Genomic DNA, 72,089 nt, shown 5'->3' with positions numbered 1-72,089 from the left:
CGGCACATCAAAAGAAGTTCAAAGCGATAAGATATTGGAGTTTGAAATCGGTGATAGTTGTCGGCAATGCAGTGCCAGCAGGTGATTTTAGCAGTTTTTGGAATTGACGGTTGGAAGTCTTAGAAAAACCAAAATATGGAAAGATTTGCATGATTCAAAGTTGGTGAATTGAAGTTTCGATTGGTCTTGATCACCGAGTCAATAGGTAATAAACTGCAAGAGCTCATTTACACATTTTTTTGCAATGCATACACTTGACCTTATCACTTTCACCAACGACTGCATGGCATGACAACTGGGAGACTTGCCATCTCCATCTTATTGCATTGCGTGAACTGCCTCTTGGACTGTGTGTGTGTGCCTTTGAACAATGTGGAACAACCCCCAAGAACTAGCAATATCTCTAGTGGGGGATCCCCCTTTTACGTCAAAAGTTTGGCCCATGTGGGCGCAAGACAGAGCCCTATGGGCTGCCACGTCCGCATCAAAACAGCACCGCCGGACGGCACCACCAACAAATGGCACCAATTGGCCACCAACAACAACCACCTTCACCAACAAACAGCGCCGTGTGCTGCGAGGCACATCGTCCATGGAAGAAGTGCCATAGCTGTGTGAGGGGAAGTTGCCCATCACTCTCCTTGTGACCATATGGGGCCTTATGGCTCAATATATTAAGCACACCTCCCCATCTTCTACATCGCATGTGGGTTCTCTATCCTTGCCATGTGGCGCGCTGAGGTATGCCCACCCTCCAAGAGCCCTCAAAAGCACCTCCAAGTTTATAAAAAAACTTCAAATAAAACCTTATTTTTTCCCAACTTGATTGCATTGCAATTTGGTGCCAAAAGGTCCAATGATCAAGGCGCTAGAACCAACTAAAGTTCACATTTTTTACTTCAATTTCACCCGCTTACTCCACATTTCAACATCAATATGTCTTTGAATGACGCACATAAAAACTACCAAAAATTGTTAGATCCCCTACGGTCCTAACCAACTGCCCACTTCGACTGGCCATAACTTTGCACTCCGGGTTCCAATTGACATGCAACCTTCTCCCGTTAGCTCTATATGCTGCATAGCACATTTCAAAAGCTGATCAAGCTTCAAAAACTTCCAGATGGCACATCGATCAAGGTGACCAATGTGGCACGGAATTGGCCCCCGATGAAACTTTTATTGTCAATATCTTGGCATCCCGAAAACCAAATGACGATCTAAAAAGACCAACATGCTCCAAATAATGAGCACTTCAGGCCCATGCATTCACATCAGGGTTGATCAAGTGTCTCCATCTGCCCTATCTGTCTTAGACTTGCAATGCACTCCAAATTTGAAATGCCATATCTTTCACTCCATTTCTCCGTTTTATGAGTTGTATGGACCTGTCCACTCAGCACTTCAAGCTCTACAATCTCAAGCAAAAAAGCTACACCTCATCATCTTTTCTTTCCATCCAAATTGGCCCTTTAGAAGACCTTTCTAGCGTATAAAACCACATGAGTCATACACATCCGCTGCTTCCTGCCTTCCCAGGATCTTTGTATCTGCTCCAGCCCTTTGCCATGCACCTGCTAGCATATACATCACTGCTTGTGTGCCATCTTCTATGGTAGACCAACTTTGGCTGCAAATGATGGCTTACTATAATCAGAACAACCATGTATAAATCTCTGCTCTGTCAGCACAGCTTTGACAAGCTCTAGCACATGATGTTGGAATTAGGGTTGCAGAGAAACACACACAGCTTGGAGAAGACGAAGGAAGCTCAAGGCACATAATAGAGAGTGTGTTACTTAGTGTGCAATGGAAAGATAGATAGCCCTAGAGTGATGGGCATATATACAATGCTCGGGGGAAAAAACCTCCTAAAGAGGCAAAAAATGCCATGGCGGTCCTAGTGCGTTCACACACATCACCACATGTATATGGTAACAAATCCCCCTTGGAGTGATGCGGTGAACGAGAGCTGGCACATGAGTAAAGGGAAGTGACATGCCCTGAGGACATGATCAGTCCACAAAGGGCAGTAAGCCCAAAGCTTTGCAGAAAGCTTCAAGCTTCTCATGAGACCATGCCTTTGTGAAAAGATCTACAAGGTTGTCCTGTGTTGGCACATAAGCCAAGCTGATCTCTCTTGTTGAGAGCCTCTCCCTGACATAGTGGTAATACACCTCAATGTGCTTTGTGCAAGCAGGATAAACTGGGTTCCTCGCAACTGCCAATGCGCTCTGACTGTCAGCGTAGATAGTGTTGGCAGTGTCCTATCCAACACCCAAATCAGCCATAAGGCGTCTGAGTCATACACACTCAACCGTAGCTGTGAAGACTGCCCTGTACTCAGCCTCACTACTCGAAGTGGCCACAATAGGTTTCTTCTTGCTCAACCATGATATACATGAACTGCCAAGCATGAAACAAAAACCACTTGTGGACACTCGCGTGTCAAAACAACCAGCCCAATCTGAGTCCAAAAAAGCATGTAAGTCTGGTGGCAATTATCCCCCCTTGGGATAAAACAAGCCAAGATGTAAAGTGCCACTAAGGTAGCGTAAAATCCTCTTGACAGCCTGCCAATGCTTAGACCCTAGGCTATGCATAAATCTGCTGACCTGTGAGACTGCAAACTGAATATCTGGCCTCGTGTTGCATATATAAATGAGGGATCAAACAACAGTTTGGTAAAGAGTGACATCAGCAGGATCGCCAGCATCATGTAGACTCAACTTCAAACCTGTTTCCATGGGAATGGCAATAGGTTTTCAATCCTCAAGTCCAAACTTACATAGCAATGTCTCTATGTAACTTTTATGACACAAGGCAACAACACCATCACACTGCTTAAACGGTATGCCCAAATAATGATGCAACAACCCCAAATCTTTCATCTTGAAATTAGCATTCAAATCAGCCTTAAATTCAGCAATATGTCTCTCATTTGGTCCAGTGATCAGCAAATCATTGACACAAAGAACCACAATGAGAAGTACATCACCCTCACGCTTTACATACAATGTGCTTTCTGTTGGACTGTTACGAAAGCCTCATTTAACCAAATGAGTGTCAGATTTCTCATACCAAGCATGAGGAGATTGCTTCAACCCATACAAAGCCTTCTTACATTTGCACACTTTGTCCTCTTGTCCTTTAATGACAAAACCGCGAGGCTGCGTTATATAAACTTCCTCAAATATGTCACCATTCAAGAAAGCAGTAACAATGTCTGATTGATGTACATCCCAACCAAAATGAGCTACCAATGCACATAGAAAACGCACAGTAGTCATACGACAAGTGGGAGAAAAAGTCCTTCATAATCTATGCCTTTTTGCTGTGCATAACCCTTTGCAACAAGTCGAGCCTTATGGCGACCGATCTCACCATCCTTGCGTTTCAACTTGTAAACCCACTTCGTACTTTATGTGATTTTCCAGGAGGCAAATCACATAAAGTCCATGTGTCATTTTCTATAAGTGCATCATATTCTGATTGCATGGCAGCCATCCAATTTTTTGAATTCTATGCTTCATCAAAAGACAGAGGCCCCTCAACATCATGTAAGCTAGAAATAGCCAAATCATAACAATCTGATGCATAAGATGCATGGCGAGAGCCTGAATGAGTACGACTAGACAAAGGTGCATCCAATTTACTGTCACGCAAAGTGTGCACCAGCCATTTTTGGCATACCTCTAGCCTGCTCATTTTCAGCCCTTTCCTCATCAAGTACATCATGTACATCTGCATCAGTAATAGGCTGATCTGTAACATTTTTAGAAACCCCCATAGGTTGTACATTTGCCTCATTGGAACTTACATTCGTATTTCTACCACTGAAAAGGGGCAACAAAGTGTCATAAATGTCCTGTGAGCTTACATTATTGTCTCTAGTACATGACAGCAAGGACTGAACAGAATCTTCCACAAACACTACATCTCGTGAAACTAGACGACGCTTTGTTTGTGGATGATATAACCTATAACCTTTGCTTTCAGCACTATAACCAACAAAAATACATTTGACAGCCTTATGATCCAATTTTCTGCGCTGTGTTTGTGGCACCAAAGCATATGCCAAACAATCAAAAACACGCATGTGCTCAATAGAAGGCTTTCTATCATGCCACGCTTCATATGGAGTAATAGACTGCAAAGCTTTCGTAGGATACTTGTTAAGTACATAAGTGGCACACATGATGGCCTCAAGCCAAAAAGAATGCGGCAAAGCTTGACTTTTGACCATATATCATGCCATTTCCGTCAGTGACCTGTTTTTTCTCTCAGCAACACCATTTTGTTGAGGTGTATAAGGCACTGTACATTGGTGTTTTATCCCACGACTAGCCAGAAATGCATTGAATTCATGAGACATATACTTCCCCCCTTGATCGGAACGGAGGGTGCCCATAGTACATTTTGAAACATTTTCAGGCATAGCTAGAAATTGTTTGAATCACATAAAAACTTCGGACTTCGCTTTAAGCGGAAATACCCATGCATGCCTGGAGTAATCATCAATGAAAGTCACGATGGAAAGATAGATAGCCCTAGAGTGATGGGCGTATATACAATGCTCGGGGGAAAAAACCTCCTAAAAAATGCCCCGGCGGTCCTAGTGTGTTCACACACATCACTACCACATGTTATGGTAACACATGAATCGGCTCCCACACATCCGCGGAGAAAAAAATCCAAAGGCTATCCAAAGACCCCAAAAATGGGCCAAAAAGGTTGTTTTATAGAACCTCGTTGGCTATTTTTAGTAAGTACTTGAGCACCAAACAAGTGTCCACTTAGCTCAAAGATATTGCATGCAATTCGTGAAATTGCCTCTTAACAGGCCCCTCTAGTCTTCCTCTCTCTCTCTCTCTCTCCTGCATGTGAAGCCACCCATAGGCCAGGTCTTGTTGACTTTTCTCTTTCTCTCTAACTTTGAGCACCGCGGGAAGGACCCCCTCTATTCTTCCTCTCTCTCTCTCCTACATGTGAAGCCAACCATAGGCCGGGTCTTGTTGAATTTCCTCTTTCTCTCTGCCTTCAAACACCGCGAGAAGGACCCCCTACACTAGAGCTAGCACTAGTGGGGTTCACACCTATTTATCCTCAAGAAACTCGAGGTGCTATTAGGCACGAGCACAACCACTTGCCACATCAGCAGCTGAGAGTGTCGCTAGCACTAATCAAACCTACCACCACCGTTGTTGTCGCGACGTCAAAACACCGGCCAAGGTCTGCCAGTGCCACCGCCATAAGCTCATGCCATATCTTCGCAAGAGAGGAGCTCCTACTCCCTTTCTCTCCTTGTGTGACCATGGGAGGGCAACACCCTAGGCTACATAGAGTGCTCTTCCATGCTAACACTTTGCATGTGGGGCTATTTCTAGCAACATGGCAAGCCCAAAGATTTAAGAGACTCACCCCCCTTAAAGCTTCAAACCCTCATCAAAAACTCCCAAAAAAACTATTTTCTTCACCCCACTTTGATACCTTGTAATTTTTTTCTCATCAATCCGATTGCCATCCCGTCAAAACCCATTGAAATTTTCCAACCTGGGCTCCATCTTCATACATGGTTCTTGCAGTTTGACCCCAGCACGGCCTCAAACTGAGAGCTTGAAAAGGAGAAAAAAACATTACCGAGCGGAGCCCAACTTTGATCCACTCTATCTTGCTGCTTGGGAATCTGATTGACGTGTTGTCTCTTCTTGCTAGCCCATATGCTACATAGCATAGTCTACAACCTAATCCAACTTCAAAAACTTTCGTATGGCATGCTTCCCAAAGCAGTCAATCCGGCTCAAAACCAGTTACCCCTGACAAAACTTAATAACTTGACACCCAGGACTTTGATTGTCAATTTGAAAAGACTGACATACTCCATATTACAAGCTCTACCCACCCATATGTTGAAAATTGCTTTGATTCCTTGTTAGCATCTGTCCTATCCGTCTAGAATATGCAACCTCCTCCATCTTCAAAATTCAATAACTTGCACTCTACAGGTCCATTTGATGAACCGACTAGACCAAATCCCTCAACACTTCAAGCTCTATAGTCTCCAGGAAAAAAATTGCACCTCAAATAATCTTTGCCTGCCATCCCCCTTGGACCACTTTGAAGCCCTTTTAGCCTATAAAACCACACTAGTCATACACATCTGTTGTTGCCTGGCTGCCCTTCATCTCCTTGCCATGCACCTTCTAGCATACATTTCTCCTCTTGTGCCATCTTCTATGGTCAACCAACTTTGGCTGCACCAACGCTCCAAAATTGAGTGGAATGGTAATCATTCAGCCCCACATTGATCACCATGCGCTTTTGGTGGGGTCTTAAATACATTCAACCCTATGCACATCCTATTAGAGGATCTTCCTAGACCCCTCTTGTTGGGGGAAAACAGGGGGTGCTCAACTAACTGGCCAAACAACTTGATATTATCCCAGAGCCAATTAGGAAATCCTACCAATTTAACCCAGACTCGATGGATCCCCTGGAGGGATTTAGCCGAACCAAAAACTAGTTCCCAAGAATATGACATAGATATTTGTCTTGCTAAACAGGAGGGGACCTTTCTCCAGAATCTTTGAAACATCGCCGTCCTCCTTGAACCTAGTTGAGCAGAAGCCCTTAACAAGGTAGGAAGTATTTTCTACTGCTCCTCCATGCCCAAGGATTTGTGGACCATGAATCCATTGAATTATCTTGTATCTATTTGGAACTCTCCCAATGAAGCCAAACACAAGCTTGAGCTTAGCTTGCATGGCTAACTGTTTTTTAATTAGTGCATGCAAAATTGCCAGAGACACCGGCTCTGCCATCTCCACCTGCTCTACGGAACAGACTTCTTTAGAGCACTATAGGATTGATCCGCAAGCCCATTTTTTAGAAGCTCACTACTATTTGCATGTGAGCTGGTTCTTTTGTTTTTGTTGAGGTCGGCCTCTATCTACCTTTTCACTTCTTTAAGTTCTCGTTTGAGCCAAGCCTTAATACTTTCAGCTTGTCCTGGTCTTCATCACTTATTGCCTCAGCTATTTTAATAGAGCCGTTGTCTAAAGGGATAGGACCCTTCAACATGCTAGCAAAAGAGATGTCTTGTGTGAGGGATGTCGTATCGGCACCCACCTTGTTACTAATCATGCAGATGAAGCCCTGAGGCTCCCCTACCTTGAGTGTCTTCACCTCAAATTTGATGCCTTTTGTTGATTGATCTATTAATTTTTCCTTTCCTTTACCCAAGGGGGACTTCTCCAATGATCATGCTTTATCATCCCTTGGTTATTTGAGACTTCTCCTGTATTTAAGTCCATGAATGCTAAGCGCGGCTCCAACCCTTCCCCTTCTTCCATCGACACAACCCCATCACAAAGCAGCAATTTCCTAGCCGCAAGCATATGCTAAAATTTTATGATGTCCTCCTCCATGGGTGAAGCATTAGACTCCATGGAAGGCACCACAAAATAGCGCTATAAGGCTAAGTAGAGGAGAGGGCAAGCAACACTAAGGGACCATCTCCTAGTAGTGGAGTGACCGCAAGCAAAAGGGGGTGAGAGCACTTCGAAGGTTCCCCAAAGACGCTGATGACACAACAAAAGTGCGTTGAAGATAAAAATAAGGCAAGACCAACTGTGAAGGTAACAAAACACAACAACGCTAATTATAGGATAATTTGCGATGGGCCGAACACTGCCTAAAGGCAAGTGCAAAAGATAGGTTACAACACAAAAATGATTATCATATAATCATTGCACCGAACAAAGCCCTGAGGTAGGCGTAGCAGGCACACTAAAGACGATAGGGGAGGAGGTTAGATGAGGCCAGTAGAGGCGAGACACAAAGCCACCCCAGGTTGCTCACGAGGGGTAGCTGCAAGCCAGGGAGGAGATCCTCAAGGCACAAGGCTACAAAAACCCTAGTAGCAGCATTAGCAGGAGTAGGTGTTTGATGGCCATGAAGCCCAACCCTTGGCATCAATTTGCAGATCTTCAACGAAGCTTACCCTTCACCTTGTTATCTTGTCCAAAAACACAACATTACTTGGCCTTGATTTTCAAGGACAAACTAATTAGACAACTAGGATTTACGAAAAAAGCTAATCAATCTTTTGGAATCCATATCTTCAGTGCCCAAATTTTGACCTTGAAAGTTAAGATCCAATGAAATTTTTGCGAAGATTTTTCATTTTCGACCATGAAAGTTTGTTCTACACACCCCAATATGTAAGCCCTGATCATTTTTACCAAGGGGTATAATTAGTGTCTAGCCATAACATAATGAGTTAGGAGAATTTTAGTTACAATACCTCTAGTTACAAAAGCATGTTCTACAGGGAAAAAACACCATTTATAAATGTCCCCATCAATTATTTATAAGCAAAACAATCACAAGATTTCTCCAAAGCCCACTATGTGCATTTTCCATCTAGAATTGGAGGCATTACTTACTATAACTATGAGTAAGTTACCAAAAGAGAGATCTAGGGCTCATAAGAAGTTTGCAAAAGGTTCATGTGTGTGTAAGCAATAAACATTAAAAGACTACACTAATTAAGTCTGTGTACATGTGTACAGTATGATAGGAAAAAGGTGATGCTTTTAATAAGAAGGCCTTTTAGTACAACAAAATAAGAATGAGAAAGGAAGTGTTTGCCCTTGTGGTTGATCCAAAAACATCCTACTATGGAAGCTTTAATCATGTTACCTGCATCCATCATAAGCCAAGAGCACTAGGATTAGTTTCTAGTTATGGATTGCATGTGTCAAAAGATCAAAGCACGTGTTATATATGTCTTATATATGTCCACATAGAGAGAGGTTTGAGGATATTGAGGACCTGATTGGCCATGGTTGAAGAGGGTATGGATTTGTAGGGAGTCGAGACCAAGGAGAATGTCCTCTATCCTTAGGCTCAGAGAATTCCACACTGTTGCTCTTAAATAGCATAGGGTTGGTAGGTCCATGGTTGAGGGGCATGCAATTTTTGCTTTTTTTGTGGGTAAGTGGGGTGATGGAGCTAAAAGAAGTGGGTGATGGCCGACATGCAAGGTAGTGGCGTGGTCCACACATGCGGCATTGCCATATGGTACCTTTGGCTTCAAAACCATATACACCCATGATGTAGTGCCCTTATTGTGTTTAAACCAAGATTTGTAGGAGTTTACTTATAAGCACCTAAGTGAGCGGTCCCACCTAGTAGATCCCCTTATGCTATTGTGAAAAAATTGGCCCTCCTTCCTTCTTGCACTGAAGTATTGTAGGAGGTCCCAGAGGGGGCACTAGTGCCCACCTTTGAGCATATGTATGATTTTTGAGGTATTGTGGATCTCTGATTGATAGTTGAGTTGGTATCCTTTTACTAGCCTCCAAAGTATGATTCTTTCAAAACAACTGGCACAAAAATCTTGTACTAGCCTTTTAATGTCTTGGGCTATTTTTTGCTATGAAGAACTGAAGAAGAGGATGGGTTTGATTTGGGATAGTATTACTTTGTGGGCACATCATGATGGTCTATTACTGCCTCTGTGGATGTACTTGAAAATTTGTATAGGAGAAGTGATGTCTCTGTCCACTTTTCTTCTTTCTATTCTGCCATTTATAATCTCAAGTTGCATGCTCAATAATTTGGTTTTATTTCCTATACCATCTTTGAAAGACGTTGCACTTTGGTCTATTGCTAGACAAGGGGGGTAAATTGGATCTTCTTGGAGAAAAAAGGAATAGTCATGGTTGTTGACCCATAATATATCATCAAAGTACCTGAAGGCTATTTGAAGTAGTGTGATCTTGTCTCTAGCCGTGGGGTTTTGTAGTCTCGTTGAGATGTATTCATATTTTGGAGAATGTAAGTAGAGATTGCACCATACTAGTGAGCAAGCTATCCCCATAGGAATGCCATTGATTTGTCTATAGGTTTTGCCATTACATTGGACAATCATATTGTAAGTAAGCCAGAAGTTGATAAAGATGTCTTGCTGTTTAGCAATGGAGATTCCTTTCTTATACTCCATGTCAGACCAACTTCCAAGGACATAATCAGCTGGGAATTTCTTGAATGATAAGTACTTGTTGTGTGATTCGTCATAGGCATATGAAATGAGTTGGGCTATTCTAGTTTTAAGTCTAATGACACCTTCATGTGGGATATTCTCATAGCATTTTTAAATGTCACCTGAGAAAATGGTATTAGCTATTGTGGGTAGGTTTATGGTTACAAATAATGAGTCTACAATCCACCAAGATTGGATCTTTATATTATGGCATAGGAGAGCTTTTTGGTTTAAATAGAAGGCTCTCTTCTTGAGAAAAGGGATACATGTTTTTAGGATGCAAGCTAGTAGTAAGGATAACTCAGAGAAGCAAAAATTTGCTCCACTAGTTATCCATCTAAAGGACTTGTTGTGAGCTTTATATGTTGCCATTAGGTAGGGGAACGGATGTGTGTTCATAATGTGAAATGGTTCACATGTAAGGTATATTCTTTTGAGGGCTTTTACTTGGGTTTCATTATGTAAGATAAATTATATCCCTGCTAGCCTGAGCTTAGCTTGCTCTAGCATATATGCTTGCATACTAGCACCGGGTTATTGGGTGCTTTGTCTAAGAATGTAACAAAAAAGTTTCTTTTGATCTCACTTATCTCCTTATCTAGACTTAGTGTCTGCTTGGTAGATTTTTTCCTTGATAGGTTAATATGGAAAAAGTCCCAAAAGAATTTTTTGACAGTATCCATTGGGTGTTCTATGACAATCACTCTTTTTGTTATTAAAGTGAAGAGTCCATAGTTCTTCACTTGCCTTGTCAATACATAAAGGTTGGGTAGGAATATGATTTTAATCCTTTATGTAAAACTTTGTGAGTACAAGGATTAACATGAGGGAGATAATAAGTAAGTACATGTTGTACTTCTTTGGAGAAACCCTTGTGTCCTGTTTTACACATGCATATGTGTTGTTCTTCAAAACAAAAGACTGATTTTGCATTACAAACTTTACCTTTGATAGATTGCATAAAATACCATTTAAAATAGATTTGGTATAGCTTGAATATATTCGTATTACTCAAGCCATATACAAAAATATTAAGGAAGCTTCTTACTGAGTTAATATCCAAATAGGCATTCAAGTATTTTGAGGTGGTATGATAGAGGGGTGGTTGTAGGGTGGTGTTGGGTTAACCTCCTTCTCCCAACTTCATTCTTGATAATTATTTCCCACAATTAGAAATATAAGAGTCCCTTAGCCAATTGAGCACATTTTGGGGTATATGCAAATCCACTACAGGCACTAGGTAGATTTGATGGAGTTGTATTCATGGTAGAGGTTGAGGGGGAGTACAAATAGGGGTCAATGAGTTGCAGTTGTCTGTGGAGTAGGTTCACGATGACTCAGAGGGGGAGGCAATGGGGGTCCATGCAAGGGTAGGTGGTTGAGTTAAATATCAGGGATTTTGATTTGTTTTAGCACTTCTCCCTTGAGTGTGTGAATCCACCATAGCCCTTTTCCTTCTCTATTTTCCTGTCCTAAAGGGAATACTTCCTTTGATAAGAATAATTCCAATTCTTGTTCAAGTGAGTTTGGAAATGACTGTTAAAAGAGGGCAATAGTTTTGATGTAGGCATGGATCCTTTCTTTGTACATCACATGTACAGATAAAGAGGCTATCAAGGACCTCCTAATACATTACATGTATTAGGAGGGCCTTGATATCCTCTTAGGCCTCTGTAGCAACCCACTTAAGATATTTTGGTGTTGACCTTTAAGAGAGTTGGTAGGACAAAAAACATGTACTTTATGTATCATGAGCCATAGGGCGTGTTAAAACCATAGGACATTCCATCTTTGCAAAACTCACCCATGAAATCACAACCACATTTGATGAAAGCTCTGTGTATGTTCCATAGTTGATTAGTGAAGTACTGATCTCGGCTAGTAAGTGAGATCACTCCTTTGACCCCTAGTATGCAGCCTAGATCATGTGAGCACCTTTGAGTCTCAAAGATGGACATGGTGAAGGGGCATCCCATCAAGAAGGGTTCTATGAAATTAGAAGAGTTAGTCATTAGGAGCTGATTCAACCCAAGATTGGTGGTTGCTTTATCCTTGTCATTGAGCATAGTAAGCAAAAAACCTTCATTTTTTGGTGCTAGTAAGGAGAAATTACCAAATGCCCATACCTTTTGGTTCATGTCCTGAAGCATGATTTCAAGTAGCAGATCAAGTATGAAATGTATCCTTGGGGGGAGGAACCTTTTCCATGTAGGCTCCGTTGACAAAGAGCTCCTGCTTAATTACTTTGACTTCATCAGCCTCAAGTTCTTTAGGGATGGGGTTGCTTGTTGGGTTCATAGTGGGTGTCAAGGGGAAATTTGGGGCACCTTGTAGCATAATTTTCCTTCTTTTCCTCATTAGGGGTTATTCCTAAATTTTATCCCATAAAGTTCCATGAACAGACTGGGAGTGTTCCCTCCACTCCTTTTGTTATTTTGTGTCTTCATAAAAAATGGTATTGATATTAGCAATCAAACCTTGCAATCTAGTAATAACAATAGTGGGGTTTTCTTTAGCCATAGCATACAGCCTGAGCCATGCATGTATGTCTAGTACTGTTAGTAGCATGAGCTCACAGTGCTCTTCATTATCCAAGTTTTTTATATCATGTTGGATAATAGTATTGTGAAAGGTTGGATCCTTAATGAATAAAATTAGCCCTTGCATAAGGCTAGGGACCGCAGACAACCTATCTCCATAACCCAAGGGTTGTAGTGTTGCATTCCATGTCTACACAATTTCCTACATACCATAGTAACTTTTCAGTGTAGTGTGATCAAAGGGTAATTGATGGTGTTAGCACCACAATAACCATTAGTGTGTAAGAGATAAACATTAAAAGACTGCACCAATTAAGTATGTGTATATTATGATAGGAAAAAGGTGATTCTTTTAATAAGAAGGCCTTTTAGTACAACAACATAAGCATGAAAAAGTAAGTGTTTTCCATTGTGGTTGACCCAAAAACATCCTACTATGAAAGCTTTAATCATGTTAGTTGCATCCATCATAAACCAAGAGCGGTAGGATTAGTTTCTAGTTTATGGATTGTTAGGTCCAAAGATCAAAGCACATGTTATAGATGTCCACATAGAGAGAGGTTTGAGGATATTGTGGACTTGATTGGCCATGGTTGAAGAGCGTATGGATGTGTAGGGACCAAGGAGAATGTCCTTTATCATTAGGCTCAGGGGATCCCACATTGTTGCTCTTAAATAGCATAGGGTTGGTAGGTCCATGGTTGAGAGGCAGGCGGGTTCTGCTTGTGTTGTGGGTAAGTGTTGACTGATGGAACACTAAGAAGAATCACCCTATCACCCATTTTTTTGTAATGTCTCATTTTTATATATTGGAGAGATTATTTTTGATGAAAATGTGCCTCTCAAGAGAAATGTATATAAGCCAAAAATTTGTAATCCTAAGGATACTTTTGAATTAACCAAGCTACTGTGTTTACTATGTTGTGTCTATGACTATGTGTGTGTGTGTGTGCGCGTACACGCACGAGAGAGAGAGAGAGAGAGAGAGAGAGAGAGAGAGAGAGAGAGAGAGAGAGAGAGAGAGGTCTTATCTCTTTTCTACACGTGCTACAAAGAAGCCATTGCAAAGATGACACCACCAATGAGTTAGCAATGGCAAGAGCTACATACCAACGCCAAGCTTGCAAAGTTTTGGTTCCATTGCGAGGCGAGATCCCATGAGATTTTGAGTGACTTCTATGTGTTCTAGTGCAAACCATGACTACATCTCAAAGTCCTAGCACTACAATTGACTCTCTTAGCATTTTTAATAGTTATACTACAGATGATCAGTCATGGATACAATCTAGAATAACTATTGAGAGTTGGGTACTATCGCAAACTAGGAGGAGGAAGAGGAGGCAACATAATGATTTTGTGGAGGCTTTCAGGAACAAGTTGAAGAGTTTAAAGTGTGTGCACAAAGCAAGTGAGTGAAAGAGGTCCTCATATAACATGATTTTTAACATGCAAACTTAAGGTTGCAAATATCTCCTCCTAGTTTTCCATGACATCGACCCAACTGTAGGGTATTTTGAGCATATATGTCATTTAGTGCATAATTATTTTTGAATTCTTATGGTTGATATCATGTTTGATATGGTGCATATATTTATCCATGGAACGGGATGGACTGTCAACCAGTTGAGAGCATTGTTGGGATTTTTGATGCTTTCCATGAATTTATTGGTGAGCATATGTAACGAGGAAGACCGCACAAGGAGCTTGCAAATAATGGAATATTCTTTTATGATATTTCATATTTGGAACCCCAAATATCGTTTGGATGGGGTTGTGTAACTCCTTTTCCACTTCCATCCTTTGACAACTGTTGGGGTATAAAGCCCAATGTGGTCGCCCAGGTAAGTGGGCGGGCCGCCAGGTATGTACACATGTTCTTTTGGAAAAACCTAATAAGAACTCACTATGCTCTACACATTACAGTAGAGCGAGTTCACCATATCGTCGTGCTCTTCTTCTCGCACTCTCTCTTGCGTCGCACTTCCGCTCGTACTCCTTCAACTGGTATCAGAGCTCAGATCGAGGCTCGGGGCAGCACTGCAGGAGGCTAGAGTCACCAACTCACATTGGAGTGAAATTCGACAGGCGAAGACACGGCCCCAAATCTCGTGGGTAAGCGCGAAGGGCTCGGTGTTGTCAGAATTTCATTCTGAGGTCATCTCGGCCACCGTTCGGCTTCGACAAAGGTCTGCGCAGGCCATTTTCGACTACGTGGTCTCGATAGGTGCAGATCCGACTCTGCAAATTTGGGGTTTTCGGCCTACGACTGTAGGTGCTGAGGATATCGACACTCCAAGAGTGTTGATTTGCGGCTGTCTACACATCGAAGGACGGCTCACAGTTCTTGGAGGCGTGTCACATACGACACGGGCGCATCTACACACAGATTGTAGGCGACATCCACTAGTTCATCAGGTAGCTTGTGTTTGCTGCTTGATATTCCAGATTTCATCTTGACATTGCAGGTACTTCCACATGGGATGTATTGTCAGAGATGATGTATGTTTGTTGAGGGTTTGCTGGCTGTGAGTCACGCAGCAAACAACCGCCGCAGCGGTTACAGCATACAGTGGGAAATTTGTGGATGTATGACTTTGTGGGAAGTCTATGTACTGTCAGATTTACTGCAGCCTTTGTTGAGGGTCGAGTGAGGTTTTATTGAGCTGGGGGATTCTCGAATGTTGAGATCCTTTCGGTGATACAGGTCTTGGAGCGATCCCTCGAGCACCCTTAGATAGGCAGCTAGGATGTATTGACTGTGAGTTAGACAGCTGGGATTGCATCTTTGCTTTATTGTCGTTGAGGCATTGTCGCAGTCTATGCTTATAGGACAGTGACAGGACAGTGAGAGATAGTACAGGTGCAGGACAGGTTTACCCGCAGCTTACAGTGTCAGAGAGACAGTGTTTTTTGAGCTTTTTTTTTGTCTGTTTTTAGTACACCAGAGCCATTTTACAAAGGAGACTCTGCCAAAATTTATGTAGAATCTGAAGCTTTCTTGGTTCATTTGACAGGTTGATATTGGTTCAGAGGTCAGTTTACATGGGAAACTCTGCCGAATTTTTCCCAGGAAAGTAAACCACTGTGAAGCGTAGCTATGGCTGGATCACAGGACACTGCTCTTTACAATATCAAGAAGCTGGATGGAACCAATTTCCCATTGTGGAAGAAGCAGATTTGGCACGTGTTGGTACAAAAGAAGCAGATAAAACCTATAAAGCTCATGGGGATAAAACCAGAAGATATGGACGAAGATGAATGGAACGAAATGGATGAATTGGCACTTTCTACCATTATGCTGACTTTGGCAGAAAGCGTTTACTTCAATGTAGCAGACGAGATGTCGGCTTATCAAGCATGGTTAAAGCTAAGTGATCTTTATGAGAAGCAGAGTGCAGCTTCACAGGTATACTGGCTTGAAAAGCTTGTTGACTTGAAGATGAAAGAAGGGACACCTATGTCCAATCATCTGAATGAATTCAACACAATCTATAGTCAGTTGTCAGCTCAAGGTGTCAAGTTTGATGAACCCGTTAGAGCTATATTCCTGTTGATCACATTGCCGGAAAGTTGGGACACTTTTCGCACAGCTTTGAGTAATTCTGCACCTCCAGATGGTTTGAACATAGCAGGTGTAGAAGGAAGTCTACTTACTGACGAAACCAATAGAAAGACAATGGACAAAGGCAAAGGAGCAACCTTAGTTGTCAGGGGAAGGACCAAAGAAAAGTACAAAGGTGGAAAGAGGAATCGGTCTCGTAGCAAGTCCCGCGGTGCTAAAAGCAAGAGTGACATAGAATGCTACCATTGTGGCAAGAAGGGTCACATGAAAAGAGACTGCAGAGAATGGAAAGCAGAAAAAGGCAAAGAGAAAGCTGAAGACCATGGTGAGAAGAACAAGTCCTCATTGAAGATTCAAGAAATAAATGTGACAAACACTGTTGCAGAGGATGACAGTCTAGTGTCAGGAGACATCTACTTCTTGAAGAATACAATGGACTCAACTCTTCTTACAGCATCTGATGGAAATGCACTGAGTGACTGGATTATAGACTCACGGGCATCACTTCATGTGTCTCCAAACAAGGAGTGGTTTACTTCTTATGTGACCATTAAAGATCATGTTCGGCTAGGCAATGGGCAGACATGTGAGATCTTAGGTGTTGGAGATGTTCAATTGAAGTTTCAGAATGGCTCTTCTTTCACGCTGAAGAATGTGAGACATTTTCCCGCAATTACAAAGAGCTTGATCAGCACAGGTTTACTTGATGATGCTGGCTACGTCACCATTTTTGGACAGAACATGTGGAAGATATCCAAGGGTTCTATGACAGTAGCACATGGAGTAAAGTCTGGAGTACTTTACATGATTTATGTATCAAATGTCTCTAAAAATGTAATCAATGTAACCGAGCAGCCGAACGTTTCTTTGTGGCATAGCCGGTTAGGACATATGTCCAAGAAGGGAATGGAAATCTTGTCTCATTCTGGTTATTTGCCTGGCTTTTCATTTAATGATTTTGAATTCTGTGAACATTGTCTATATGGTAAGCAAACACAGCAGCCACATAAGCATAGAAGCAATAGAAGAGATACACAGTTGGCACTTGTTCATAGTGATTTGTGTGGACCTATGCCTAACCTATCTCTAGGGGGAGCTTCTTACTTTATGACATTTATAGATGATTACTCGAGGAAAGTATGGGTTTACTTTCTCAAGCACAAGGATGAAGCGTTTAGTGTTTTCAAAACGTTTGTGACACTTGTGGAGAATCAGAGTGGCAAGAAGCTTGAATGCTTACGAACTGACAATGGTGGAGAGTATGTTTCAAAGGCCTTTCAGGACTTTTGTGAGTCAAAAGGTATAAAACGTGAACTTACTGCTCCTTCCAATCCTCCTCAAAATGGTGTTGCTGAGAGGATGAATAGGACCATACAAGAGAAGGTCAGAAGTATGTTGTCTAATGCACAGCTGCCAAATGGGTTTTGGGCTGAAGCTGTATCAACAGTTGTTCATCTTGTAAATAGATCTCCTAGCAAGGTTTTGCAGAAGGATTTAGTGCCAGAGATGGTATGGTCAGGCAAAATGCCCTCATACAAGCATCTCAGAGTCTTTGGCTGTGAGGCATATACTCACGTTCCAAAGGAATTTAGGAACAAACTTGAGCCAAAGAGTAGAAAGTGCATCTTTCTAGGCTATGGTAATTCTGGTGAGATGGGGTACAGACTTTGGGATCCCGAATCCAGAAAGGTTGTCCGCAGCAATGATGTTCACTTTAATGAATCCAAATATCATTCTAAACCAGAGAGGGTTGAGGAGATTAGAAGAGTTGTCTTCCAAGAAGATGGACCTGCATGTGCAAGACAAAATGTCAGGGCTCAAGAGGAGCAAGGACAGGATAGAGTGGAACCACAGGTTGTGGCTGAGCCTGAGCCACCTATTGTGCGTAGATCTGGACGTGTCACGCGACCTCCTGATAGGTTTGTTCCATCTATGAATTATGTCATGTTGACTGATTGCAATGAGCCTTCATGTTACAAGGAAGCAGTGCAAATGAAGGACTCCGGGAATTGGCAATTGGCCATGCAGTCAGAGATGACAGCTCTGCATAAAAACCAGACATGGAAGCTAGTTAAATTACCACAGGGCAAAAAGGCTCTACCTTGTAAATGGGTTTACAGGTATAAGATCACCGCTCATGATAGTCAGCCAAAGTACAAAGCAAGGCTTGTTGCCAAGGGCTTTAAGCAAGAACAAGGCACTGACTTTGATGAAGTCTTCTCTCCGGTGGTCAAGATTACTACATTGAGATTCTTTCTTGCATTGGTTGCCATATTAGATTTGGTGTTGCACCAAATGGATGTCAAGACAACGTTCTTGCATGGTGATTTAGATGTGGAAATTTACATGCAGCAGCCAGAAGGGTTTGTTGAGAAAGGCAAGGAAGATTGGGTATGCCAGTTGTTAAAGAGTCTTTATGGCTTAAAACAATCACCGAGGGCATGGTACCATAAATTCCACAAGTTTATGCTTTCTCAAGGCTACAAACGTAGTGAGTTCGATCACTGTCTATATACAAAGAAGGCTAAGGATGGCAGTTGGTTGATCCTTATTTTGTATGTGGATGACATGTTGATTGCTGGCAAGCACTTGGAAGAAATTTCAGCTTTGAAGTCAAAGATGGCAAAATCGTTTGACATGAAAGACATGGGTGAGGCAAGTCATATACTTGGTATGCGCATTGAGAGAGACAGATCAAAGAAGTTGATTTGGTTATCTCAAACAGAGTATATTGACAAGGTTTTGCAACGTTTCAATATGGAGAAGGGAAAGGCATTGAGTGTTCCATTGCCACCATATGTGAAACTTAGCAAACAAGATTGTCCTGTGTCTGAGGAAGAACAAGCTGAAATGGATAAGATTCCATATGCGTCTGCAGTGGGTAGTTTGATGTATGCAATGATTGCTACTCGCCCAGACATTGCATTTGCAGTGGGAGTAGTAAGTTGATACATGTCAAACCCAGGCAAGAAACATTGGGAGGCAGTGAAAGGAATATTGAGATACCTAAAAGCTACAAAGAGTATGCGTATATGCTATGGGAGTCAGGAGCTAAGTGTAAAGGGTTTTACAGACTCAGATTATGCAGGTGACTTAGACAACCGAAGGTCTACGTCAGGGTATGTCTTTACATTGGCTGGTGGAGCAGTATCATGGCGTTCTAGATTACAAGATTGTGTTACTCAGTCTACTATAGAGGCTGAATATGTTGCAGCATCAGAGGCATGCAAAGAATCAATTTGGCTTAATCGACTAGTAATAGATTTGGGAATCAAAGAAGAGATGCCTGTGTTATATTGTGATAGTCAAAGTGCTATACAATTGGCTCTCAATCCAGTTTATCACTCAAAGACAAAGCATGTGGATGTGAAGTATCATTTCATCAGGGAAATGCTCGAGGATAAGCAACTTCAGCTTGTCAAAGTTCACACCACAGAAAATCCTGCTGATCTACTTACAAAAGGACTTCCCTCAGAGAGCTTTGCGCATTTTCGCAAGCAGTTAGGTGTAGGGTAGTACATCACTTCTCTACATCTCTTGTATATTAGCTTGTATAGTAGCTTCTCTCACACTTAAAGTACCACATTGGACTTTAAGTGGGAGGTTGTTGGGGTATAAAGCCCAATGTGGTCGCCCAGGTAAGTGGGCGGGCCGCTAGGTATGTACACATATTCTTTTGTAAAAACCTAATAAGAACTCACTATGCTCTACACATTACAGTAGAGCGAGTTCACCATATCGTCGTGCTCTTCTTCTCGCACTCTCTCTCGCGTCGCACTTCCGCTCGTACTCCTTCAACGATTAGTCCTAAGTGTATGCTTACAGAGAAAATTAACTTGGCTATAGGTGCAACAAATGGATCGACCTGCCGGATAATATCTATATCACATGACAATACCAATCAGGTTGTTGCAATAGAAGTGAAAATACTTTCTATTGGTGCTACCATGACCATTCGAAGACATGCTACTAGGGCAATCGATAGCAAATGGTTTCACAAAAGCACATTTCCTCTAGCATTGGCATACGCAATTACGGGACACAAATCTCAAGGAGCCACGATATCAAGGAAATCCGTCCTCATCATAAAACAAGTCTTTGCCCCAGGCTTGGCAATAGCACCTCAAAATTCTCAATATGCCAACCCCAAGAATGTTCTGGCCTGCCAATAGAAATCTCTCCCCATGGTAGATATTTCCTTGTGACTTTAGGCAAAATGTTTTGTTTGTTGTGTAATTTTCCCTCATATTTTTTGAAAAATATGTAATCAGCTACTAAGAAATGTTGTTTTCTATTCCAGATTTTCAGCAACCAGGTGGACTACAACAATTTATCATGGACACATGCAAGGTAATCAAAATATGCATTCTTCAAATTCATCACTTTCTTGCACGTATTTCAATATATCAAACCCACACTCTTGATATACCTCCATTGTGCATTTATTTGATATGTTCATCAAGAACGCCACTACCTCAAAAGCAAATAACACAAGACATGGTGCATGTGTATACCCAACATCAAATCAAATGAGACTAGCAAATATCGTTGGTGATCCCCCCAGTGCAGTCATTGAGGGTTTCCATACTACTCAACTTCTCCACTTGTACATCATCAAATGCAACAATCGAAACAAAGAATACAAAAACAATAAACTGAAGTTGGCAACATGTACTTCAACTAGGATGCGTCTTTGCAATAGTTATCTACCTCATTCTCGCCAATATTCAATCTGATAACTTTATCTTGTTCTGAAGGATTACAGAAAGAGATACTCTTGTATTTGGACATTGACTTTGATGAGTCAGCTAACTTGATGTTGTGGACATAGAAGCCCAGGAACTAGTGAATACTAAGACCGCTGGAATCTCCACATACACAATCAAGATGCTCCACTATGGTTATAAGATTATGCTTGATAACTTGGCCCTCCTTGACAAGAATACAACAAGTCAGGTGCTATAAAACATGGTGAAAGAGTGTGGCAATGAATTTAGAGGGAATGAGAGAGCCATCTTGAATGACGAGAAGTTCACGTGGCCTTTCAATAGAGACCTTCAATACTTGATTTGGAGAATCCACGGACCCTTTCAAAAAACTTGAACTACCAAGTGGTAAGCATTTGATTGACTTTACGAGAATAAAAAAATAAAAATAAAAGTTACCCAAGCACAATCCACTACATTGGAGGACAATGAAATGGATGCCAACAAGGAGCAAATCAATCAAGCAACAAGTTTGTCTACTCTTTTTCGAGATGCTCTCCGAATTTTGTGTATTTAATTTTTTATAGTGTCCTTGAACAATTGCATTCACTACCGAAAGAGGAATTCTGACTGTGCATGTGCTTCTGCAGCATTTGGGAGATTAAGTTTAGCAACCATGGAACTGGACGATCCATTCCAGCAAGCCATTCAATTGTTGCAATACCATTTACCAACAAATCTCCAAATTCTCATACTTAAGAAATACATGCATTTATGGGTGGAAGAGCAAGGCTCACAACTTGACGATAGCAATTGGCTCACAACATACTATCATCACAATTTTTGGATCCCTTACTATGTAATGTGGAATGAAGTTGGTGCAAAGATATATATTAAAGTCAACCGTTTGTGTCGATGCTCTTGAAAGGACACCTTCTATTATTCATATGCATCTTGACAAAGCTGCATATCCTTAGGCAAATCGATTTCCACTTCCACAAACTAGCTCCACAAGAAACCATCGATTTAACAACATTCATAAAAAGGCATTGTAACTATGAAGAGCTCAAATTAGCAATAATCTAAACTAACATAATATGGCGGAAGAAATGGCCCTTTATACGTGTCGAAATCTGCGACATGAAGGCTAAACTCCAAAACAGAGAGAAGCCCATGTCCACGTGATAAAGAGGGAGAGAGAAAGAGAGAGAGAGAGAGGCGGCTGGCCATAGTAGTTGTAACTATGAAGAGCTCAAATTAGCAACAATCGTGAACATCATTTACAAGTAAAAGAAACTTTCCTTGCTTACATTGTCTAATATTGATTTCACCGATGAGCAAAGGACATGTACCATGTAGCAACAACTGATTAGTTTTTAATACTAGGCTTGAAATATAGCAGCTGGCCTTTGATAAACGTTGCTTGTCTTCCTTACTATTGCATTTCGCTTCCTTCTCTACCCTATACATCTCCGTTCATTTCTTTTCACTACTCCTCTTGATGGTTACAATTAATCATTAAATTAATTAATCATTCGTTGTTACAATGTCTCAACGTCATGTCCATTCAATCGTTAGTGCTTATAATTTTCTCCATTTCATCCATCTCGAATAATTTCAAGCATTGTGTTCCCCATGACCTTCTATACCATCGTCCACCAAGCAAGACTAGTTTTGTGCTCTTATTTTCTCTCATTGTAGGATACCGCAAAATTTCCGAAGGTTACTGAATTTGCAATTTTGAAATGATGGCTTATGGCGGTGTGCTGTCAGTGCTACTAGTCCTGCTGCAGTTGCGGTTGGCGCGAGCACTTCGATTCGATCTGTCAGGGCCATCGCACAAATGCTTTTCTGAGGATATTCACTCAAAGGTTGTGGTGCTTGCCGATTACCGTGTCATTTCTGACAATGCCCATCACACGGTTTCTGTGAAGGTTAGCTTGAGAGAGAGAGAGAGAGAGAGAGAGAGAGAGAGAGAGAGAGGTTACCTAAGAAAAGGAAAAAGTTGTTTTACCTCCTGTATGAGATGTCTCTGGTATCTCCCAGGAGCAGACAGTACAGACATGAAACCGAATCAACAAAACCTGCACAAGGCATTAGAGGGGCGAAGTTCGATACAATTGGCATGCTATCCTTTTACTTATGGGTCTTAAAACTTCTAAAAGCAGTGAAAAGCGACTATGAAAACAACTCAATCTCTATAAAATCAACTTGTAATTGTAGCCCACGTTGGGTGTCACAAAAGCAGCTGTGTAGTTGTGCAACGTCTGCATTTTTATGTATCGCCAATCCACACATCATACAGATTGCCAAGTCATCATTCCTGTTCGTAATCCGTAGGCGGGTAGCCAGTTATACAAGGATGTTGAGAGTTCTCATGATATAGATGACATAGTCAATGACACATACAATGATAGAGTGGATGATTCTTTGGAGCGGTTGCAAAGGTCTACTCATGATGAGGAGTTGCACGAGTTACTTGAGAGGAAGGTTCTAGTGTTTCCACAAGATTAGGAGGCGGTAATGGAGACCTACAATCTTACCTTGATAGTGCACGATGAGATTGAGCTGCCAAAGGCTGCTTTATGGGTTGTACCCTTTCTTCAAGGAGTTGAAGAAGCATGCGTAATGTCAATGCTCATGGGATTGGATGAATGTTAGGATCCTGTCTTTCATCTTCCTCAATTGTACACGGCATGCACTTGGCCATATTCGTAGGTAGTATGTAGCCATCTGTGAATGCTCTTTGACTTTTGCTTAAACAATAGTGTTGCAGCTCCATAGACAAGTGCAACAGTAGCAGTCCATCCCCTAAAGAGGAACCATCTTCTCTTTGGTTCCCCTAAATATAAAGCAAAGCTTCACCAAAGTCTCTTATAGCTTGGAACCATTGCGGATGACTGAGGTCGACACTCTTTTAACTCAACAAAACGTTTTGGGTCATATTTCTACCAATGGGTGGGGCTGGAAGAACACACACACACACACACACAAAAAGTTTCCCTTGGAGCTCTCAATTCTCAGCTCTCTCTCTCTCTCTCTCTCTCTCTCTCTCTCTCTCTCTCTCACACACACACACACACAACACACACACACACACACACACACACACACACCCACCCACCCCTTTCTATCACCCAAGTGTGGTAGATCGGTTGTCATTTCGCTTTTGAATAATAGGTCTTGAGTTCAACTTTCCTTGTCGGAAAGATCTTTAAGGTCTCTTGGGATAGCTTCCTACGACGTTAAAAATTCTCTTCTTCTCTTCTTCTCCCCCCCCCCAAAACCCCCAAAGCCATTTCATGCTCCTCCTCTTGATAAGGCCGTGTAGAGGCTACGAAGCGTACTCGGAGGGGAAGGGAAGCCATCAGGAGCTTGTGTGCCGCTCTATGTGGATAGCTGCTTTGAGACAAGCGCTCTAGTGGCTGTCTAGACAGTTTTTCAGCTCTCTAACGAGTCACTGACGCCAAATTTTAGCAAAGGTGACCTTGCTTTGGCACTCCGTAAGTAGACATATAACAGAAGTGATCGCTTCCCCATAAAGGAACACAAAACGAGACAAAAATAGCTGTTTTCGGCTATAGGTACATGAAGTTTCAGCCATTGGGGTAATGATTAACATGCATTTTCTTACATCGAAATAGTTCTAGGATGGAGAACGATACAAGCTGCTCCGGTTCATGTGTTTGTAAGAATCAACTGATAAACTAATAGAAATGTCTTGAAGGGAGGGCCCATCTTCTTGTCCCTGTGAATTACTTTTTAAGGTTTATTCTGTGTGGATTCTTAAACGATATAATTGAATACTTTCGAAAGTGTTTGAGTGCTCACTTCCGTTTTTGTGACACAACCCCCATTGTAATAATCATCTAATTCATTGTCGAGTGTGTTGATTTGCAGAATCTCTCTCTCTCTCTCTCTCTCTCATGTGCACATCTAACCCTTTGTGTATGTAGACAAGCTACTTCATGACATGGGTGCAATTCAGTTCAGTTAGCCTAGATTAGGAAGTGATCTGGCACTTTGTGAGTGTTCGCAGACCGTGCATGTCCAGACACTTAGAGTAGATGCATATCCTCTGGTTGCACACAGCATGATCATCATATTTCAGTCAAAACCCATCAGGAGCATTTTTACAGTGCATGGATCTATTTTCCCCATTTTAGCCAATTTTCACTTATTATTTTTAAGTGACTTTTGTTGGGAAACTGGGTAGGGCAATTTAGCAAGCTAACATCATATTTCAGTCAAAACCCATCAGGAGCATTTTTACAGTGCATGGATCTATTTTCCCCATTTTAGCCAATTTTCACTTATTATTTTTAAGTGACTTTTGTTGGGAAACTGGGTAGGGCAATTTAGCAAGCTAAGTATATAAGAAACCCTAGTGCTAGCACTTTCTGACAGAAGAGGCAGCAGGAACCGCGTGTTTGACAATGCACCTTCTCAGCAAGATCCCGTGGTAGGAGACATAGCGTTTTCAGCCAACAGACCAAAGAAGAGCCTAGCGTTTTTCATCAAGATCAGCCAGCGTTTTGCAAACAGCAGGAGAAGCCTGGCGTTAGCAGATTCTAGCAGTTTACCTAGCGTTTCTGCAGCAGACTCCAATTCAGCCCTAGCGTTTTTGGAGCAGCACAGCAGCCCAACGTTTTGCAGCTCCTCGGCGATAAAACCAGATTAGCATCAGCGCTTTCAGTTTTCAGCATCACGACACCGCAGTAGAAGTCTCAAACCTCGCAGATCTCACCTTCCTGCAGCAGATCCTTGCCGCACGGCCAGATCAGCCAGCATTTGCAGATTCAGCCCAGAAAACGCAGATTTCAGCATCTGCGTTTTCAGCGCGTCGTCGTTGCATCGTCGTCATTGCCGTGGTCACCGACATAGAGTTAGAATTTAGTAGATACAAGATTTGCAGATTTTAGCCTTAGCGTTTTCAGATTTCAGCCCGTCTCGTCGTCGTCCTCATCGTCGTCGGCAAGTTCAAAGCATTGTAGAGATTTGTGCAATCAATAGTAGACCGCTCTCGCCATAGAGAGTGGGGCCTTCGGAGGAGGGTTTGACAACTTTTTTGGGGTCGTATTCTTCTCTCTCTATCTCTCAGTCTCAGCACCTTCATTCACAAGTGTTTGTCCACTTTGTTTGTGATCACTTGCACTTTATCACTAAAGGAGCGGAAGGCTCTCACTTCCGTAAGTAAAAGGAACCTTGAGCACAGTTCGGTGCTCATCTTGAGCAAAGTTCAACATTCACATCCGTTGCACCTTACATTGGTATCAAAGCTTTGACAGTGTTCTGTATCACTCAAGGAAAGAACCACAAGAACCACAATTTTTTTTGCTTGTTGCAGAACCCAAGACCTCTTGGGCGTGTCGATTCCTAATCGTGTTTTTGAAGAGTGACAGGAAACCCAAGAAAGAAGGGCTTGTCCAGCCTCCCCTTGTTTCTCTTTTCACTCATTGAGAGCGGACCGTGCACGTAGCAGCTGGCCAATCGACGTGAGGTGGGAAAAAGCAACCTTGGTGTGAATGCAAGGCCACCAAGGGGTGCGCCCGCGGGAAAGAGAAGAGCTCGGGTAAGAGAAGATCCTTCTCTAACACAGACTGCAAGCTAAAGACGAACCTCAAGAACCTCAAGAACTCAAGACCCTCAAGAACCCAAGAACCACAAGACCCTAAGTTCCTCGTGAACTTAAGAACCCAAGACTTCAGTGTATGGTTATTACCCGAAGCAGAATGAATACTTCGCATGGAGGTGATGAGCATGGCAGTGGCAAAGAAGAATTTTCCCCACCAGGAGGTTTTTCCGACCCTCCCCCTTCACCATCTACGCAAGGATTGCACTAACTCCTATGGAGGCTTTCGACAAGATGATGATGGACAGGAAGTTAGAACAAGAAGAAAGAAGAGCAGAAAGAAAAGCAGAAATGGATCGCAAGCACAAAGAAAGAAGAGCCGAAATAGAGCGTGAGCACAACGAAAGAAAAGCCGCATTGGTCCTACTATTTTTTAATGTGCAGGCGCAGATTAAAGAGATTCAGGAGAAGGAGACTCTCTCAGTCTTGTCTTCTCCAAAGCACGACACACAGGAATTGCATGATAATGATAAGCATGATGATTTGCATGATCAAGATGTGATTATTCGCGAGCATGATGATTTGCATGATCAAGATGTGATTATTCACGAGCATGATGATTTGCAGGAAGAAACTGTGATCGTTCACAAGGATGATGGTTAGTTGATACTTTGTCTAGTGAAGCTAACCTCATTGCAGATTCGATAGATCACAAAGAACCGATCTTGGCTCTCGAGTCGAGTTCCAAAGAATCCCCATAGGAAGTATTCCGTGTTCGAATGATTAGTCAACACGCATTGTTTGAGTGTTTCATTCGTGATAGTTTCCTGTATTTTAGTCACCGTCCTTATGTTTTCCTTTTCATAGGCATGACATATTGTACGATGAGCATGATTCACTCATGAATGAGCACGGATGTATGCAGATTACTCATGGAAAGATGACATGTTTGCATTCAAGGAATTCACATTCCATGTCTCTTCCTTGGCATGACTCAGTATCCGAAAGAGCACAAGAAGGATTGAGCATCAAGCATAGGCATTTCCATTATGATTTGCCACAGTTGATTGATTTAGATCAGAAAGTCAAGATTCGACCCCATTGTTTCCGTGTGTTTCATGAACGGTTTGGCACTCCGTCTATGTGTTCGTCTACATTGCATGCACAGTCTTTTAGAAAGACTAGAATTTTACGTGGAATGGGTATATTCATGTTTTTGTGTTGGAAGTGGTTTCAAGAATTTTCATCCTCGGAGATTCTTGAAGAAGGTAGACGCATAACTATTAACGAAGTTGAAGCATTGAAGGAGCCACAAATGACTTTGTGTCGCTTTCGGCGCGGCCCAGAGAAGCAAGCGTTGCAGACCTTTATGAAGTTCAAGTATCGCACGACCCACACATCAGGGTGGGCCGACGAAGAGTCCTTCCCAGGATTCCAGACGCTGTTGGCAATCTCCCTCGACGCCATACAGTTCGGTACCAGTACCTCACTTTGAAAAGGAGGGGATGTCATGTGCACATCTAACCCGATGTGTACGTGGACAAGCTACTTCATGACATGGGTTCAATTCAATTTAGTTAGCCTAGATTAGGAAGTGATGTAACACTTTTGTGAGTCTATTCGCAGACCGTGCATGTCCAGACACTTAGAGTAGATGCATATTCTCTGGTTGCACACAGCATGATCATCAGATTTCAGTGAGAATCCATCAGGAGCATTTTTACAGTGCATAGACCTATTTTCCCCATTTTAGCCAATTTTCACTTAATATTTTTAAGTGACTTTTGTTGGGAAAATGGTAGGGCAATTTAGCAAGCCAAGTATATAAGAAACCCTAGCGCTAGCACTTTCTGGCAAAAGAGGCAGCAAGAACTGCGTGCTCGATAGTGCACCTTCTCCTCAAGACCCTCAGGCAGGAGACATAGGGTTTTCAGCCAACAGACCAAAGAAGAGCCTAGCGTTTTTCATCAAGATCAGCCAGTGTTTTGCAGACAGCAAGAGAAGCTTGGCGTTAGCAGGATCTAGCAGTTTACCTAGTGTTTCTGCAGAGCAGACCCCAATTCAGCCCTAGCATTTTTGGAGCAGCACAACAGCCCGGCGCTTTGCAGCTCCTTGGCGATAAAACCCAGATTAGCATCAGCGTTTTCAGTTTTCAGCATCACGACACCGCAGTAGAAGTCCCGAACCTCGCAGATCTCACCTTCCCGCAGTAGATCCTTACCGCACGGCTAGATCAGCCAGCCTTTGCAGATTCAGCCCGGAAAACGCAGATTTCAGCATCTGCGTTTTCAACGCGTCGTCGTTGCATCGTCGTCGTCACCGACATAGAGTCAGAATTCAGCAGATACAAGATTTGCAGATTTCAGCCTTAGCGTTTTCAGATTTCAGCCCGTCTCGTCGTTGTCGACATCGTCGGCAAGTTCAAAGCATTGTAGAGATTTGTGCAATCAATAGTAGACCGCTCTCGCCATAGAGAGTGGGGCCTTCGGAGGAGGGTTTGACAACTTTTCTGGTGTCCTATTCCTCTCTCTCTATCTCTTAGTCTCAACACCTTCATTCACAAGTGTTTATCCACTTTGTTTGTGATCACTTGGACTCTCTCACTAAAGGAACGGAAGGCTCTCCCTTTCGTAAGTAAAAGGAACCTTGAGCATAGTTCGGAGCACTCATCTTGAGCAAAGTTCAACATTCACATCCGCTGCATCTCTCTCTCTCTTTCTCTCTCTCTCTCTCTCTCTCTTTGCATTCTCTCTTGATCTCTACGGTTCCGCATCATCTACTTTGACATGATATCCGAGCAAGTTGGCTCGCGATCGTGGGAGACATGCGCAAAGAAGAAAGAGGAGTTTGATCTTGGCGGCAACTTTGGAATCGGTGGCGAGTGCGATAACGTGGAGCAAGAGCATGGAGAGAACGTGAGAAGGTTATTTCCAACAGGATTAACATGTCAATTTTTCCTTGATCTTGAAAGTTCTTCCCATGTGACCTCGACTTCGAGATGGCTCTCCCGTGTTTGTCACTTTTTTTGGACAGTTATTTTCCATCAAGTTTCAAGCTTGGACTTCCATGCAATCATTTTGATGAAGGCAAAGGTCATACATGATCAACTCTCGGCTATGGACGATGCATTGACCAGTACTTAGTCAACTGCCTTGGTACTTACGAAGTTGCTTGAGGAGTACGAGATGATGACAAAGTGTTACGCTTGCAAATGACGAAGGAAAAGGTGGATTTTGATGATTTCAGTTCTTTTTCATCGAGGAGCAAGCTGGCTTACTCTTTTAGTTTGGAAAAGTGATGAATAAGTATATGCTACATCGGAAAGTAAAAAGAATCTTTGGAGCTGTTGTTACTTTTGTAAAAAACGTGTTCATATGTTTTGAAGTTGTAAATCCAAAAAAGGCAAGAGCTCTCAAAAAGACAAAGGCAAAGGCAAGCTTAATGAGGACAAACAGTGACAAAGATTCTACCAAGGACTCAACCGAGTCTGTTGATGTGGTGCAGATTCCAATGGCAAAATTTCAAGCCTTCTTGTCTAGTGGCGGGTTCCGCAACATACTTCATCATGACTTGGTCTTCCTACGTATGTCCACTATGAGTTGCAGAGGGTGTTAAAATTATGCATTTCAAGTGAATGCCCATTGTAATCCTATTTATTTTATTTTGTCATTTTAAGTTTGTTTAATCTCATTTGACATGAGAATGCGGTCGGGCAATTTAGTTGAGGGACCCCTAACCCCCATTGTAATAATCATCTAATTTATTGATGAGTGTGTTGGTTTGGAGAATCTCTCTCTCTCTCTCTCTCTCTCTCTCTCTCTCTCTGTGGTGCATTCCCTCTCTATCTTTGTAGTACTTTTGGCTATGGCTATAGATTAATGAAAATGATTTTTGTGCAAACAGAATGATTTTTGAATTTATTGGTACCAATCAATAATTTATATTAAGAAGTAAATTTTCCGGTGCAATGTGCCATCTGGAAATTTATCCGTGTCCGGATAGTATGATAAATAGCACAGTAGCCGGATGCAGTGCAAAACAGTTCAAAACAAGCACATGAATAAGATGGTGTTTCCAGTTGACGTAGAAAAGTTATAATTTAATATGTTTATGGTGACCATCCAAGAAAATGGCCGGTCCGACACAATGGAATTACATCCTGGCAGGAGCCGGCAGACTAAGTCGAGAGAGGCATGAAAACAACAGAGTTATCAATGTTCCAGATTGGTTGGAAACCTGGGTTTTAACACTCGGTTTTAAGTATAAGGTTTAAAACCTTTAAAAATGGATGGTGGGGCCAATTTGAACGCTGCCAAAATTTAATAACATTAACATAATTCAGCAACTAGTGTGGGTTTTTAGAAAAGACCAGCATTGGCAAGTTTGCCAGCCTTCTCTCTCTCTCTCTCTCTCTCTCTCTGTGGCACCATCTAGCATGGAAAACGCTAGGCCTTGTAAGCAGATAGCGCTACCATCTGGGAACTCTCTGCAACAGTTTACACCCGCTCACGGGGTTTTCTCTCTCAGTTTCGAGTTCAGCCCACTCTCTCTCTAAGCGCTCAACTCAGCCCTCTCTATCTCCCACTAGCAATCTCTTGCTCAGAGCTCCTGTGAGGGCAGTGCCGATCCTACATAGCTTGCGATGAAGGTGCCGGACAACCATTAGGGCTTGTGTGCGTCCCCGCGGGGACTAGCCGCAGTCAGACAAGCGTAAAATTGGATGCCGGCTTGGTTTTTTAGCGCTTTGTCGAGCTAAGGCACTCTCATTCGAGTACCCCATAAGCGAGTAGACAACAATAGAGATTGCTTTTGCCTCGAAAATTTCAGAATGAAGCAGAACTAGCCGTTCTCGGCTACAAGTACGATGAATTTCAGCCAAATTGGCTCATGAATACGTGTATCTCCATGCATCAGAATGGTCTTTATGGACAGGGAACAATATAAACCTTTCTAGTATAAATGTTTCTGGTTTATGTGCTTGTAACAATTCAGAATTAATAGAAAATCTCTTGAAGCCCATCTTCTGGTCCCTAATGCTGTGTTCTCTTTCTACGTTATGTTCTGTGAGGATACGCGAATTGAATTAACTAATCCCAAAAGTATTGAAGTGCACGCTTACGTTTCTGTGACAGTGGTATCAGAGCAAGGTCCTCTCTTTTCGGAGAGATGGTTCTTGGTAGAGAAAAAAGAAAATACTCATCATGGCAGGACAAGCTGAAGAGCTCGAGTGGTTCAGGCAGCAGATGGTAGAACTACAGGTCGCTCTCACTCAGGCAAAAGTGCAACAAGTGCCTAAGACCCCTTAAAAAGGGAAAGCAAAGATGGTAGAGAAGCCACCTAAGAATCCCCCAAAGCCGACTCAAGAAATACGACAGACTGGGGATCCAACACAGCCCCAGAGGGATCTTGCTGTGGGATCCTCCTGGCGGCACGAAGAAGATTCAATCCCTTAGCGAAATTACTTGCCAAATTACTCTTTTATGAAAAATCTAGATCGTTCCTGATGAGGATCTCCAGTTGCATCGAGAAGAGGCTGTAGATCAACCACTGGAAGCAGGAAAGTAAGGCGAGGATTAAAGAAAGAGGATTAAAGAAAGCGGTCCCTACACCACAAGAAGAAGAAGACATTCAAAGCTGGAGATAAGGACGTCAAATTTGAATGCTACAATGGAAGGAGAGTGGCCAACAAGGCTTTGGCTTTCATCCGTCAGTTTGAAGTGGCCTTCATTGATGGCAACTTCTTAGAATGCTCGAAACTATGCCATGTTAGCTTGTATCTGAAAGATAAGGCTAACAATTGGTGGCTCACTACCATTTTGGGAAGGTCCAAACTCAAAGACTGGGAGAAATTTAAAAAGCATTTCTATGCTCAATTCATTCCTCCCGCTTTCGAGACAGATGTAAAGAAAGAATGGGAGTGGCTCTCCCCACAGAAGAGTATAAAGCTATTACTGACTACGTCGACAAGTGGAGATTCTCCTCAAAGTCACTCCCTTTATGAAATTTTCTGATGAAGAGAAGATTTGCAAGTTTGAAGTTGGACTCTAGCCGATACTTCAGAAAAGCATGAAGTTGTACTCTCGAAACACCCTTTAAATTATGATGCAATCCGCCCTGGTAGTAGCAGGTAACTTGCATTCAAACGGAACTCCTTGCAAGTAGGAGTTTAGTACCTTTCATAAAAAGTAGAAGGCACTCTCTATTGAGGTAGATACCCCCACTCAAAAGAGGCCTTCAGATCGATATCCCCGTGGAGATCTTAGATGAGAATCATGATCCCTGTAACGTATTTAGCAATCACATCGAGACTGCACCGATCTCTAGCGGATGCCTTGATCAACTAAATCTTGTTACTATCATATCCACATCATCCGTCAGGTGAACAAGACTGAAATGCGGCAATCATTTCGTCTTTCAAACATGCACTCAAACACTACACACATGAGAGAGCACATATAACAGATTCATTTTAGGAATTCCCATGTCAAAGTACTTCTTTTCATAAAGTCATACAATAGAATACTGCCAACTTTTCTGTATCCTTGAAATCACCAAGGAAATCAGTGACTTTATTCCATCTGGGGAATCTGTGACAAAGGAGCGGAGCAACTCCTCCTTGTGCAATGTGCAGCGTGCCTGATTCAACCTGTTGATCATTGGTAACTCTTGGAATCGTCGGTGCTAAACCAAAAGCTTCATGGCAAAGCTCTAAAATCCGAGGATTATCTGCTAGGTCCTCCTTCTCCATCCATTTCTCATCTAAAGCCGGATAGTTTCTGAACTTGACTAAATACCGGCGCACCAGGTTACCTTTCACTTTCCTTTTCTTGTGAACCAATATCTGTTCTGGAATGAGAATCTCCTCTCTCTCTTCCACTTCAGATTGCACTGTTGGCTTATTCTCTACTAGCACCTCACCTTTGAAAGATCTCAAGACTCAAGAGACTCACATGGAATGCATTGTGAGTAACTTCAATTTGAAGGATACATCATTTATCTTCTCTTGAATTTGGAAAGGGCCATAGTATTGCATACTCAACTTTGGAAAAAGTCACTCCTTACCCTTTTGTTTTCGTAGATGTGCCTTCTCAAACTATAAAAGCACCCAATCATCCTCCTTCAGTCGCAAGTCATGACGATGCTTGTCCACTGCCTTCTTATGCCGCGCTTGAGACTTCTCGAGAGCCTCGTGCACATTACAAGAGCAGTGTCCAGATCCTGAACATATGGATCCGCTTCAATCTTATCCTTGGTGCTTAGAATAGGTGGAACATTCTTAACACCGGTGATAATCTCAAATGGTGCCTTCCCCGTAGACGTATGTACTGTGTTGTTGTTGTTAGGGAATAAAGGCCTAAGTGCCTTGTACTTACTAACTTATAAGTTAAAAGACTTATAAGTGAGGGGGCCCAAGTGTGAATGGCCCCCTAGTCACTTACTCATATACTCAAATGTGAAGCCCAAAAGAATACTAGCGTGGCTTTTCCCAAAAATTCAGCGTTCTCTCTCTCTCTCACGTTCTTCTCTGCGTGTGCTTCTTCTGCGCCACTCTCCTCTTCTCCTTCACTCTCATTGCATAGGATAGCAAGTGGGCTCTCTCTCCTGCTCCCCCACACATGGTATCAGAGCTTTAGGGTTTCCAAGAGAGCCATTCTCGCGACACAGATCAGAATTCTGTTCTTGCTCGCTGCGGGAAGGATATTCAACCGTTTTCGATCAACTCTGTCGCGAAGGGATCCTCTCACCGTGTAGAATCGACCTCCGGTGACAGTTTCCCCAAAATTAGGGTTTCAAAAACTGGCGAACAGCAGCCTATTTCTGCTGAAATTGACCAATTTTGGGGTCAATTTGATGCAATTTCATTAGGGCAAGTCTCACAGGTCAATCTTACAGGTGTTTCCACCAACGAGGTTCTGAAAATTCAGCAAAACAGGTGTTTACAGGTCCGATTTTTGCCCTAAAACAGCGAATTTCAGCAAGCAAATGATGTATACACCTTGTGGAAACCTTTGGTAAGGGTTGGACAGTGAATGTACGCCGTTTTGGGGTGATTTTGCGTGAAATTTGCTCGCTGTTTTTCTGTAACAGCAAGCTGTTTTTTGCCCGATAGCGCACATTTGGGCGTGTTTAGGTCGGCAAAACAGGGTTTCAGTGTTTGCAATCACTCATAATGGCTTCTAGCAGTGAAAGTGACAATTTGTTGCACATTCGCAAGCTTGAAGGTGCCCATAACTTTGCTATATGGAAGAAGCAATGTTATAATGTGATGTTGCAGAAGAAACAGGCGAAACCTATTAAGTTACAGGGTGTGAAACCGGTTGATATGGAGGTTGAAGAATGGGAAGAAGTGGACGAGTTAGCTCGCTCCACGATCATGCTTTCAGTGTCTGACAATTTACTCTTCAATGTAGAGAATGAGCAGACAGCATGGGGCATGTGGAAGCGTTTAGACGAGCTGTATGCACAGCAGAGTGCTGCCAGTAAAGTGTATTGGCTTAAGAAGCTTATGGATCTCCGCATGAAGGAGGGCACGCACATGTCAGTGCACCTCAATGAATTCAATTCTATTTTCAGCCAACTGACAGAGCTGAAATTCACGATTGATGAGGAGTTCAAAGCTACTTTTCTGCTATGCACATTGCCCGAGAGTTGGGATGTATTCCGGACAGCTCTTAGTAACTCAAGTGCGTCACTTAAGTATGCAGATGTAGAGAGTTCTCTCTTGATGGAAGAGATGAACAGGAAGAACACCACAGGTGGGTCTTCTAATGCATTGCACTTGAGAGGCAGGTCTCAACAGAGGGAGAAATCTGACAGTAAGGACAGGGCACGCAGCAAATCTCGTAGGAAAGATTTTGTGTGCCATCATTGTGGAAAGAAAGGGCATTATAAACGGGAATGCTATGAGTGGAAGAAAGAGAAGAACAAGGGTGCTGAAACTGATGCAAAGGACAAGGGAAATGCCAAGAAGAGCACTGTGTTGATTGAGGAAATCAATGTTGCTAGTAGTTGTGACAGTGACAACAGCACTGATGTACTCAATGCCTCTTCTGTGGATGCACATACCCTTGCTATGGGTTCTGATGTGGACATGCATACTTGGATTCTTGATTCAGGTGCCTCCTTTCATGTAACACCTCATAGGGATTGGTTTACACAGTACTCAGGTGAGGTGCAGGGCACTGTTTATTTGGGAGATAACTATGCATGTGACATTGCAGGTATTGGCTGTGTCCAGTTTTCCTTTGCTGATGGTATGACTTTTGTTTTGCACAAAGTGCGCCATGTGCCACAACTTAAGAAGAGTTTGATTAGTACAGGGCAGCTAGATGATGCAGGCTATCACACCACTTTTGGTGATAGCAAGTGGAAAATTTGTAAAGGGCCCCGGATTGTAGCCAAGGGTTGTAAATCGGACACTTTGTATCCTTTGCATGTATCTAGTGTGCGTGACCATGTTGTCGCCGTAACCGAGCAGCCAAGTGTTTCTTTGTGGCATGGCCGGTTGGGACACATGAGTAAAAGAGGAATGGAAACTCTGTCTCGTTGTGGTTATTTGCCGTGTTTGAGGTACGCTGATTTTTCTCATTGTGAGCACTGTATTTATGGTAAGCACAGTCAAACACCGCACAAAAGGTCTCTTTCTTTAAAGTCTGACAGGTTAGACTTAGTGCATTCCGATGTATGTGAAATGCCACAGTTGTCCTTAGGGGGAAAGAAATATTTTGTCTCGTTTATCGATGATGCTACACGTAAGGTGTGGGTGTATCCAATACGTGCTAAAAGCGATGTTTTGGATACTTTCAAGAAGTTTCTTGCGTTTGTTGAGAATCAAACTGACAAGAAGCTTAGGTCTTTGCGCTCAGACAATGGGGGGGAGTATGTATCAAAAGCATTTATTGACTTTTGTGCTACTAAAGGTATTAAAAGAGAGCTCACGGCTCCTTTTAATCCCTCTCAGAATGGAGTTGCAGAGAGGTTGAACCGGACTATCCAAGAGAAAGTTCGGAGTATGATGTCACATGCTGCATTACCTCATGGTTTTTGGGCAGAAGCTGTACAAACAGCTATTCACTTGATTAATCGCTCACCTAGCAAGGCTTTGGGTGGAAAGGTGCCTGAGGAGGTGTGGTCTGGCAAGCCACCCTCATATGCACATTTAAGAGTGTTTGGTTGTGAGGCCTATGTTCACATCCGGAGTGAACTGCGCACCAAACTAGAACCAAAGTCTCATAAATGCATTTTCCTAGGATATGGTGAGGATGGTGAAATGGGGTATAGATTATGGGATCCCGCATTACGGAAAATCATACGCAGCAATGATGTCATCTTCAATGAGAATTGCATGCACAAACAGCCCACAAAGGTCGAGGAATTGCGCCGGGTTGTTTTTCGTGAAGATGTCACATATGGACAGCCAAGAAGGCCCAATGTTCAGCAGCCTTTACATGTTGAAAATGCTGCTGAAAATCAGCCATTAGCTGCTGAAAATCAGCCCCAACAAGTTGCCATTGATGCACCACAGGTAGGGGAACAGGTTGATGCTCCTAGACCGCCCGTTGTTGCGATGCAACCGGCTGAACAGCCTGCTGTTTTTGATGGTTTACAGGCTGAAAATCCACCTGTTATGGATCATTGGGTGCGTAGGTCTACTCGGGTGACAAGGCCCCCCGATAGATATGAACCGTCTTTGGACTATGTCATGCTTACTGATTGTGGTGAGCCGTCTTGCTATAAAGAGGCTATGCAACGGGAAGACAGTAAGAAATGGTTCAAAGCAATGGTTTCGGAAATGCAGTCTTTGGAGAAAAACCATACATGGGACTTGGTTGATTTGCCTAAAGGGCATAAGGCTCTGCCATGTAAATGGGTTTACAAGACCAAGGTCACATCTGATGCTTCTTCTAAGTACAAGGCACGTTTGGTTGCTAAAGGGTACAAGCAAAAGCATGGTGTGGATTTTGATGAAATTTTTTCTCCTGTTGTAAAGCTTGCCACATTACGTCTTGTTTTAGGTCTGGTTGCTTCTGAAGATATGGAGTTAAAGCAAATGGATGTCAAAACAACGTTTTTGCATGGCGATTTGCTTGAGATGATCTATATGATGCAGCCAGAAGGTTTTGTGTCAAAGGGGCAAGAGAAGAAAGTATGTAGACTCTTGAAGAGCTTGTATGGTTTGAAACAGTCTCCCCGTGCATGGTATCACAAGTTTGATACATTCATGAGGTCTCAAGGATACAAAAGAAGTAATTCTGATCACTGTTTGTATATCAAAACGGCAAGTGATGGATCTCTTCTATTGCTGATTTTGTATGTTGATGACATGCTTATTGCGGGTAAAAATGTCACGGAGTTGGATGCATTACAGCAAAGCTTAAAGAATCGCTTTGACATGAAGGATCTTGGTGATGCTAATCATATTTTGGGCATGCGTATCTCTCGAGATAGAACCAACAGGCGTCTGTATCTATCTCAACGAGATTATGTTAATAAGGTGCTACATCGTTTTCATATGGATGGGGGAAAGGCACTTGGTACTCCGCTGCCTCCATATGTAAAACTGACTGCACATGACTGCCCAAACACAGATGATATGCGGGCTGAAATGGCCAAGATTCCTTATGCATCAGCCGTTGGCAGTTTGATGTATGCTATGGTTGCTACACGTCCGGACATTGCATTTGCGGTGGGAGTGGTAAGCAGGTACATGAGCAATCCTGGCAAAAAGCATTGGGAAGCAGTGAAGTGTATCTTGAGATACTTGAAAGGCACTAAAGACTTGTGCATTTGTTTTGGGAAGAGTGAGACATCTGTGCATGGCTTTACAGATGCAGATTTTGCTGGACATCCAGATTGCAGGAAGTCTACCTCTGGATATGTGTTTACATTCACAGGAGGTGCAGTTTCTTGGATTTCTAGAGTGCAAAAATGTGTTGCTTTGTCTACCACTGAGGCTGAGTATGTGGCTGCCACTGAGGCATGCAAAGAAGCTTTGTGGCTCATGCGTTTGGTAGAAGAACTTGGCATTAAGTCACCGGTTCCTGTGCTACACTGTGATAGTCAGAGTGCTATTATGCTTGCAAGGAACCCTGTTTTTCATGCCAAGACAAAGCACATAGAGGTGAAGTATCATTTCATCAGAAGTGTGCTTGATGACAAGAGCATTACACTTGTCAAGGTGCACACAGATGACAATCCTGCAGATCTTTTGACCAAGAGTCTTCCAGCAGAACGGTTTGCATATTGCCGACAGATGATGGGTGTTGGATGAGTAAGTGCATGATCAGCTGATGTATCATAGTTAGTTGATTCTTTGATCTCCCAAGGTACATTGCCTTTAGGTGGGAGGTTGTTAGGGAATAAAGGCCTAAGTGCCTTGTACTTACTAACTTATAAGTTAAAAGACTTATAAGTGAGGGGGCCCAAGTGTGAATGGCCCCCTAGTCACTTACTCATATACTCAAATGTGAAGCCCAAAAGAATACTAGCGTGGCTTTTCCCAAAAATTCAGCGTTCTCTCTCTCTCTCACGTTCTTCTCTGCGTGTGCTTCTTCTGCGCCACTCTCCTCTTCTCCTTCACTCTCATTGCATAGGATAGCAAGTGGGCTCTCTCTCCTGCTCCCCCACAGTTGTAGGCAAACTTCACCAATGGCAAATACTTCTCCCACTTTTTGATAAGAGATGTATGACTTTAACATGTCTAAAACCATTGAATTCGCTATCTCTGATTGCCCGTTAGTCTGTGGGTGGGTGGAAAGAAGACAAGAATTGTAGCTGTGTATCAATATTCTCCCATATTGCCCTCGAAAATAAACTTGTAGAACGGAGATCTCTATTTGAAACTATAAACTCAGGCGTACCATGTAGTCGAAAAATCTAACAGCTTAGCCAAATGATCGGGCTTAACTGTCTGCTTGACTTCAAATGGTTTTTGCAAGTTTGGCAAACCCAGCATTCGATCAATTGTCAACTTTTCTCTGAGGTTCTACTGCAATCTCAGATAGTACCCATGTGAAAGGAACCCCTTTTTGCATCTAAACATGTAAAGGAGAAGCAATCTCCGCAAATTTTTGAATGAATCGCCAATAGTAAGTACACAAACCAAAAAAGCTTCGAACTTCGTGAACATTCTTCAAATCTGGCCAATCTCGAATGGTCTCAACTGTCAGGTGCAGCGGAAGGTCAAATTCCGGAAGCCAAAACCTCACATGGCCATTCCTTTGGAGCGTCCACAGGAGGCACATCAAGTTTCAAAGGACCTGTCAAGTTGCTGCCACAAGCGTCGATTTCAAAGGAGCAATTTAAAAGGAGAAACACCTGAGATCATTGTTCCAGTCAAAGTCACCAAGTCGAAGCGTTTTCGAATGCTTTCCATTCAGTGGCAATAAGAAGGAAGCAAAGCAACATTTCCTCAAATTCAAGGATCGAGGGACACATAAAGATGCTTTGGGTGGACAAAGCCTTTTTCATCCACTATCCAGATTTGCTAGCCTCATACAAGGAGGCCATGCAGATCGGTACCCGTACCTCACCTTAAGTAGGAGGGGATGTCACGTGCACATAGGGATGTCTAGAATCCTAGGAGGATTAGTACCGGCAATTTTGTGAGCCCGTTCACAAGACCTGCATGTCTGGACAAGTCCATTAGATTAGATTTTCCAGTTTTGGAACCCTCTTGCATAAATGGTTTGTATACGCGTTTTGACAGATGTTTTTACACTACAGTGGGCATCTGGCATGACCATTGACGAGCATGTAGTTCTAAGAGGAATCCAACAAGCCATTCCCCGCACCGATCGGATTCCTAGGTGGGCGGATGTGCGACAATTTCACCCAAATCTGGACCCTTGGACCTGTTTTTAAAATAAATCATTTCATGATTTATTTGTTGGAAAAGCTGGTGGACAGTTGCCCTACCCAGGCCTTAATAATTACTTAAGGCCCATCCCTCACATATAAAGGGAGCAATAGCTCTCACTGGAGAGAAGTTGCAGAGAAGCAGTAGCGCTAGCAAGGGAGCAAGGCCAGCCAACATTTTTGATCCAAATCAGCCTAGCGTTTTCAGCTTGCAGCAGAATTGGCGTTTTGGGCAGAACAGGCAGTGTTTCAGATTTCAGCCTTAGCGCCAGGTTCAGCCAGCAGATCAGCCACAGCGTTTTCAGATTGCAGCCCTTCTCCTTGCTGGGAAACCGCTCGGATCAGCCTACGTGTGTGTCCCATTGCGGTCCGGTACTTTGGTAGCCCATCGAGCCTCACCTCGGCCATTCCCTCGCCGGCATCGAGTGCTCACATCATCGCCATCATCGAGATCTGTATTTTCAGCCCTGCTTTACACGAGAGATCTGCTCTGTTTTTCGTCGCACATCTATGTTTTTGCAGCCAGCATTCAGCCCTTTATTCCTCTCACATCGGGAGCGCAAATCAGCCCCAGATCTACCCGTGGTGTCCATACGCAATCCCACATCGAGAAGGATCCAAGGTGCATCAAATCAGCCCCGGAGGTACCCCTTTCGGAGGAGTTACCGCGGCGACAATCATCCCTTGAGTCAGTAGAGTCTGCATTGAGGTATTGCATTGTGTATACATTCCAATTACGCAATCTAAAGCAAATACCACATCCGCAACGGTGTCGGCGGCCCTTGAGAGGGTTGGTTGGGACACCATCGGGTGTCGCTCCTCTTTTCTCTCCCTCTCCCTCTACACATCTCTATTGCATTCTCTCAACCCCTCTCTTCAGGGGTAAGTAAAAAGAACAACATTCAAGCACAAAGCATTCACTAACGCAAGGAAAGAAGGAAAGGATTTTGTGGAAGTCTAAACTAGATCTTTCGAGTGCCCTGAAAACCACACAAAACTGAAATGAGTTTGATTTCTTACGAACAAAGAGAACCGGTAAACCAAAAGACCATACCTTGGGAGGGCGAAGCCTCCGAAATGAGAAATCACATGATTTTGGCTTCTCTTTGTCCAATTGAGAAAAAACTTTACCTACGTGTTCCTGGACATGCAATTGGTTGGAGACAATGTTCATAGGTCGATGGGGAGGGTGTGTTAGGGGAATGGTGATCCAGGGAAAACACGGAATTGACCTTAACAAAATCTTCACTATACCTGTCGGAATACCCAAGTTCCTTGATGTGGGGTTGACATAGATGACCGCCGCTTGGGCTCCTCTACATAGCTCTCTGTTTGCCTTGACGTGAGAGATGAGAGGAAAGAGAGAATACCGCTCTCGCCTCGAATGAGGACGGTCTGCGACACATTATCTTTGATGAGAAACGTGAGCTTCTCCTAATTGATGAACTTGACATCATCACATTCTTGAAAAATGGAGCGTCCATGCCTTCAGAGAACCCCTGCACGGGGAGGGTGGGGATGGGAGAAGTCTGAAGACGTGCACGTTTCACAAGAGATTCACTAATGACATCACGAGAATTTCCCAAATTAAACAACACAATGACCCTTTGACCATGAACATGTCCATAACATTTCATGAGTTCATCATCTTCAAAAATCCCCTCCTGCTTAGCTTCTTGCTCTACCACACTCGTAGCATTCACTTGAGAGGTAGCATCATAAGTTGACGCAGTAGAGGTTTCCTTGCTAGATTCTTTCTTAGGACATTCCCTTTTCATGTGACCTACTACGTGACAATGAAAACACCTATGTTCCTTTGCATACAATGCTTGTTCTTCCTCACTTAATTGACCACCTAAAACTCCTCGAGCAATCTTTTCAACAGGTGTGAGTTGAGGTTTATGAGAATTTTCCTTTACCCTTATCCTTAGATTTATCGGCCTTAGATTGAGATTGAGATGGAGAATTAGATTGAGAAGAAGAATTGAGAGAGTTCTTTTTATGGTTACCATTTCCATTAGAATCCTTGTCCTTAGACGAGTCATGAGAGGAAGAGTTACCATTACCCGAGGCTGTCTTGAGCTTACCTTTGTTGTGCTTCATCTCTTGGAGTTGAGCCAAGCGTATAGCATCTGCAATGTCTGTGGATCACCGGCTTCCACATCAAACTTGATCGTGTGGTTCAATCCAAAGAGAAAGGCCTCTAACCTTTCCTTATCCGATTTCCACAATTGTCCACCTAGCTGCGATGCACGGTTAGCATACGACATCACAGGTTTACCTTGTTGAGACAGCCCGAGATTCCTCTTTCAATCGCTTCAGGTATTGTGGAGGTAAGAAGCGAGTCTTTAGATCGAGAGGGGGAACGAGGAGAGACTCGGAATGGACAGCCATGTGGGCTTCTTGCTTCTTTTCCATCCATTCATCCTTCCAAGTGATGACATCACCGGTGAGATGCATGGAAGCCAAGAGAACCTCATTATTATCAGACTTTTTCACATCCGCAAAATAGGATGTAAATTGATGCAACCAAGAGTAAATGACAATAGCATCCATCTTACTGTCATACTTACTAAACGTGATCTGTGAGCCGATGCCCTTCCAGGCGGGTATGACATTTCCTAGGGGGAAACGGTCAGGTTACAAGGGCAGTTTAGCGTGGTGAGCGATAAGTTACCTGGAGAAGGAAACTTCGAAGGAAAGACCGCAGCAAGTCCCGCAGTACTTGGGCCTTTGAACAAAGGTACTTGGTCATTGTCACTCCCATAACTAGTTAGCTAGATGGGTCTCTCAAGGGCACTGTCCTAAGAGTGTAGATAATCCTGGCCTTTTGGCGAAGCAAAGCCTCACGTAGTCCAGAGGAAACTAGTGACAAAAGCGTCTGCCCTAGGAGCTTGGGTGCATAGTCTTGGTCGTTCTTCTTGTGCACTTTTTTGGTGTATGAGGGGAACGGCTGGGAGTGCCCAACCCGACTCTTAAAACAAAACAAAAACTAAACGTGAGCTTCTCGAGAATTGGATCATTGGTCGTCTGTGTAGCAATTGTCGCCTCCGCAATGGTCTTGGCAAGCTTTTCATAATCGGGCTCCGAAGAAGAGGTATGGGATCGCATTGCCAAAGATGTGATGAGATCACGCATGGTCGCCCTTTCTTGCCTACGCGCCTTGGCCTCAGCTGCCAAGCGACGTTCTCGTTCCGTCGCTTCCTCGCGCTCCCGTCTACGAGCCTCGGCTTCGGCTGCCAATTAGCGCTCCTCACGCTCCGCCGCTTCCACCCACTCTATTTGACGTGTCTCTTCTTGCCACATCATCACACTCTCACAATCGGTTGGTAGTTAATGGAAAGAAGAGCGAGTTTTTCTTAACAGAGATCCACTTTTTGGGACACATCGTCTCTGTGGAGGATGTCAAAATGGATCTCGTCGAGGTTGATGTCACGTGCACATGGCTCTGTGTGCCACATAGACATGCTTTATCGGCTTCCATAGCCAGTTTTCCCCTTCTTCCTAGATAGGGATGTCTAGAATCATAGGAGGATTAGTACCGGCAATTTTGTGAGCATGTTCACAAAACTTGCATGTCCGAACAAGTCCATTAGATTAGATTTTCCAGTTTTGGAACCCTCTTGCATAAATGGTTTGTTTACGCCTTTTGACATATATTTTTACACTACGGTGGGCATCTGGCATGACGAGCATGTAGCTCTAGGTTAGAGGAATCCAACGAGCCATTCCCTGCGTCGATCGGATTCCCAGGTGGGCGGATGTGTGACAGTTTCACCCAAATCTGGACCCTTGGACCTATTTTTAAAATAAATAAAAAATGATTTATTTGTTGGAAAAGCTGGCGGATAGTTGCCCTACCTAGGCCTTAATAATTACTTAAGGTGCATCCCTCACCTATAAAGGGAGCGAGTGAGCTCTCACTGGAGAGATGTTGCAGAGAAGCAGTAGCGCTAGCAAGGGAGCAAGGCCAGCCAACGTTTTTGATCCAAATCAGCCTAGCGTTTTCAGCTTGCAGCAGATTTGGCGTTATGGGCAGATCAGGCAGCGTTTTCAGATTTCAAACCTAGCGCCAGGTTCAGCCAGCAGATCAGCCACAGCGTTTTCAGATTTCAGCACTTCTCCTCGCCGGGAAACGGCTCGGATCAGCCTATGCATGTATCCCGTTGCGATCCACTACTTCAGCAGCCCATCGAGCCTCACCTCGGCCATTCCTTCGCTGGCATCGAGTGCTCACATTGCTGCCCATCATCGCCGTCATCGAGATCTGCGTTTTCAGCCGTGCTTTACGCGAGAGATCTGCTCCGCTTTTCGCCGCAGATCTGCGTTTTTGCAGCTAGCATTCAGCCCTTTATTCCTCTCACATCGGAAGCGCAAATCAGCCCCAGATCTACCCTTGGTGGTCATCCGTCATTCACACATCGAGGTGGATACAAGGCGCATCAAATCAGCCCCGGAGGTGCCCCTTTTGGAGGAGTTACCGCGGCGATAGTCATCCCTTGAGTCAATGGAGTCTACATTGAGATATTGCATTGTGTATACATTCCATTTACGCAATCTAAAGCAAATACCACATCGGCAACGGTGTGAAGGACCCTTGAGAGGGTTGGTAGGGACCCCATCGGGTGTCGCTCCTCTCTTTTCTCTCTCTCTCTCCCTCCACATCTCTATCGCATTCTCTCAACCCCTCTCTTCAGGGGAAAGTAAAAAGAACAATCATTCAAGCACAAAGCATTCACTAACGCAAGGAAAGAAGGAAAGGATTTTGTGGAAGTGTAAAACTAGATCCTCTCCATTTCAATTCCGCTGCACATGACATTGGTATAAGAGCTTTGAAGATTTTGCACTAACCTGCTAATCCACAAAAAGTTCTTTTCTCTCTTGTGTTTTTGGTTGTGTTGGCAGCCCTTCAGTGTATACTCCTCCCACTCTTGGAACAGTAGGCCTGCCATTGCGCGTAGAGTTGTGCGCCTTGAGCGTCGGAAAATCACAACCAATTGTATACCGGGTGTTGCATGCAGGGTGTGCCGACGAGGGGGTAGATAGTCTCTCGAAGATTAGTTTGCAACCTTCCTTGAACCAAGAGGAGAAATTCTTGCATGGTCAAAACTCATAGCGGTATGGAGACCTCCACCAATCAAGAAGGCGTGTGCGGAAGCGTGAGAGAGGAGAGAGAGAGAGAGAGAGGCATGAGACACAAACGCCAGAAATGGTGAAGAGGGGGCGATCAGGCCCCCATGACTACCATGAGCAGAAGACCCTGTCTATACAATCAGACGTGTGATCTCTATGACATGAGAGATGTGGAAGTGGGTACCCCCCTGGCCCTATAAATAGGTACCCAAGGGGAGGTAGGGCAAAGCCTGGAAAAATCCCCACGGCCCAACAAGAAAATGATGTATGGAAATATATGTGGGCGTCGGACAAAAGTGGGCGGGCGGCCCCAAACTCGGGTGGCCAGACCATGTACAACCTAGACTATGGGTGGCCAACGGGGACGAGGGTCGGAACGGCAAAAGAAAACAGAGTTTTTTTTGGCATTTTTTGACCTACACACATGCCACACACATAGAGCATCACTTTGACCACAAATTTACACTAAAGACCAAAGAGCATGAGTCATATAAACGCAAATATGCTAATAAAACAACGATGGATACAAAATGAAAAGTGCATGCCACAAGGGCTGAAAAAGGACAAGCCTCAAGGATAACAAAAAGTACAAAGGGCTAGTAGAGGAGTAGACTCTAGACTCTAGAGTGGTCAATGATCATAAAACTTCGGAAGTGCTCGCTTGCTAAATCTCCACATCATCGTCGTAGTCGAGGTCGTCAACGACATATGAGGCCTCGCGAGGCTCGCAGTCCTCCTCTAGCTCCTCCAAAAGTGTCTCGGCCATAGATGGATTCTCTTGTGCCAGCTCCCACTCAATGAAGGGATCTGCGTTGTGTGACGCTCTTGGAAAGCATGTGCAAGTTAGCGCTCACAAACACCAAATCATTGGCCCTCTGGACCCCAAGGCGATTCCTCTTCTTAGAGGCAATGTGGCTGTACACACTCCATAGTTGCTCCAAGCAACTAGTGGTACATGCTTGGCTAAGGACACGAACAGCCAAGCGCTGCAAATGTGGGCCATCTCTGAAACCGGCCTGTTCAATCCAAAAAGGGCGGTAGACTTTACTTTAAACCTTGATTTAGCTTTCACCCATTATTAGTCGTCTATTTTACCTATACTTTCAAGACACAACAAAGGGGAGAGGGATACAGGCTGCTAGATTGCACCTGTAGGAGTAGACCGACACCAGATTGGCCCCTAACTTAGACGCCCCTTTCGGTATTTCTTTATTGTTCAAAAGAGGGAATAAATGCTGTGGATCCCTACAAGCTGCCCCGCACAAACTCGGCTGAATTTCCACTGTTCCAGCCCGATTTCGGCAGCATAACTGTACTAGAACCCTTCACAATCAGTATTCCCACGCATTGACCGACTTTCCCGACACATACGAGCACTTTGCAAAACCTGGCGAGAATCTGCAGCACGCTGAATTCTCTGTTTTCAGCCCTGAAAATGCGCCAGATCACCTGTACAGCGGTCCCCTTGCGTCCCCGAACCTCCTGGGGGTATTAGGGTCCGTTTAGGGCCAAAACCCTAAACCTGCAAAAATACACAGCAGGCTGTAATTCACTGTTTCGGGCTCCGTTTCGCGTGCCGGTCGCATCCGTATCAAGTCCTCGAGCTCCCGCACTTGTAGGGCTACTTGCCCTTTGAATCAGACGAGATTTCTGGCGTGAAACCTCTCCGAATTCACCTGTACCTGCGGGGGGATTAGCCGCTAGCTAATCCAGTACCTGTGCAAGAGGCTCTTGCCTCGGCAATCGCGCATGAACCCACACAACTGTACATCGGTCAAATGAAAAGCCCACTAGAGGGGCATAACATATTGCCAAAGGGGAGAGAGAGGGCAGTGCGTAGCGTGCAGGGCATCACTCCTGGCACCGCACTGTGCATAAGAGGGAAAGCAAGCACTCCATAGCTCTTAACCTGTGACCAAATCTGAAAATGAGGCTCTCCCCCTCCTAAATTCAGCGCCACTTCTTGTTGCATGAGGCAAGTGCACCAGAATGTGCCACTTGGCACATTTACAAGCATTTTCCCGTTTCGGGGTTGCCGCCTAAAAATATCCCAACCAGTTGCCCAGTTGACTTCACGGTAGAGTAAGAAATTGTTCCCTTTGTCATTCCGGAGGTAATGACGTCAACACATTTTCAGGTCCCAAAATAGCAGTTCCCTAAATTTTAGGAGATACTGCCATTGTATCTTTCTAGGTCATCCGACCCTCTTTGTACACTGCGGCCACATCCAGAACTGAAATGTAGCCTCTGTAGCAAAGGATTCCACTTTGGCTAGTCAATGACCCCACTTGGCTAACCATAGTCCTTGTCCAACCTTAGTGCTCTCTTGCCCTCAGGCCTGGACTCCCTCTGGACAGTTCCACACTAGCTATGCAATGCAGGGCAGTTAGATTTCCCGAGGGGTGTTTCCAAAAAGTGAAAGTAAATAGATTATAAGAAAGAACAACAAAAAGGATAAATAGTAGTCACACGCTGGTGACAATCTCCTCCATAGTCCTCTCACCACAAAACCGAGCCAATCTTGCTGCGATCAACCTGTGCATCTACACATCCATAGGAGCCCTTCTTTTGCATGTAGTTGAGTAGCTCATTGCGCCTAATGTCATTGCTAGGCTCAAGGCGCTCCAATGCAAGCCGCCATCCTTTGCTCACCTCCTTGTCAGTCTCTTGACGCCTTCCATGAAACTCGAAGTCAAGCACATAAGCTGCCGCATGAAGTGGAGAGTAGTATCCATTCCACCTGGACTCGCACAAGCCACGAATCTCCGCATACTGAATAGGGTCGGACACAAGCTTCTCAAGTGTCTCTATCATCCGATCCATGGCTCGTAGAATTTGCCGATGCATGGCTGCAAGCTATCCACAACTCGAAGTAGGTGTAGAATAGGCTTAACCATGGCGTCAAGAGTCTTCACTTCCTCCCACCAAGTGGCGTTGTTGGCCCATTCTTGGCATTTCAACCCTGTTGCTGATGTAGACTCCGGCTTGGCATGGAACTCATCACTGAGAAAGAGGCCTATCCACACAAAAAAGTATGGAGACCTATCCACACAAAAACAGCATGTTGTGTTAGTATGGAGAGTCGAGACCCCATAATGAAATACAAAATGGGAGATTGCAATGTGCATATGCCATAAGTCACAATGGAAACTCACTGCGAAGCATGGAAGGCAATGTGGTCGTGGAAGAAGAATCGGGCAACCGACCTATCCACCTCTTCCTTCAATTTAGCATTCCAATTTTCGTTGAGGGTGCTTTGGCGATGCGCAATGGAAGCCCCCGATGTGGATGCATTTGTCTTGAACGCTTGAGAGGTGGAGCCAAGGTTTTCTTGCCTTTGCTCTCACGGTGTCACCGTGGTGGAGGGATCAACGGCAACAAAACTGCCTTTCTTGGCTCCACGAGCTTCTCAAGAAGCTCCAAGCTCTTCTCGGGAGTAATGCGTGAGCAAAACTTCACCTCGTGACTCGGTTCATGAAGAAGATGGGCTCGCACTTTGTTTGCACCACCCTTTCTCTTGTACAGGCATAGCTTGCATGTCCATGGTCTTGCACTTTCACCTTGACCACGCGCGGTAGAGTCGACTTCATCCTACCACGACCATGTTTGCACCGCGGGCCTCCTTCGAGAAGAGCCGGCTTGAGAAGTGGAGCTAGCTTGAGATGACATGATGGTGGAGAGAGAGTAGAGGAGAGCTTGAAAGTTGAGAGGGTAGAGGAGGGGGAGAGTGCCAAGTGGGTAGAGAGGAGACTCAAGGGTAGAGCTCCGAGCCTCGAGGAGAGGATAGACCGTAGAGGTAAAGCGTCGAAGGTAGAGAGGAGAGGCTTGAGCAATGAGAACTTGAGACTGTTGAGGTGGAGAGCTTGAGATATATGTCAAAGTGACCCAAAGGGTGGCTTTTATAGCCATTGGGTTGCTTCAAACTTTCAACATCCGAAAAAAGAGCTGTTGGGCTGCCAACTGGCCGTTTGAAACGGTCCTACATTCAAATTAAAAAAAAAGGACCGTTGATCGGTCGGCCATCCCCGTCCGTCTGCATGTGTTCCCGCCTGGAATCTCCCCACTTGTTCGTTCCCTACCGTCTCAGCCCATCCCCGCCCCGGTTTCGGCCGCCCCTGCCCCTAGGCCCCGTCCTCTGTGACTATGTTCTTAAAGCCAGAAAAAGTATCAAACTTCATTGCTTGCCTACCCTCCTTGAAATCCTTGGGCTTCTTGCCCTTATCCTCGAGGAAATCATACTAGTTGACTCTGTAAATATATTTCCTCTTGGTTGAAAACATTGGCTCATTAGAATCTGAACTATCTGAGGAGGAAGAATCCTCGTCCAAACCGTCAAAATACTTCCGAGATCTTCTGTGGGATCGGCTCTTCTTTCTCTTTTTCTTGCCTTTGCTATGGTTCTGAGTCTTTCTCATCTTTCTACTCTTTCTATCCTCGTCACTGTACGCAGAAGAAGAAGAACTATCCGAGCTGTCAGAAGAGGATGAGGATGATCTTGAAACACCCTCGAATCTAACTCGCTTCTTTGCCTTCCCGGCATTCTCAAAAGTAGATCTCCGACCCAAGTAGCCTTGATAGTCGACTGCTCGACTCTGTTTCCACGGCTGTTTCTTGGTCTTCATGAGTCTGCTGACTCGCCGCTCAATTGCTTCTTCGAATTTATCCTTTGAGCACACCTTCTCAGCGGGAGTCTTTGGTGTAATTGTCTTCTTCAAAGCTGACTTCAGAGGTGAACGGATGGCGGTACGCCATCAGGAATGCATCTCGTCAAGTGGGTGCTTGATAAAAAATTTCGCATATTGAGGGTATTGAAGCATCTGCTGGGCACAAGCATCAACCTGCTGTTGACGTTGCATCTCCATTTGTTCGTACTCGATCGGTGGAGGCGGGCCGTATTCTTCCAAATCTTTAGAAGATGGGACGATGTTCGTTTGAATCTTCATTATTCTCTCCTAAACTAGAGTGGTCGGGTGCCACAGTTTCCTCGTGCCGAGATTTGTCGACTGAATCCATGTGTGTTGCGAGTATAGGGATCGGATCCTTCGTAGAAGAAGGATCGATTGAGCTCTGATACCATTGTAATCGACTTGGACACTCAAGCCGAGGATCTACCACAACACGTGCGAGAAAACTGAAAGAATTGAACAAAATTGAGAGAGAGACGACACAGCACGGTGAAGTTCCGCGTCTAGAGAGACCGGCCCCAAAGACTGGTGTCCCTTTCGGTATTTCTTTATTATCAATGCTTCACAAAAGTACAATGTCCGAGGGTCCTCTTCTTAGCAACGCTTCCAAGCTCGTATACCTGAAACTGAGGCCGTGGCAATGAATTTATAGGCCGTGGGCCTTCCAAAAGCAGTGTATGAAAAACTTCATGTCTAAAAGCATCTTGGCCCAAAAGCTAGCGCTAGAAGCTGTTGCCACGCTAGTTGCGTGATTCGCGGGTGTTTGTACAACTGCCACATCATCAATCTTTTACGCAAATTTTAATCCTTGTCTCCCTTAGGCCCCATCGGATAGGGTCCCATAAGTTGGTAGGAACTGAACTTTTAAAAATAGGCTACTCCGCAAGACTTGAAAGTTGGTAAAACTTCTTCTGTAGTATCTTTCCCCAGGGACTTGACCCCTCTGTCCGGAGTCAATCCTTCAGGTCATGCCACGTCATCACTTTGTGATATCAGTCACATCACTGTTAAAAGAGAAATAAAGAAGTGTCTTTCTGCTTGCTTGATTTTTGTCAAAGAGAGACAAGGATGAGTGGTGAAAATGTTTTGTGGAAATTGGATAAAGATCGCCTAACTTTTCTTAATTAGTATCAGGATTGCTTTACTGACACTCTCCTAGATGAATTACTTCCTGAAAGATCGGAAGATCATTGTATTAATCTAATTTTGGGCATGGCATGCCCAAAACGATCATCTGTGATAGCGACCCACGAATGGCTGGGAATTCCTCGCGAGCACTTTTTACGAACCTAGGAACTAATTAGCTTATCATCCTCAGACAGATAGACAAAGAGAAATCGCTAATTCTACAGTCCTAGACAAGATAATCAACGAGCATGGAGTATCTACCTCTCGCAAAATTTGGCTATAATAACACTGTACATTCCTATAGAGAAAAAAAAGCTCCTTTCGAGGTTATTTATGGCAAACCACACCTTCCCCCAATCCTTCTCACCAAAGATAAGATATTCGCAGTCAATGAATTCGTTCGAGACCTAGATACCGCTTCCACTCAAGTGAAACGTGCTATCCTTACATCTCAAGAAAAGCATAAGAAAGCAGCAGATAAACATTGTCGTGATCTCAAGCTAGTTGAAGGAAAACTTGTTCTTCTCAAGTTTGACAAAGCCAGACTTAAGAAACAAATGAAACTTGTAAAACTTCCCAACATATATTATGGCCCGTTTAAGATTACAAAAGAGATAAACGAAGTCGCATATACATTGGATCTTCCACAGATGTGGAAAATCCATTATGCCTCTCACATAAGCCGTTTACGACCCTTCGTTGGCGAACCTCATGCAGAATCAGTTACAGAAGACCCCCCTAAGGAAGAAATACTTCTTCCAGAACAGATTGTACACCGTTAGGAGCACCGGCTAAAGTCTAGAAGGACTCATTGTAAGTATTTAGTAAAATTCAAGAATTACTCCCCTCTAGATGCTCAGTGGATGACAGAATCAGAATTGAACGATTTTCCAGACATCATTCTATTTTTCTATGGCCATGCATGGGGTTATGTACACCCCACGAGGTAGGCTTCTTTTAGCATCTTTGGGGATTTGTTTACATAACAGTAATACAAAGACGGCATTTTGAGAGAGAGAGAGAGAGAGAGAGAGAGAGAGAGAGAGAGAGAGAGAGAGAGAGAGAGAGAGAGAGAGAGAGAGAGAGAGAGAGAGAGAAATGAAATGTTATATTAACGTCTTCAAAAGGCCAGAATGACCTATGAGACCAAACTGATACAAAAGTGGTGAATTTGTTACAATGTCTGGGTACCTTACGACTAAAGTACTAAGTGTGAAAAGTGTGAAAGTGTGAAATTAAATGTGAAAAACTAAATACAAAGTATAAATAAACTTCTTAGGAGCATTCTGGGTGTCTGTCTATAATGCTTCTAATCCTTTGTTGTAGTCTCCTGCGGTGAAGTGTGCTTCTGCATCTCGGTCGTGGTCGTCTCGATTTCCTAAGCTCAATCGCCCTGTCAATGAGGGGGCCTTTTTGGTATGAATGTGGGTACTCCTTTGTGCTGGCTGTTGGCCTCTTGCTTCTCCTTCCACTCCTGCTTCTCTCGATCCGAAGAAATCTGTGATCTGCCTCTGAGGCTGTAGTGCTCTTTGTCTTCTCATTAGATTATCCCTGTGCCGATGTAGTTCCAATAAGTACAAGCCTAAGCATCTTTGATCTTGGTATTGCATGACTCTATCTAGAGGTCCAAAGCCTTCTTTAAATAGGCAATGGAAACGCCCACGTATCTCATAGTACGGTGCAGTGGCATATGTAGTGTAATTCTGTCTTCGGCTCCATTCCGCATAACTTGCAAATTCTGCTCTCAGGTGGGATTCCCCTAAATCTGCCAAATTCAATTTCCAAATGGTGTGAGGATGTACGAATCTGACCAATAGCACTTCTTAAACCATGAGACAGGTGGGTATCCATGTAGCTCGGGCGAATCACAAATCCATCTTCAGATAACTGTAGGAAGTTTTCTTTGTAGTCAGCCATCTTCGTGCCCAATTCTTGTGTAGGGTCTACCCATGTCCTCTTAGTATCCAACTGTATAAGATCCTGACGGATGATTTTATTAATCTCCGTTCGTGTAATTGCCAGTGATGGAGCCTCAAGAGAGTATTGGAAGGGGGGTAATCTTTCCATACTGAACTCGTGTCTCTGAAACCACGAGGACAGTTGCGCATACCATCATGATGTATCCCTTTTCATTGCTAATTGTCGAGAGGATTCGAGGGCCAGTCTAGTATATCGGCAATTATTTGTATCCCACAAACCATGTATAAAGGACACTGATCTGGTAAGAGCTTCAATTTCTATCGGAGGGTAGCTAGTTCCGCTCGGGTAATCGCGTGTGGTACGGAGGCCTTGGCTCTAATCATTCGGGAAATCATAGATACCAAAGGTCTCTCCATTGACTTCCAATTATCCTGATCCACTGATGGTCCCCAAATCTGGACCCCATAAAGCATAGCCGAAGCCACCACAATATGAAAGAGCCAAAGTTTTGTTCGTGGTTCCTGAAACTGCACTTGTGAACACATCCTCTCCAACCCTCCCAAGGCCGCAGAGGCTCTGGATAATCTAGCATCCGCTGCTTTCTTAAGAGTAAACTTCGGTCTTGCAAATACCACACCAAGGTATGTGTATGCATCTGTGTACTCTACTGTATCCTGGCCATATGCATATGTAGGTGCCGATCTCCTAACCCACTGCGGCGTGGTGTTAAACACCATAACTTTGGTTTTACCCAAGTTTACCGACAGTCCACTGTCCTCCGCGAATTTATGTAATGCATCTAGCTGCCTCTGCATTCCATCTGGTGGTTTTGCTATCAATACAATATCATCTGCATACAACAACAAAGGGATCCATGACCCTGCAAGTTGAGCACCTGTGTCACCCTCTCTATCAATGTAATCTGATACCTCATTTATGTACATACCAAATGAAGTAGGGGACAGTGGGCATCCCTGCTTTACTCCAACGGTGGAATGAACAATGTCGGAATCCCCTTCTGGAGTACGTACATAACCAATTACTGACCCGTAGAAGGCCATGATCCCCCAAATAATCTCTTTGGGGACCCCTGACTCTTGCATCTTGCGCATCAATCTGGCCCTTGGTACTGTATCAAAAGCTTTCCGAAAATCCACAAAGCAACAATACATCCTTCTCCCACTTGCTCTTCCTTCCTCAATAATGGCTCTGAGCGTAAGAATATGATCTAAAGTGGAATAACCCCTCCTGAATCCAGCTTGTCCTGTTGCCCTTATGCCCTCATTCTCTGCCCATCTACTCAATTTTTGTTCAAGAATGGATGCGTACAGTCGGGTCAATGTGTGACCTACCATAATGGTACGGTAGTTCCCGGGTATCATAGGATCCCCTGACTTGAAAATAGGTACGATAGTAGATAATTTCCAAGATTGAGGTAATCCTTCACACATGACCCGATTAAACAGACGAGCAAGGACTTCTGAAAGTAGATCCTTGGCATGGATCAGATGTTCTGCTACTAAACCATCATGATCATATGCTCTTCTTGTCTTCATCTTATCAATGGCTTTTTTCACCATTTCCGTAGTAAAGAAAGAACTAGTAGCAGGGCATGGCTCTAGCGGTTCTGGTACTGGAGGCTGTCCAGATACCATATATAATGATGTTACATATTGACCCCAAATCTCAGGAGAAGTAATCGTCGGAGGCGGTGAGTGCTCGTGAAATAAGCGCTAGGCCTCATGTGAGTCCTGACTCAAGAAGAGCTGATATAAATCCTTCTCGAGTTTGGCTAAAAATACCCTTTTCTTGCGACCTACTATACGTTGAAGAGCAATCCGAGACTGCTTATATGTGATGATCCCAAGTGTAAGCTCTTTCTGGACCTGGGTTCTCGTCTCTCTGCATTCCTCGTCATACCAACTGTTTTGAGGCATGTTCCCAGATCCTCTCTTCTGATCAGGTTGAGTATGTGGGTATGCCTCTTGTGTTGCTCCATGTAGTATCTCTGTTAACTGAGAAGTAATCTCCTCTACAGTATATACTGGCTCGGCTGCCCACATCCTATTATAGATCTTTTCCACATAGACTGAATCAGTCTCTGGCGTGAAAGTATATCTTGTGTGTGTCTTCTTCCTTTGTACTTGAGAGGCATTGTATTGGAAGGAGATTGATAAGGTCAAGAGAGCATGATCCACTGCAATCCCAACCGGTCTGGGTCCCACCTTAAAGTCCTCGATACTCGAAATAAAGCTTGGTGAAGTCATGACATAATCCACTGTACTAGCCCCATGCCTGTGCGGGAAGCATGTGAATCCCCCAAATAAAGGGAAATTCTCTAGACCATTAAGTATGGCCAAACCATGTATAGTTGCCATCTCCATGAGATGTCTCCCATATTAAGTGTGTTCTTTATCGTGTGAGTTTCTAGTAAGCCCCCTCTGTGATAAATCCACTTCTTTGAGCATTTCCTCAGAAGTATCATAGAATAATGCTTGAGAGTTGGCCGTTTTGGCATTAAAGTCTCCTAAGAGAACGATGTCTTCATCTCTAGAGAACTCCCATATGTCATTATTCAATATGGAGAAAGGGGACTGCCCTTTAGGTGAGGAGTAGACTGATGTACTTGGAGGGAAGTAGCATATAGCGATATATAGAAATCTACCTGTCTCGGCTCTCATTCTCACCCACATATACCTTGCTTGCTCATCTTTCCTGATAATCTGTAGTAGTGGTTTCAGCTCCTCTTTAAATAAGACTGCTACTCCTCTTGAACCCCGGCTACCCCGTAGAGATCTCTTGTCTGGTCGACCAGCTGTTTCCCATAAATAACCCTTCACATGTGGCATACGCTGTCCCGGTATCTGGTGTGTCTTTGAGTAGAAAACTATGTCTCTGTCCCTAAAGCTGTCTTCAAAGGCACCTACATCTAGCCTATATGATCCATTACAATTCCACGCCGCTATCCGGAGCGTCGCCCCATAGGTCTCGCACCGTCATGCTGAGCGCTTTTCCAGAACCACTACTTTCCCTCCTCTATAAAAGGCGATTTTCCCCTTTTCTCTTGCTGCCCTGATCTTTGGCATCAACTCTTGCATGTGTGCCACTTGTGCCAATGTAAGGTCATCTCCCAGGAAAATACCGGTTTTCGTAAGAGTTGGCCTCTTCTTTAGAAATTCTTTCCTTATTTCTATATTCGAGAAGCGGAGAATAAGTGCCCTATCCTTTACGTTTCCCTTCTCATTGATTCCTTTCTTGCCCACTCTCCATGTACTTGTGTGAGTATGCTCTGTGATGCCCATGCGTTGTAGCAGTTCCTTCACTTCTTCATCTACATTCTCCTTGTCTTTGACTCTTACCGCACATGCAGAGCCCGATTCTTCCTTTTCTGCTCTTCCTCAATGGTCATATTAATAATGGTAGAGGTAGGTGTGGTCTCGGGCATCTGGGCCTTCCCTTTCTTCGCATCCTCAATCCATTTCTCTGCTTCATGAACCGTTTCTTGTGTCTTTAAAAGACGTTCCGCCCATGAAGATGCCGTTTTCGATTTCTGTTCATCTCCTTCCCGTAGAGCTTTCATCTGATCCTTCATGTCCTCGAGCTCCTTCAGCACCGAAGGTTGGTCGTCTCCCTTCTCCTTAGTTGCAGATTTGCAAGCCGCAAGTTCTCCTTTTAGCTCCTCGATTACTGCATCTTTTTCCCCCATGTGCTTTTCCATATTTGTTCTCCATGCTTCAAAACTTGCTACTGCTTCATCGAGTTTCTTTTGCATAACGCATTCTGTTACATTTACTTCGGCCTTGATTAGGTTTCGTAATTCCGTTTTCAAGATCTGAATCTCCTCATTCTGTATCCCCCGGATCTCTCTCCTTAGTTCTCTCATCATGTCTCCATACATGGAGTTCCTGTAGCTCTCAGTGCTCGCGTGCATTTCCTTCCTGATGTCATCCCTCATATAGTTTAGCTCTGATTTGAGCATCACCTGGACCTTCTCCATCATTAGCTCATCATGTATCCTTGAGGTTTTCCCCACTCGTAAGGATCCTGGTGATAGTACAGTATCTCTGTTTCTCCGTTTAAATGTAGCTGTTGTTTTTTTTTGGGGTGGTGTAGCTATCTACACCCGGCCCTTCCCCTTCGGTAGGCGGATCCATCGAACCCGAGCCACAAATGTGGGGTAGGGTACTAGGGTACTAGGGTGAGGGACTGAGAATAGGGCAAACTTAAAAGTTTATCTTAAAGCTAAAAAATCTTTAAACTTTAACGTAGGAGCTATTTGACTTTCTACGCGTAGATGAAGGGGGTGCCGGGGCGCGTGTAGGACGGGACTTGCTACGCGTAGAAAGTCTTTCTACGCATAGAGGAGCTTGCAGAGAGGGCGTGTGTGCGTATGATCAGAGCGGGAGAGCTTTGTGTGCGCGCGCTCCTGCTGCTCCTGCTGGCGCTGCCCTTGCCTGCTCCTGCTTGCGCTGCCCTGAGACCTGCACGCGCTGCTGTTGCGTACTCCTGCTGAGGCTGAGGCTGAGGCCTACGAGAGAGAGAGAGAGAGAGAGAGAGAGAGAGAGAGAGAGAGAGAGAGAGAGAGAGAGAGAGAGAGAGAGAGGCCTGTCTCATTCAACTCGGGTAGAGTCTCCGTGCAGGGGAGAGGCTGCGCGAGGCTAGGGCTCGGTTGCTTTTGTCACGAGGGACTTCGTCTGCACAATCTCCACGTGCTCCTTGGTCGTCTGTGTCTCTGAGAGAAGAGGCCAAGGGTCTCTTATAGGGTACTGAGAAGTCGGCCAAGGGTCTCTTATATAGGCCTGAGAGGGGATGCAGAGAGAGAGAGAGAGAGAGAGAGAGAGAGAGAGAGAGAGAGAGAGAGCTCTAAAATGTGCACGTGCACATTAAGAGAAATGGAAGCATCATTGTCTTTTGAGCTCCATGCACACATAATCACACACAGATGGTGGTATTGAGAATAGTAGCGCTGTTCACAGTTCAACTCACACCGCATCGTGCAAGACTCAGCTGTAGTATTTGCTGTGGTACTCACAGTAGATGCAACCAACAGCATCTGCCATAAAACAATCTACCCCATAGCACAACAGCTCAGCTACATCTGTCTCCATCAGTAGCCTTATAAGGCTACCCGACAGAAAGCAAGGGTGCTTGCAAGTCATTGTTTGTTATCAAATTTTAAATAACCAGTACTGATGCCTACTTCATATGCCTCTTTCATCTAATCTTATCAAAAGCTTGTCATTGTTTAAACATGTCCTGATGTGTCCCATCTTTAGCCTATGTTGGAGCATAAAGGCAAGTGTGCATTTTCAGCACCTTTCTCTTCCAATCGAAGAGGATCGCTGCCTTCATTGCCGTTGAGGACTTGGGAGTAGCTCAAGACTGTTGACCTCATTAGCCCTCTCCTTCACTTTCTATGCTGATGGAAAACGGTGAATGAGCAAGCTCTTTGGTCTTATTTGCATAACTAATTCAGAGCTTGTTTTTTGGTACAATGAAAGTAGGTGACGTCGCCTTATGGCACAGTATTACACAATGCAGAGGTGGTGCAATCAGGGCGATTTAGCTTCACGACATCAGAGGCAGGAGTTTATACGGCTTGCTTTTGGTTGCCAACATCAGAGACTGGCCTCACATTGCATGTTGAACTTGACTGGAAAATTGGAGTGGCTGCAAAGGATTGGGATGCCGTTGCGAAAAAGGACAAAATTGAGGTATTGTTATGGTGGTGACAAACTATGAGCTCCGTGAACAAGTAACAATCTGAAAAGCTCGATATTTTATGTGAACTTGTAGGGGATTGAGCTCGAGCTTATAAAGCTTCAAGATGCTGTGGAGTCGATCCACGAGACCCTTTTGTACATGAAAGAAAGGTATTTATGAGTTAAAGTCTGGCATGCAAGGACCCAAGACTTGGTTCTTTGTTTTCTTGGCATCTTTTCTTGTCATGTGCAACATCGTGTTGTAAGGCTGGTCTTTGGTGGAGTCAAATATGTACGTGGTCGCATGCTTCCATATATAATCGTCTGTGAGTGTAAGTACCTGTTAGCCACGTGTCTTTGTGTCATGTACTCTCACGCCTCCATGTGTGGACGTGCGCGCCTATGGACGTGCTGTACCATGAGGTTAGGATGCAAAGCATCCTGGAAGAAAAGGAAAGCCTGGCCAATTCACTGGAGAACCTCCGAAGCCAAGTAAGCTCCTGGGTAAGCCGGCTTATGGAACGCTCTCTTGGCCAATCAACCTTGTAATTGTGAGCCTTCACCTATAGAGTATTCTAGTATGCCATAAAATATGCTTTTGTATATGCTTATATAAAAAATAGTCTTTGTATACGTCGTATTGGACTAATTCATTATAATCTTCACCCTTCAAAATATGAATGGTTCACTTGTATATCCACCTTGATTGTGTTTGCAGGGAAAAGGAGATGCGCAATGTGAATGAATATACAAATGCAAGGGTTGCTTGGTATGGCATCACCTCCTTGTTTGTTTGCTTAGCTGTTGCCGCTTGGCAGTTGTGGAATTTGAGAAGCTTCTTTGAAAGAAAGAAGCTGTTGTGATTGCGGCCTCAGCGTAAGAACTGCAAGAGTTGGCGGGTCACACATGGTATGAAATGGAAATTTTCGATCAAGACATTGCATCCAGATGAGCATCCCCAATGGAAGTTCTTGAGGGGTCCATGTACACAAAGTTTACATCGTAGCCCATGATATGAAGGGCTTTTGCCCTCTACACAAGAAGTTGATGAATTGTAACTTTGCTCTAGGTATGTCAAGAGGCTAGAGGGTTTGAAGCTTGTAACGCCTTTTTGTGCGCATATTCAACCCAGCGTACTAAAATGTACTGTCAATATTAGTAGTTGCATTCTTGACCCTACATTGAAAAAGGGAACATATATGATGTCTTTCACTTTTTTGTAATGTAGGCACTTGCAGCACCTTAACATTTGTTTTGTGCATTTTGGCTTTTGAGCTTCTCTTAATTGATCAGGGGCGATCACAACTGCGTACGCTTCCTATCATGCATACCCTGTTTTTCCAACAAATCCAATGCATATTCCCTCTGTGACAGCCGTATGACCTCTTATGTGTGCCCTTAATGATTTCCGATGCATGGCTTTCCTTGCAAGGCATGGCTTTGAGAAATGGAATTGAGCCGAAGTTATATAATTTTTTAACTTTGATGGGTCAATCAATGTGGGATTTTTTTTTTGAGATTATATTAATTGTTCTCTCTCTCTCTCTCTCTCTCTCTCTCTCTCTCTCTCTCTCTCTCTCTCTCTCTCTCTCTGAGTGACTATTTAAAAACTTGTGTGGTAGATTGGCCATCCCATTTCCCTCTTGAGTAGCAAGTCTCGACTTGAAAACTTGTCGGAAAGATCTTTGAGGTCTTTGGATTGTTCTGACAACGTAAAAAATTATCCTCTCTCTCTCTCTCTCTCTCTCTAAAACTTGTCGGAAAGATCTTTGAGGTCTTTGGATTGTTCTGACAATGTAAAAAATTATCCCCCCTCTCTCTCTCTCTCTCTCTCTCTCTCACACACACACACACACACACACACACACACACACACACACACACACATTATACTACCACAATCTTGAGGCATCTGAACCGTGCTATCTCCACTAGAAACACAAATTGGGCTTATAATTTTTACACTAAATTCAAATTTTAATTTCATAAATGTTCTTGAAATGGATTCTTCTCAACTTCTTAGAGCTGCACATTCAAGGTACTATCCTTCTTGCCATGATGTCAACGAATGTGATTGTCTTGATTCAGCAATATGTGTAGCTTGTACTTTATGTATCAAAGAAAAACATCTTCCTATTGTGGATTCAATAGAGCCATTATAAGCTTGAATGCATTGTAAGATGCTGAATCTGCTTCAATGACAATCCTAACTTTACACCTTTAACTCCAAGCATCTCTTACAATGTTGTGAGAAATAAAAGTAATGAATGCTTTCAGCAAGTTTGTTTCCATCTCTATCCCACCCTCAACATAAGCTCAAGTATCATCACACATTAAGCATATAGGCAATAACTCCACTATGATTTGTGACTCTCGGTGTCCTTGTAGTGACGATGACATTTTGAGTGAAGGTTAAATACAAAAGACACATCAAGATTGAAATCTCTAATGAGAGATTGGTTTGGTTCATGTAACAATTTCCTTTTCTCCATTAAGGAAATGTTTGAAATGTTCATTTGAATAAATTCCTTGTACCTTTTATTGTAATGAAAGTGAGTCATCGTTGAGCTAAGATTTTTTTCAATCATAAACTCTAGCTTACTTTTAGACTTCCACTATACTAATAAAAACCTTGTAATTCACAATATTATTGTAAAAGAAGTGGAAGCTTGCATTGCTAAGCCCTTTGGCAAATAAAAGTCAAAGACAAGTTCTCGATTTAATCTCCCAATTTTCATACAGACTTGAAATCTCATATTGTTAATTGATTCCAAAACCCTTATAATCAATGGAAGGTATCCATCCTCAAGCTTCTTGTCAAGTTACACAAAGAATTTTGACCCAATCATTGAAAGAAATCATATGCAAGATAGAAAATTTCTTTTCTTCAGACCAAGAATCTATTAATACTTATGAGTACAAGAGAACTAGCCATATATAAAGTTTAGAAATGAACTCCAAGCCCTAGGAGAGGACCAAAGTCTATCATATGTACAAAAGTCGTAGATTAGTTGAAGGTCTATCATTTGTTTAGTTTTCTTTTTCTTTTTTGACTTCAGCATTCCTCTTTAGAAATGGTTTAGATCTAAAGGAAGGCTTTTTATATATGGGAGAGGTTAATTTAAGGCGTGTAGAATGTTCTCCATGATTTTGGATCTTTTTTTTTTGGGTCGTAGATGGCCCTTTTTCGAGTAGTCCTTTTAAATGTAGACTTTGCCTGAAACAAAGACATTGAACTTAGATACAAAATCTAACAAGAGGTAGTGAAACTAGTAGTTACTATTTTAAAAAACAAACCAAGCCAAAGGACTATAACGAATGTGAATAGGAACTCCGTCTGAGGTCTATGTCCAAACCACCTAACACATGTCAACCTAAAAAAGAATTGTTGACTATGTACATGTTAAGAGACCTAAAACCAAAAGTATTCCAAAGCCAGCCTACCTAATTGCCTGAGAAGGCATTGTGTTGGAATTTTTGTATTGCTATATTAAAGATAATACTTATACACAGAAGAATACTGCGTTAAAAAAATAACTGGCTGTAAACAATAGAAAAATCAAATAATTTTTATACAAAATATTCAGAATGAGGAAACATTCCAATTATCCTATACATCAGGACAGAAAATGAATCCATGGATGAATTAAGTCTTCATCTTCAAGTCAAAGGTGCAGCTAAACTAAATTGAACCTCCTTAAGAAAAGAGAGAATTCTAATTTGCATCCATATAAACAAGACAACAGGTGTCGTATGAAAGCTTTGTAGTCTATGACTCCATATGAAGCATGGCATGACAAAAAGCCTTCTATTGAGCACATGCTGTTTTTGGTTATCTGGAATATGCTTAAGTGCCACAAACACAACGTAAAAAATTGGATAATAAGGTTGTTAAGTGTATTTTTGCTGGTTATAGTGCTAAAAGTAAAGGTTATAGATTTTATCATCCACAAAGCGTATCTTGGTGTCACGGGATGTTGTGTTTGTGGAAGATTCTATTCAGCCCTTGCTGTCATGTACTAGAGATAGTAATGTCAGCTCATAGAATATTTATGACACTTTGTTGCCTCTTTTAGTGGTGGAAGTTAGAATGTAAATTCCAATGAGGCAAATATACAGCCTACAGGGGTTTCTAAAAATGTTACAGATCAGCCTATTACTAGTGCAGATCTACATGGTGTACTTGATGAGAAAAGGGTTGAGAATGAGTAGGCTATAGTTATGCCTAAATGGTTGGTGCATACTTTTCGTGACAGTAAATTGGATGCCCCTTTGTCTACTTGCACTCTTTCAGGCTCTCGGCATGCATCAGATTGTTATGCTTTGGCTATGTCTAGCTTACATGATGTTGAGGAATCTCTGTCTTTTGATGAAGTACATAATTCAAAAAATTGGATGGCTACCATGCAATCAGAATATGATGCACTTATAGAAAATGACACATGGACTTTATGTGATTTGCCTTTTGGCAAAAAGGCCATTGGTACAAAGTGGGTTTACAAGTTGAAACGCAAGCTGGATGGTGAGATTGATCGGTATAAGGCTCGACTTGTTGCAAAGGGTTATGCACAGGAAACAAGCATAGATTATGAAGAGACTTTTGCTCCCACTTTTTGTATGACTAATGTGCAGTTTCTATGTGCATTGGCAACTTATTTTGGCTGGGACGTACATCATTGTTAGTGCTTTCTTAAATGGTGACATATTTGAGGAAGTTTATGTAACGTAGCCTTGCGGCTTTGTCAAGAAATGACAAGAGGATAAAGTGTGCAGATGTAAGAAAGCTTTGTATGGGTGGAAGCAATATCCTCGTGCTTGGTATGAGAAGGTTGAAACTCATTTGGTCAAACGAGGCTTTAGTAACAGTCCAACAAAAAGCACATTGTATGTAAAATGTGAGGGTGATGTACTTCTCATTGTGGTTCTCTAAGTGGATGATTTGCTGATCATTGAATCAAATGAGAGACATATTGCTGATTTGAATGCTACTTTCATGATGAAAGATTTGGGGTTGTTGAATCATTACTTGGGTATACAAATTAAGCAGTGTGATGGTGGTATTGCCTTGTGTCAAAAAAGTTACATAGAGACATTGCTATGTAAGTTTGGACTTGAGGATTGCAAACCTATTGCCACTCCCATGGAAACAAGTTTGAAATTGAGTCTTCATGATGCTAGTGATCCTATAGATGTTACTCTTTACCAAACTATTGTTAGATTCCTCATCTATGTATGCAGCACGAGGCCAGATATTTAGTTTGCAGTTTCACAAGTTAGCAGATTTATGCATAGCCCAGGGTCTAAGCATTGGCAGGCTCTCAAGAGTATTTTCCGCTACTTTAAATCTTGGCTTGTTTTATCCCAAGGGGGGATCATTGCCACCAAACTTACATGCTTTTTTGGACTTAGATTGGGCTGGTTGTTTTGACATACGAGTGTCCACAAGTGGTTTTTGTTTCATTCTTAGCAGCTCATGCATATCATGGTTGAGCAAGAAGCAACCTACTATGGCCACTTCTGTTACCATATACATGTGGTAGTGATGTGTGTGAACACACTAGGACCGCCGGGGCATTTTTTCCCTCTTTAGGAGGTTTTTTCCCCCGTGCATTGTATATACGCCCATCACTCTAGGGCTATCTATCTTTCCATTGCACACTAAGTAACACACTCTCTATTGTGTGCCTTGAGCTTCCTTCATCTTCTCCAAGCTGTGTGTGTTTCTCTGCAACCCTAATTCCAACAATTGGTATCAGAGCAGGTCACGTCCTCCCGGGCTTAGTCGCCAGCTGCTCCAGCACACGCCTGCTCACTTTCTCCGATTTCAGTGAGCTTTGGCGAGCGTTCGCAAGTCGACAAATTTTTTGGGTAAGCTCGAAGAGCTTGGTCTGCTCAGAATTTTGATTTGGGCTCATTTCGGCCTCCGTTTCCACTATAGGCAGTACTGCACAGGCTATTTCGTCATTTTGTGCAGATTTTCTGTCAGTGCCGTTTTCTGCATAACAGGTGCCTTATAGTCTTCTAGGTTTGTGCTATATAGCACAAGTTGTTCCCGCTCCATTTCTCCTATTTTCGGACAGTTTTCACATCAGGTGCAGCATTTACCATGGCTGACAACAACAACACAGATGTGTTCAAGATGTTTGCTGCTGAGGACAGGTTGGATGGGGACAACTACCCTATGTGGGCTTATATGATGCAACATGTTCTTGTGTCAAAAGGTGTCTGGAACATTGTGCAGGGCATTGATGTACGTCCTGGTTCTGAAGATGTAGGCGATGTTGAGGATGTTGCAGGTCTTGCTGCAAGGATTGCAGCTGTTAGAGTTGTTTTGCCTACGGCAGAACAAGCTCGTTGGGATGTTAAGGATGCACAGGCTCATGCATTGATTGCGTTGTCTGTGAAGCGCACTATTATTCCTCACATCCGTTCAGCAAAATCTGCAAAACAGGCTTGGGATATTCTAGCAGGTCTTTATGCAAGCCGCAATGAGGCTAAAATTGCTTTGCTGCGTAAAGAGCTAGAGTCGAAGATTATGCATGAGGAAGATGATATGGACACTTTCCTTGCTAGTGTCAAGGATATCAATGAGCAACTCATTTCTGCAGGTGAAGTCATTTCGGACAGTTCCCTTGTGCAGACTGTTCTTGATGCCTTACCAGATTCCTACCAGACTTTTGCTAGTACTTGGAGACTCATGACCCAAGGAAATCCTGAAGTTGTCAAGTTTGATGCATTATGCACATTGCTGTTGCAAAAGTCACTTTCTAGAAAAAACAGGACTAGGCAGCGTGCAGTTGAACAGGCTTTTATTGCTTCTCAAAGAAAGGGTGGTAACAGTAATGCAGCCACTTCTTATGGTTCTGCTGCGAGTGGCAAAAATTTTGTTCCTAATGCTTCTGCTGGCAGCACTTCGTCTGGCAATTCTGGTGATAAGGGCAAAAAGAAGATGCGTTGCCATTATTGTAAAGCCAATGATCACTTGATCAAGTCGTGTCCTAAGTTGAAGGCCAAAGAGGCTAAGAAGAAAGAGGGTGGTTCCACTGCAAATGCTGGTTCCACTACAAATGCAGCCATTGTTGAGTCTTCTGTGAAAGGAGATTGTGATGCTGATGTTGATGCAGAATGGGCTTTTAGCGCAGAGTGCACTTACAATCCTGCTGTCCATGATGCATGCTTGTCAGTTGCTGCAGATTCACATGTGTGGTATTTCGACAGTGGTGCTACAAAGCACATTACCTCACATCTTGAATTGTTTACCTCTCTCGAGTCTGTCCCTCATGGGAATTCAGTCACTTGTGCCAACAACGCCTCTTATCCAGTTCAGGGAGTTGGAAAGATTGTGCTCACTGCTGCTAATGGCAGTTCCTTCACACTTGTTGATGCACTTTATGTACCTGGGATCAAGAAGAATCTCTTGTCTGTATCCGCACTTGCTAGACTTGGACTTGTAGTCAAATTTGTGGATGACAGATGTACAGTTCATGATCTCAGTTTTGGTGATGAAATTGTTGCATCTGGGCTTTTGTGCCGTGGGCTGTATAAGCTCACTTTGTATGACAAGTGTGGACAAAATTTTGCAAATACTGTTGCAGATTCAAGGGCTATTTCAGATGCAAAACTTTGGCATGCACGTTTTGGTCATCTGAATTTTGCCAGTTTGCTGCGTTTGCAGAAATCTGATATGGTTGCTTCTTTGCCGCCTCTTGAAGCACCTATCAAACATGTTTGTGAAGGCTGTATTCTGGGTAAAATGCAGCGTTCTAAGTTTCCAAAGGATGGTTCACCTAGGGCCACATGCAGGTTGCAGCTTGTGCATAGTGATGTTTGTGGGCCCATGCAAACTCCGTCCTTGGGCAATTACCTGTACTTCGTGACTTTCATTGATGATTACTCCAGGCATGCATGGGTATTTCCGCTTAAAGCGAAGTCCGAAGTTTTTATGTGCTTCAAACAATTTTTGGCTATGGCTGAAAATGTCTCAAAATGTACTATGGGCACCCTCCGTTCCGATCGAGGGGGGGAGTATATGTCTCATGAATTTAATGCATTTCTGGCTTGTCGTGGGATAAAACACCAATGTACAGTGCCTTATACACCTCAGCAAAATGGTGTTGCTGAGAGGAAAAACAGGTCACTAACGAAAATGGCACGATGTATGGTCAAAAGTCAAGCTTTGCCGCATTCCTTTTGGCTTGAGGCCATCATGTGTGCCACTTATGTACTTAACAGGTGTCCTACGAAAGCTTTGCAGTCTATTACTCCATATGAAGCATGGTATGATAGAAAACCTTCTATTGAGCACATGCGTGTTTTTGGCTGTTTGGCATATGCTTTGGTGCCACAAGTGCAGCGCAGAAAATTGGATGATAAGGCTGTCAAATGTATTTTTGTTGGTTATAGTGCTAAAAGCGAAGGTTACAGGTTGTATCATCCGCAAACAAAACGTATTCTGGTTTCACGGGATGTAGTGTTTGTGGAAGACTCTATTCAGCCCTTGCTATCATGTACTAGAGACAGTATGTAAGCTCACAGGACATTTATGACACTTTGTTGCCTCTTTTCAGTGGTGGAAATACGAATGTAAGTTCCAATGAGGCAAATGTACAGCCTATGGGGGTTTTGTCGTGCATAACCCTTTGCAACAATTCGAGCCTTATGGCGATCGATCTCACCATCAGGCTTGCGTTTCAACTTGTAAACCCACTTCGTACCAATGGCCTTTTTGCCAGGAGGCAAATCACATAAAGTCCATGTGTCATTCTCTATAAGTGCATCATATTCTGATTTCATGGCAGCAATCCAATTTTCTGAATTCTGTGCTTCATCAAAATACAGAGGCTCCTCAACATCATGTAAACTAGACACAGCCAAAGCATAACAATCTGATGCATAAGATGCATGGCGAGAGCCTGAACGAGTACGACTAGATAAAGGTGCATCCAATTTACTGTCACGCAAAGTGTGCACCAGCCATTTTGGCATACCTCTAGCCTGCTCATTTTCAGCCCTTTCCTCATCAAGTACATCATGTACATCTGCATCAGTAATAGGCTGTTCTAAAACATTTTCAGAAAGGCATAGATTATGAAGAGACTTTTGCTCCCACTTGTCGTATGACTACTGTGGGTTTTCTATGTGCATTGGCAGCTCATTTTGGTTGGGATGTACATCAATCAGACATTGTTACTGCTTTCTTGAATGGTGACATATTTGAGGAAGTTTATGTAACGCAGCCTCGCGGTTTTGTCATAAAAGGACAAGAGGACAAAGTGTGCAAATGTAAGAAGGCTTTGTATGGGTTGAAGCAATCTCCTCGTGCTTGGTATGAGAAAGCTGACACTCATTTGGTTAAACGAGGCTTTCGTAACAGTCCAACAGAAAGCACATTGTATGTAAAGCGTGAGGATGATGTATTTCTCATTGTGGTTCTTTATGTTGATGATTTGCTGATCACTGGACCAAATGAGAGACATATTGCTGAATTTAAGGCTGATTTGAATGCTACTTTCAAGATGAAAGATTTGGGGCTGTTGCATCATTACTTGGGTATACAGTTTAAGCAGTGTGATGGTGGTATTGCCTTGTGTCAAAAAAGTTACATAGAGACATTGCTATGTAAGTTTGGACTTGAGGATTGCAAACCTATTGCCACTCCCATGGAAACAGGTTTGAAGTTGAGTCTACATGATGCTGGCGATCCTGCTGATGTCACTCTTTACCAAACTGCTGTTGGCTGCCTCATTTATGTATGCAACACGAGGCCAGATATTCAGTTTGCAGTCTCGCAGGTCAGCAGATTTATGCATAGCCCAGGGTCTAAGCATTGGCAGGCTGTCAAGTGGATTTTCCGCTACCTTAGTGGCACTTTACATCTTGGCTTGTTTTATCCCAAGGGGGGATCATTGCCGCCAGACTTACATGCTTTTTCGGACTCAGATTGGGCTGGTTGCTTTGACACGCGAGTGTCCACAAGTGGTTTTTGTTTCATGCTTGGCAGTTCATGTATATCATGGTTGGAGATACACCGACATTGAACTCTTCTTTGTCTTCATTTATACAATCATACAACCAAATTGGCATTTCCTCCTCGTAGCTAGCACTTTCAATGTGATGCAATATCTTTTCATTGCAAAACATACACACTAATTTTTCTGCTCTGTTTGCTTATAATCTATTGCAAATAGTGCTATGAACATATCCAGTTTCTCTTTGAACTTGAATTTGCTGTACATTGTGCTAGTACTTTCATTGCAAGGGGACGTAAGGTCGAGTAATGCTCTCCACCACATTCATCATCCACCACTTCCATATAAGTTGCTCTTTTGCCATTGACTGTACAAAATCATTTACAAAGGACCTTCTTTTAATCTAAATGCACTCATTTCTTTGATACAATCAATTCAGTCCTAAACATTGGAGTAGAATGTGTTGACCATGTGATAGATATCGTTGACCACCTCTGTATTGGACATCATATCTAAATTCCAATACTCCGGATCGAGCATGTAAGACACACTATGGAGTGGACTATGAGTGCTCTTCCATCTTGCATGAAATACTTGGCCAAATCCTTCGTTGTTTGAAAGAGAATGGTAGTCGCCACTCCTTCTCTACTATAGACACTTTTAGCTCCTCATGATTTTCAAGACTCTGCTGGACTGACCACCATGTCATCCACACTTTGCCCATATTTGGTGCCTTCTAATCAAAGTTGCAAATTGCAAACATAACAGGCATCATTACATGGTATGCATCCATTACACTCCTCCATCAAGTAGCCTTGTTTATAGAGCCACCTAGATATGTAATTTTCTCTTTCACTTTTTCTTTATGCTCAAGCTACCATTAGTAAAAGGCCATACAATTGAAAATGTCAATCACAGTGCACTTATCACGGAGAAGTGATTCCAATGTATAAAAACGTGTGAAAAACCGAGTTTTAGTAGGAAGTTTCAACATCATTGACATGCGCGTTCTGTAAAATCGGACACTCTTTATCGTTTCAAGATAAAATTCACCTAAAATTACATTGTACGTTATATGGCATACATATAATATGCTTTAAACGGGCGTATTATACAACACCTATCTTTATTCGGTCGTGTTATACGATGTCACATGAGCAAAAACACCGTATCGTATAATTTCTTAGAATTTTGATCAAATAAATATTTTGATCGAAATATAGCTCTATACACATGCAATGAGTCAATGGTATGAACCTTGGTCAAATTTGAGCTAAAAGTTAATAATCGCGATTATTAACTTCAGGCTTGAAATGAACCAATTTTTGCAATTTTTCAATGGAAAGTCTTTTTATGATCTATTTTAAGCGTATGAATCAAGTCAAAACTTAATTTGGCCTAAAATTTCAAGAAATTTTAAATAATCTTAGTTTTGGCCAACTCTTGAAATTTTTACCTCGAAGTGTCCTTGAGCTTACCCATTGGTTCACACAACTTCTAAGCTCTCTCCAGTCGGATTGAGTGGTTTGGAGTCTTTTCGTGCTATTTCTAGCCGTAGACCTGAAATTATGCAACTTCCAATAACAACTCACAACATAAAAAAAAAAAAAAACCATTTTAAATTTAGCTATATGGTTTTTTTAGTAAAAATTTAGAGCTTAGGATAAAAAGTTAAATTAGTTAAATGTAGTCTTTTTTAAGGCTTTGGAGTTTTGAGTTTAGTCTTTATCTGCTCTGTGTGAAGTATATCTTACACTAGGAGATAAATTAAGTAAAGTGGTGATTACTTGCCTTGTGTGGAGGAAACTGACACTTGGAAGTGATTTAAGATAGTTATGCTACAAACGGAGGTGTGGAAGGTCCTACAAATACCAAGAATAATATAATGCAAACCATAAAACATAGTAATCAACATACTTGGCAATTCCATAAGCGCATAATCGTGTGATACACGAAGAGAGTGAGAGAGATAGAGTGGGAGAGAGCGAGAGAGCACGTGTAGGCACACCTCCTAAAGCGGAGTGCCATGCCGGCACGGCCAGAGGAAAGAGAGGAGAGGAGAGAAGAATAAGATGACGCTGGGTGCAATCTCCCCTTGTGCAAGAGTGACCATTTCCCTCTTGCACGTATTTGATTTATAGATTTCTTGAATGGTCAAATTGGTTACAAACTTGCCGGCCGGTCATAAATGACCAAAGCTCATAAAAGAGCACTTGAATAATAAAATGTACATAAAATATGATATACTTTTGCAATAGCCTAGCTCGGTCAAGCCTTTTCCACATGTCAGCTACAATAAATAGTAAAATATCAATTCCATAACATACCTCACCGTTGAAAAGCAACTGTCCTCAGTTACGAAGATTAAAAAATATGCAAACCATATTTGTAAAAAATAGTGATTAGTATTCTGTGCCAAAAATAGCACGTTGAAAAATGAAAAATTTATGAAACGAGATAACATTGCTTATGCCTGCCATCATCCACATACTATCTATTCTAGTGTCCCATACCACTAGTACCACTAGAATAAGCAGTATATGTCATTCCCTGACAAATGAGGATATCATTGGTCACACTCATCATTCAATAAGTCAATTTTCATCAATCTCAAGTTCACTTTCATAAATACTGTCACGATAGGAAATCATCATATACCAATTCCAAATCCAAACCCAATTCCACCTGATAAGTCCAAATCCAAATCACTTTTAATATATACCCGGGCAACAAAATCATACCAATTACAGTGGTGGCCAGTCTCACTGCAGCCTGATTTTGTGATCGGTGTTGCCTAAATTGGAAAATCTACACCCAACGTGCTGCCTAAATCGATGAATCTGCATTTCATATTTGTTCAAAAAGCGTGAATGTGTAGTTTGTTGCTGTGCTGCCTAAATCAAAAAATCTGCACTAGATGAGCATTGACACACTGCCTAAATCGGCGAATCTGTGTGCATGTGACCAATAGACCAAGCACGACATAAAAAGAAAAAATTCTACACATATTTAACACCAAATTAGAGTATGTTCCACTAACAAGGCACTTACAAACTGTGGCTCGTTATCCAAGAGCACCCTAGGTCAAATGAGGAGCTGCATAGCTAATGAATAATCATGTCAATAAAAATTTCATACAATGCAAGTAGTAAGTCGAGAATATAACAATGAGCCTGTTAAAGAGGACAACTTGAATTAAAAAAACCCAAAAATTTATACTTTATGCAGTTTTCAACTATGTATATGTGTGTATAACAATTAATAACAT

At 43.0% G+C, this 72,089-nt stretch overlaps 1 protein-coding gene across 1 annotated transcript; it reads left to right on the top strand.

The window, feature by feature from the left end:
• Positions 1-22,556: 22,556 nt before the first annotated feature.
• Positions 22,557-60,114, top strand: LOC147427956 (transmembrane emp24 domain-containing protein p24delta3-like). Its single transcript, XM_086497021.1, has 4 exons — positions 22,557-22,790; positions 58,656-58,865; positions 58,948-59,024; positions 59,572-60,114. The coding sequence occupies exons 1-4, from the start codon at positions 22,602-22,604 to the stop codon at positions 59,714-59,716; spliced, it is 621 nt and encodes a 206-aa protein (XP_086353147.1). The 5' UTR covers positions 22,557-22,601; the 3' UTR covers positions 59,717-60,114.
• The last annotated feature ends 11,975 nt before the right edge of the window (positions 60,115-72,089 follow it).

This window comes from Adiantum capillus-veneris, chromosome 23 (genome assembly GCF_014529385.1).
Source record: "Adiantum capillus-veneris isolate H3 chromosome 23, ASM1452938v2, whole genome shotgun sequence".
NCBI lineage: Eukaryota > Viridiplantae > Streptophyta > Polypodiopsida > Polypodiales > Pteridaceae > Adiantum > Adiantum capillus-veneris.
The sequence above is the reverse complement of the archived record's forward strand: the minus strand, read 5'-3'. Positions and strand labels throughout refer to the sequence as shown.

Excerpts from the sequence above, each read along its gene's own strand:
- LOC147427956 (XM_086497021.1), top strand. The coding sequence starts at position 22,602 with ATGATGGCTTATGGCGGTGTGCTGTCAGTGCTACTAGTCCTGCTGCAG. Across the intron at positions 22,791-58,655 it reads ATCACACGGTTTCTGTGAAG|GTGACGTCGCCTTATGGCAC; the intron begins GTTAGCTTGAGA and ends CAATGAAAGTAG. Across the intron at positions 59,025-59,571 it reads CTTTTGTACATGAAAGAAAG|GGAAAAGGAGATGCGCAATG; the intron begins GTATTTATGAGT and ends TTGTGTTTGCAG.